Source organism: Mustela nivalis (assembly GCF_964662115.1).
Source record: "Mustela nivalis genome assembly, chromosome: 1".
Lineage (NCBI taxonomy): Eukaryota > Metazoa > Chordata > Mammalia > Carnivora > Mustelidae > Mustela > Mustela nivalis.
Window position 1 is genome coordinate 45662055 of NC_139020.1, and position 63036 is coordinate 45725090.

A 63036-nucleotide genomic window follows, 5' to 3' on the forward strand; every position below is an offset into this window, starting at 1 on the left:
CTGCCTATTTCCTGCTACATGTATATAAATAGTCAATGAAATGCTTGTCAGAAGTGGGAGATAGGATAGAGTTAATACACAATTGACTTACCTTAAAAGTTTGATTCAGAAAATGTGATCAGTTAACGTAATAGAGCTTTTAATCAGAATAAGCAGAAAAGATTACTTATGTAGAAATCATTATGGAATGATATTTAAATATAGTTTAAATTGTTGAACACTCTAGTTCATGAATACTTATAAAGTCCTTAGAGATATGTTAAGAAATAATAAAACATTGTTAAAGGGAGTAATTCAGTCTTACAGCTATTTTGCTTACTAGAGGAGAGTCATTAAGATTTAATATGTAAATTATTCAGTATTTATTTCCCATTACTTACCTGGCTTTTAGGCTCTTGTAAACCCAATGTAAAATTATTAAAATTCAAGAGTATGTCAAACTTATATATAAAGAATAATGAATTTTATAGTAATCATTTCTCTCTTATCCATATCTTATAAGAAACTGAGAAAATTCTTTTGAAGTGTTAGGTTTTCTAAAGTAGATAAGAAATGCAGTAGCACTGAAATGACCAAAACATGTGTATTAACTTCTTGAACACTGATTCACTTTGGAGGCTTCCTTTAACAAGCTCAGGAGAATGTTGTTTATATCAATTTGTTTCAAGCACAAGGGTCAACCAGTTTTACAACTCTGGGATTTTTGCCAGAATAGGAAGGAATGAAAAACTAAAATTCTCCCAATAGCACCAAAGGCTTCCCTTTAGGACAAAGCTAAATTGTTCTTCTGGACAATGTAAACTTCAACATGTGTGAAAAGTCCAGGTAGCTCATAGGGCATTATAGACTCTGAAACCATAAACATCAAATCATCATAGATATTATATTTTGTGCCCCTATTTTCCACTACTAATGATGCCTCTGAAATATTTATGCATATTTAAATGTAAAAATGTTGATGCTTTCAGTGCTTTGATTAGTATGATCACATCTGAGCCAGTCATACGTGATTTTAATGAAGCCAAAGTGCTGCATTCCCTTCAGGGGAACCTTAACTACAGGTGTCCTTTTCATACAAAGTGCAGCTCATGTTCCAGAACTACACTGAACTTTCACACTTTAATTTGTGACAGGTGAGAAATCTTACTTCACAAAGGTCAAGGGAAGGTGAAAGGGAAAACAAAACAAAGGACCATAGTGGGAGTTGGCATATATCCATGCTTCTCAAACATTAATGCCTGTGAATCTCCTAGTAATTTTCTGAAAATGCAGATTCTCTTTTGATAAGTCGGGCAGGATGTCCAAAGTCTTCATTGACAAGGTGATGACCTGGACATTTGTTACCCTTAGAGCCTTCCATCCTTGGAGGACCCAGATGATCTCAGAGCTAGAACATTAGAGAAGCACATAAAGAAGAGAGGTAAATGTAGCTGGCATCCAAAGAGAAGCAAGAGGAGCCAGATGGGATGAGAAAGACCAACATGGTTGGGCTCACATGGGATCTGAAGGGTAGGTCAGGCACTTTGATTTTTATCCCAATTTTAAGGACAGGTAGTGAGATATTTTGAACACAGTGGTAAGGTGTTCATACTTACCTTTCAACATTTAGAGAGAAGTGACATAATGTTCACTCAGAAAATAATAACATTATATGTGTCAAAAGAGTACAATGTACAAATTGTTTTGATTTAGCATCTAAAGAGGAGTAAAATTGCTTAACCGCCACATGGGACTTGATGGCAGCAAAAGGGAAAGCAAAGGGCCTATATTCTGATGTAGTCATTAATCAGTTATTCTGTGTTCTTAGACTTTGTGTGTGAAAGCCAAAGAAAGGGGGGAAATAAACTACATAGATAAAAGAGAAACCCTGTCATAACTTAGTAGAAGGGTGTGTAAGCAATATGTGCACTGGGAATTTCAACATAATCCAAACTTGAGTTAAATCAAATTCTTCTCATCAATTTTGTGTATTTATCTCTCACCTCATATTGTGGTCCATCTACAGTACAAAAGTCTGTATTGCTGCTTCAATATTAGTAGTCTTCTCAATTTTAGTTATTTTCTTAAAGATATCTATTTATTTATTTATTTATTTAGAGAGAGAGAGAGAGAGAGAGAGCACAGAGGAAGCATTAGAGGGAGAAGCAGACACCCCACTGAGCAAGAGCAGGATGCAGGACTCGATCCCAGGACCCTGACATCATGACCGGAGCAGAAGGCAGATGTTTAACCAACTGAGCCACACAGGTGCCCCTCAATTTTAGTTATTTTAAGTGGTGGGTCAATGTATCTCACTATGGTCATTTGATTTTCCCAATGATGAATTTTATTGAACATATTTTTGTGTCTCCATTTAATATCTGTGTATCTTGTTTACTGAAGTGTCTACATAAATATTTTCTCTTTTTTAAATTGAGTTATATATTTCTTATTTTTTAGCTTTGATATTCTTCTTCTATTCTGCTTATGAAGCTCTTATCAGATACATGATTTGCAAATATTTACTCAATGACCTTGATCTTCTTTCCCTTTCATAAGATATCACATTTATTCCTTATGGAGCAACTACTGTAGACCTATTGGTAGATATTTGTGTACCAGAAATTGAGAAATATAGTCAACAAAATTCAAGGTCCATTTATCTAGGTGAAATTTCTAACCATCCAGTGGTGGGTCATGGGGAGACATCTCTTCTAAGGTAAAGGATAAGTTGCTGCATCTGGCCCTCTTACAACCAAAAGAAACATATAACACCTATTGGGAGCCTGTGGATTTTGGAGCCAATGTCATCTTCATTTGGGTGTATTATTCCAACCCACTTACCAAGTGTCCAGGAAAGCTGTTCGTTTTAAGTGTGACTCTGAACAGAAGAAGGATTTACAAAGGTGTAAACAGCTGTACAAGATGCTCTACTCCTTGGGTCACATGATCCACCAAAACTAATGGTAATTGAAGGCATAGTGGGAGATAAGGACACTTTTTGGAGACTTGGGCAGGTCTCTCTGTAGGCAAATCACAGCACAGGCCCTTAGGTTTAGAGCTAAGCCATGCTATCACTGCAGACAATTACTCTTCATTTGAAAACCAGAAGGATGGACTAGAAAGAACTAGAACTAGAAGGATGGAATTGTCATTAATGGAAATGGGTAAGAGGGTGGTTTGGGGAGTAGGTTTGGCAAAGAAAATCAAAGTTCCTATTCATTTAGGTTTTTGTCTTCTCCACCTTCCTAGTCTTCTTGCACATCTATTCTCATTCATTTTACTGCTCAAACTGTTCCTTCCTTGTGCCCATGACTTAAGCCTACTGCTGAGAACTACTGGCATTCACTGAGCATCAGTGAATCCTGTGTGTCACTCAAGGCCAAATAAGTTGTTGTCCTCTGGGAACATCTTTCTATATCACTTTTTATTTCAGAGAATAATTACTAAAAGGGATTTTTTTAATGTTTATAATTAAAACAACAAGTAGTCATTGTTATTCATGTTGCAGAGTCACTTGATGTGGTCACAAAATGCATAAGTTTCACACTAAATGAGCAGTTCATGGAGAAATTTGTTGATCTTAGAAACCATAGTAGAGGGCTTGATCTGCTTCAGACCTATGAGTACATTGATCTCAGCAGTACAGTTGGGGGGAAAAAGAAATAAATTTGCCAGTTGTTGGTCTCTGCTATTGACCCAGATGAGTCAGTACATTGCATCAACTTGGAATAAGTGGTATCCCAGTAAACTCTATTCTGTTGATAATATACTCTAAAGTTACATACATACTTACCAAAAGCAGTGAACCCATTGGATGAATATAGACCTCCCCAAAAGATGTAATTACTGGGCCATTTTAAAGAGTAAAATTTATTTTTTTTCCTTTTTTTTTTAATTAATTTTTTATTTTTTATAAACATATATTTTTATCCCCAGGGGTACAGGTCTGTGAATCACCAGGTTTACACACGTCACAGCACTCACCAAAGCACATACCCTCCCCAATGTCCATAATCCCACCCCCTTCTCCCAAACCCCCTCCCCCCAGCAACCCTCAGTTTGTTTTGTGAGATTAAGAGTCACTTATGGTTTGTCTCCCTCCCAATCCCATTATTTTTAACGTACAAAGAAATTTTACTTTCTGGTCTTGATGACAAGTAAATGCATCATGAGCAGCAACCCTTGAATCTTCTCTTCATATTCTTTTTTTTCCCCTAATAGAACAGTGAACCTTGCAATAAGGTTTTTTCCTTCCTCCCATCCCCCAGTGGCATCCAGGAAAAATAGTCAATTAGTGTTTGTGCCCATGAATTACTAAGATCCTTCCAACTTCTCTGAGGCAAAGAGAATTATATGGTTTATATGATGAAATCAATAGCTTTTTTAAAAATTAGCATATACTGTATTATTTGCTTCAGGGATACAGTTCTGTGAATCATTAGTCTTATACAAATCACAGTCCTTACCATACCACATACCCTCTCCAATGTCCATAATCCAGCCACCCATCCCCACCACCACCACCAAACCCAGCCACCCTAAATTTGTTTCCTCAGATTAAGAGTCTGGGGATTTTTCTCCCTCCCCAGTCACATCTTGCTTCATTTTCCCCCTCTTCCCTCCTTGACCTCCCCACCTATCTCTCAAATTTCCCATATCAGAGAGATCATATGATAATTGTCTTTCTCTGATTGACTTATTTTGCTTAGCATAATACCCTCTCGTTCCATTCACATCAATACAAATGACAAGATGTTGTGGGGTTTTTGTTTTTTTTTTTTTTTGAGATTTTATTTATTTATTTGACAGACACATGTCCAAGAAGGCAGAGAAGCAGGCGGTGGGGGGGAGAAGCAGGCTCCCTGCTGAGAAGAAACCCCAATGTGGGGCTCAATCCCAGGACCCTGGGATCATGACCTGAACCTAAGGCAGGGGCTTGATGACTGCCTATTATTCCATTGTGTATATATACCACATCTTTATCCATTCATCTGTTGATCGACATCTAAGTTCTTTCCTTAGTTTGGCTATTGTGGACTTTACTGCTATAAACATTCGGGTGCACATGCCCATTCAAATCACTACAATTCTCTCTTTAGGGTAAATATCCAGTAGTGTGATTGCTGGGCCATGGCGTAGCTCTATTGCCAACTTCTTGAGGAACCCTCATACTGTTTTCCAAAGTGGCTGTGTCAGCTTGCTTTCCCACCAACAGTTTAAGAGGGTTCCCCTTTCTCTGCATCCTTGCCAACCTCTGTCATTTTCTGACTTGTTAATTTTAGCCATTCTGACTGGTGTGAGATGGTATCTTACTATGGTTTTGATTTGTATTTCCCTGATGCTGAGAGATGTTGAGCACCTTTTCATGTGTCTGTTGGCCATTTTGGATGTCTTCTTTGCAGAAATGTCTGCTCATGTTTTCTGCCCATTTCTTGATTGGATTATTTGTTCTTTGGGTGTTGAGTTTGATAAGTTCTTCATGGATTTTGGATACTAGTCCTTTATCTGATATGTCGTTTGCACATATCTTCTCCCATTCTGTCAGTTGTCTTTTGGTTTTGTTGACTGTTTCCTTTGCTCTACAAAAGCTTTTGATCTTGATGAAGTCCCAATAGTTCATTTTTTTTTTCCTTTCTTCACTTCCTTTGGTGATGTTTCTAGGAAGAATTTATTGCCGCTGAGGTCGAAGAGGTTGCTGCCAGTGTTCTCCTCAAGGATTTTGATGGATTCCTGTTTCACATTGAGTCATTCATCAATTTTTGAGTCTATTTTTGCGTGTGGTGTAAGGAAATGGCGCAGTTTCATTTTTCTGCATGTGGCTGTTCAATTTTCCCAACACCATTTGTTGAAGAAGCTGCATTTTTTTTCACTGGATATTCTTTCCTGCTTTGTCAAAGATTAGTTGACCATAGAGTTGAGGGTCCATTTTGGGGACATCTATTCTGTTCCATTGATCTATATGTCTGTTTTTGTGCCAGTATCATACTTCTTGTTTATTACAGCTTTTTAATAGAGCCTGAAGTCTGGAATTGTGATACCATCAACTTTGGTTTTCTTTTTCAATATTCCTCTAGCTATTTGGGGTCTTTTCTGGTTCCATACAAATTTCCTTGGAAAAAAAGTGGTATTTTGATACGCATTGCTTTATATGTGCAGATTGCCTTAGGTCTCATAGAACTTTTCACAATATTTGTTCTTCCAATCCATGAGCATGGAATATTTATCCATTTCTTTTGTCTCCCTCAATTTCTTTCATGAGTAATTTATAGAAATAAGGAAGGTATCAAGTATACAACCTAACCCTACACCAGAAAGAAAGCATAAATCCTGCAGGAGCTTGAGAAAGAACAGCAAAGAAAGCCTCAACCCAACAGCAAAGAAAGCCTCAACCTAAACCATAAATAATTAAGATCAGAGTAGAAATCAATGAAATAGAAACCAAAAAACAATAGAACAAATTAACAAAACTAGGAGCTGCTTCTTTGAAGGAATGAATAAGATTAATAAACCCCTGGCCAGACTTATCAAAAAGAAAAGAGAAAGGATCCAAATAAATAAAATCATGAATGAAAGAGGAGAGAGAACAAATGACACCAAGGAAATACAAACAAGTATAAGAACATATTGTGAGCAACTATACACCAGCAAATTTGACAATCTGGAGAAATGGATGCATTCCTAGAGACACATAAATTACCAAAACTGAACCAGAAAGAAATAGAAAACCTGAACAGACCCATAACCAGGAAGGAGATGTAAGTAGTCAACAAAAATCTCCCAACAAACAAGAGACCAAGGCCAGATGGCTTCCCAGGGGAATTCTACCAAATTTAAAGAATTAATGGTCATTATTCTGAATCTGTTCCAAACAATAGAAATGGAAGGAAAACTTCCAAACTCATCTTATGAGGCCAGCATTACCTTAATCCCAAAACCAGACAAAGATCCTGCCAAAAAGGAGAATTACAGACCAATATCCTTGAGGAACAGGGATACAAAAGTTCTCACCAATATATTAGCCAATAGGATCCAACAGCACATTAAAAGTATTATTCACAACAACCACGTTGGAATTTAATCCTGGACTGCAAGATTGGTTCAACATCTGCAAATCAGTGTGATACAATGTATTAATAAAAGAAAAAACAATAACCATGATACTATCAATAGATGCTGAAAAAGCATTTGACAAAGTATAGCATTCTTTCTTCATCAAAACTCTTTCACAGTGTAGGGTTAGAGGGTACATACCTCAATATCATAAATCGATCTATGAAAAGCCCACAGCTCATTCTTAATGGGGAAAAGGTTAGTTTTTCAGGAACACAGAACAGGGCTGGAACACAGAAGGGTCAGGAACACAGAAGGGCTGTCTACCATCACCCCACTATTCAGCATAGTACCAGCAGTCCTAGCCTCAGCAATCAGACAACAAAAAGAAATAAAAGGCATCCAAATTGGTGAAGAAGATGTCAAATTCTCACTCTTTGCAGATGATGTGATACTTCATGTGGAAAACCCAAAGGATTCCACTCCAAAATTGCTAGAACTCATACAGGAATTCAGTAAAAAGTGTCAAGATATAAAATCAATGCACAGAAATCAGTTGCCTTTCTATTACACCTACAGCAAGACAAAAGAAAGAGAAATTAAAGAGTCAATACCATTTACAATTGCACCCAAAACTATAGGATACCTAGGAATAAACCTAACCAAAGAGGCAAAGAATCTTTACTCAAATAGTAAATTTAGATAAATAACAAATTCCTATATTTGAGATAAACATTTCAGTTACCTGAGTTTAGATAGGGATATCTGAAAAAAGTTGATTAAAAGCTCTATATGAGTCAAAGTTCAGGGTTACGAGAAATGTTAATCCAGTCTTCTGCAGCAGTAACAAAAGTATAGATATCAAGAACAATGAATATATTTAAGAGGATTCTGTTCTTTGATGGTCAGCCTACCTAGGAAATACTGTCTTCATATTTAGACCTGATATTCAGGCTGTAGATACTTTCTGGCGCTTATGAGAGGAAGCATTGAATAAATATGGCAAGTAGACTTGACCCTTGAATAATGTAGGGGTTAGACTACTGACCCTTTCACACAATCAAAATTCCATGTATAGCTTTTTCACTCCCCCAAAACATAACTATTATTAGCCTACTTTTGATCAGAAAGCCTTACCAATAACATAAAACAGACAATTGAGACATATTTTGTATGTTATGTGTATTATATGCTGTATTCTTACATAATGTAAGTTAGAGAAAAGAGAATGTTACCAAGAAAATCATAAGGAAGAGAATATACATTTACAGTATTATGCTATTAAAAATCTGCATGTATGTCAGTCTGTGCAGTTAAATTGTGCTATTCAACGTATTCAATTTTGTATTGCAAATATGTAGGAAGAAGTTTATAATTGACAGACTGAAGGGAAAAATGGAAAAAAAAGATTTGTGTAGTTCCAAAAGTAAAACAAGCCCTAGAAAGTCGAATTTGGTTTAGAGTTGGTATTAAGACATTACTAATAATTAAAATAATGTATAAATGGGAGAGGATGGTTTGTAAAGTCATCAGCTATCTTCCTATGTTGTTGAGGAAATTTATGGTAATTAAAGGTGCCATTTGTTGAGTGCTGAGATCCTCTGCTTTATGCTTTATGTATATTCTTTCAATAGGTCTTTTGTAATCACCATTCACTTACTACTTATTCCTGCCTTGAGATCCTATAAGGATGTAGATTTATTTGTATGTAGACCCAGGAGGTTTTGCTTCTAATGCTGGCTCTACCAATTACTTGTTACCTTGTACAAGTTATTTGTACCTCTTGCCTCGGTGCCCTCATTTATAAAATTTATACATCCTTCATAGGGCTTTAGGGAGGATTAATACACAAAGCATGTGCAGAACAGTACCTGGCACAATGAGCCTCAGTAATTGTTAACTGTTAATGTTCTTTTACTTTAATCTGGTAGCATCTTTTTGAATAAAGTGCTTTAAAGAAAAATTCACAATATTAAAGTATTCCTTTCTCACTTTTAAAAAAAATATTTTAAAATTTATTTTAGAGTGAGAGAGGAGAGAGATAGCATAAGTATGGGGAGGGGCAGAGGGAGAAAGAGAGAATCTTAAGCAGACTCCCCGCTGAGCATGGAATCCAGCACAGGGCTCTTTTTCAGGACCCTGAGATCACCACCTGAGCAGAAACCAAGAGTGAGATGCTCAACCCACTGCACCATCCAAGGCCTCCTTTCTCACTTTTTGATAAAAGATCTAATTAGTCCATGAAACTGTCATTGTGGGAAAAAAACTGTCTGAAATCGTGATAACATATCCTTTTTTTCTCTTTTTTCAAAATCAGATCTTTGACGTTGCCAGTTCCTTTCCTCTTCTTTAATCTTGAATTGATGTGCTTTGGGGCTGTGATTGGACTTTGTGCTTGCATTTGCCGGAGTTTGTATCCCACCATTGCCACCGGCATTCTCCATCTCCTTGCAGGTGAGTCTTGTACCTTTTATCTTCTTCCTGTTTCCATAGAGACAGAGTCATAATTCTTAAACATTCACATATTGTTGCCCTGTCGTGTTGCCTAAAAAGCTCTTAGGATGCTCTTACTTAGTTATGTTTTGTTTTCCTCAAAGATTGTACGCTGGAATCAGTGAGTTGTTATGTTGCTGGAATTGAGCTACTCCACCAGAAGCTAGAGCTGCCTGAGAAGGTGTCTGGTGAATTTGGATGGTGGTTCTGCCTGGCTTGCATCTCAGCTCCCTGACAGTTCATGGCTTCTGCTCTCTTCATCTGGGCTGCTCATACCAACAGGAAAGAGTAACCTTAATTAAAGCATATTGTGTGGCATGGGTGGGAAGCTACCTGCTTTGCAATTGCCATTTTATTATTTCTCAATATTAATATTTCCCCCTTGTCCCCCCCCACTGTTTTTAATTTAATTTTTTTTTCTTTGTGGATATTTCCTAAAACTCCATTCTATCTATTTACAGACAATTGTTTCTTAATACCACTAAACCTTATATGGATAATTCTGAATGAGTCCATCTTTTAAACAAACTAATCTAGGTTTAGAGTCCAGACAGCAAGAAATGGGTAGACAGCTGCCACACATTTGTGAAAGAAAACTGATAGTGGGAAATTAATCCAAACACATCTACTGAAGTCTGTTAAAGTTTCCAGGTAAACCGATAGTAAATAACGATCTGTTGAACTAGAAACTCTATTTAGAGTCTCTGAGAAGCCTCTCATTGTTGTCAGAATCTGTGGTCACTTTGCCATTGTAGATAGCCTGTCAGCCAGAGCATTAATGCTCTTTTCAAAGACTTAAGTGATATAAAATAAGGAGATTATCTAAGAACCTTTTACCCAAATACAGCTTTATTCAAGGTGAAGTATGGCAGCTGTTTAACCAGACTGTGTCTGTCTATAAGAATGGAAGTGAAAAATACAGTGTTTACTTGAAATTTTAACTTTGTAAACTGTAAGAATTCCAATTCAGCTAGACAAGAGGATTAACCTAATTTTACTTCACTTTTTTTTTAAGCTTTCCTTAATGTCAGTAGGATTTTCAGTACAACCAAACTATTTTGGATATTTGCTCCTTGCCTCCTCACACATCAGGCTTATTAAAAGTGCTTTCTTTCTAACACGACCTTGGGGTCACAGAGTAAAATTTTCCAACTCCTATCTTATTTATTCCAGCTCAGTACCATGAAGAAGTTTCCTCCATAATGACCCTCCAGAGCTAGGAAAACTACCACAAGACCTATAGCTATGGGTGGTCATTAACTTACAACTAATATCTTTATTTCTTGTGGTGAAATAACGTGCTTTTCCTTGTCTAAATCCCTTCCCGGTGTGCATCAACATTATTTAACATGTTCTAATTCAGTCATTATTTTTATTAATATGTCTATAAACACTGAACATTAAAAAATCTTATTTATTCCATTACTGTAGACTTCATAGATTTTTAAAAGGTAACAGTAAAATCTTACAGTATCCTAAATCGGTCTTTTTAAAAAAATAATATTAAAAATGAGAAGAAACTCCATTGTGTATCATGTCTGAGTTGATTTAAATCTCACTATTTCAGGATAAAGAAGTACAGGATTCTGAACGAGTGTCTCTGTGGTTCTTCAGAAAATGCCTTGTATCTGGCGTCTCTGTTTTATCCTCCAAAAAATATGGGAAGTCCTTGCACCCATAAAGAGCCTCTTTATCCATTATTTTTGAGAGTTTTAAAAACATGTTTTCAGAGTAGTTTTGTGGCCCTGTGTGTCCTATTTAACATGGCTAGATTTTTAAAAAGTCATATAATGGCTGTGGGTATTTGTGTTCTATAGCATAGAAATAATCAAGTCTGCTTACAGACTTACAGTAGAGCCAGTACTACTCTGCAGCTGATAACCGCCTATGCAGTTGCTGCTTATTCGCTTTTCTACCTCTTCCTCACTCTTCAAGTATTGTACCTTTCAGCACCTTCCATGGAAGGCAGAAAACCTAAACAAAGATACAAAGCACTTGGGCATGGGGTTTTAAAATTATTGACTAACTTGGCATTTTTCTATTAGGAATTTATTTATTTAGGACAATATCCCTGCCTCTTGTCACCCCAAAGTTGTCTGTGAATGAGAGCCCAGCATCAGTCTTTTAATATGCACTGTGGAAAGTCAGGCACTATGGCACTATTGGACCTTGTGAGTTACAGCCTCACTGGTAGTATCCTGAAGCATGGGATGCGGGCACCATAAGCCCTGGTGTTGAATATATGTTGTGATTGGTATTTCAAGCATATTTCAAAATAGCTGAGGTCATCCTCTCTTGAGAAGACTTTGTTAGAACACATGGGGTGGGTTGTTTCATTTAATGCAAAAATTAGTTTTCCAGCTGTCTCCTGTTTCTAATTAGGTAGAATCAATTTCATATGATTTCATGTGATTTTAATAGCAAAGAAATAAGTTATTTTTATCATAGTGCTGAGGGCACCACCTTAATGAAGTAATCAGTGAACAGTTAACAAGACAAGCTGATGTGATAGACCTCATGATGGGAGAAGAAAACAGTACACCCATGATTGCTGAATTGTTTAATTTAATCTAATCATGAGCATACATGACAGAAATAGAGATGGTGGGATACTATAAATGATGTCTGACACAAATATTTAAAAATTTTAATATGTCATGAAAGAAAAGAGAAGCAAGAAGTTTATTCTATATTACAGGAGATCAAATAATGATAATAAAGCAAATAATGACCCTTAATTGAATTCTTGATGAAAAAATAAATTGCTAGAAAGGAGAATTTTGGGAAAATTTTAATATGAGCATCATATTAGGTGATATTAAATTTATTGGGGATAATAATTATATGATGGGGTGCCTGGATGGCTCAGTCAATTAGTGTCTGTCTTCAGCTCAGGTCATGATCCTGGAGTCCTGGGATCAAACCCAAACACCTGGAGCTCCTGCTTCTTCCCCTCCCACTTATTATCCCTCCCTCTTTCTCTCTCTCTCTCTCTCCCAAATAAATAAACAAAATCCTTAAAAATATGATATGACAGTGTAGGGAATCTCTTTGTTCTTTTGAGATATATGTTGAATTTATGGATAAACTGTCATAATCTTATATATATGTATAGACATAAATACATACATTAAATATGTATATATACACATTTGCAGATGTATTTTGGGGCAAAGGTGGTGCAAGGTTACAATCATCTTGATATAAAAAAATTCATGGACATTCTCTCAACTTTTCTGTAGGTTTGAAATTTTTCAAAATAATCTGGAGGAAAATGTCATTGATTCACATTTTTCTTGACCCACTGCCCTATTTCTCTATCCACTTAACAGCTAAGTTTCTTGTAAGTTTTCCTCTCCAACTACTTTTCACTTCTCTGTGTTGTCTATAATATGACTTAGTAGTTAAGAACATGGATTTTGGGTTTGATCTCTACATTTGATCCCTGAGCTCACCTTAATATTTCTGTGGACAAATTATGAAACCTATTTGTTCCCCATTTTTTCAGTGGGGTTGTAGGAAATTAAAATATAGAAATAAAAGAAAAAATGTAATAGATATGTTGAATAGTTAAATGGGTACTGATAAAAAGTTATTGGCAAGTTTAAAAGGTATCTGTGGATAAATTTAAAATAAAACAAAAATGACATGAGGCAAGAGATATGAATATATCTGTTAATATTTACTCAATTGTAATAAAAGCAAATTTTTCCAAACAAGTTTTTTTTTTTAAGATTTTATTTATTTATTTGACAGAGAGAGATCACAGCAGGCAGAGAGGCAGGCAGAGAGAGGGGAAGGGAAGGAAGCAGGCCCCTGCTGAGCAGAGAGCCCGATGCGGGACTCGATCCCAGGACCCTGAGATCATGACCTGAGCCGAAGGCAGCGGCTTAACCCACCCTGCTGAGCAGAGAGCCCGATGCGGGACTCGATCCCAGGACCCTGAGATCATGACCTGAGCCGAAGGCAGCGGCTTAACCCACTGAGCCACCCAGGCGCCCCAAACAAGTTTAATGGTAAGAAGATCTATTGGATTTTGAAATGAGAAGGGATGCTTAATTCTACAGATTCTGGATCTGCTCTGTGATTCCCTCAGTTAGCCCTCATTTGTGTGTTGACTTCATCTCCAGGCTGGTTTCTCTTTTGGTGGCAAAATGGTTCTGGACTGTGCCAAATTTCATATCTACACAGCATGACATTCAGAGGAAGAAAGAATACATTTTCCTGTGGATCTCTTTTAAAATAAAGGAAGCATATAACCCAGAAACTTTCACAAAATTACCTCTTGACTCACTGGACCTAAGTAAGCCATGGACACTTCCCTTAACAGACCTCTAGGCTTCAGTGTTGGTAAGAGTTAGAAGCAGTTGGCACAGAAATACATAAAGAGAATTTGTGGTACCCTTAAAAAGGAAAAGGGACCAATGAATGTGAATCTGATAACCAAAAGTATCTTCTAAAAACAGAGAGTGGATACAAAGGAACACATTCAATGAACTCAGGGTTCTGGATTACTTTACACTTTTAAAAAAATGTGTTTAAGACCCTGTAGAGCTTTGTGTTTGTGGGTAATAGCTAAAAGTATTTGCAATACTAGAAATTAAAACCAAGAAATTAAAAATATTCACTGACTTATTTAAAAATAAAAATAACAAACATGTCTTATATTAAATTAAATGATTATATTAAAATACATTTACAGAAAAGGCTAATGAATAACCAAATGTGTCAGGTAGCTTTTCAAAGATTAGTGATAGGAAATCAGTCACAACCAGGTTGGTACTCACAGGAAGAAGACAGGCCTTCATTTTATTATCAGGTAGTCACAGTTTGCTATTTTTTCTTTAAAATGTTGCTTATATCTGTGCCCTCCTCCCCTTTCATCCTCCAGTGTCAGCTCTCATCATCTAATATATGAATTCTGGCAGTTAGCCTCATTGTTTCTAGCCTCCTTCCCAATCAATTGCCAGATTAGTTTTCTGAAAAATAGAGTCATATTATCTGGTTCTAGGAAGAATTCAGGGTCTGATGCCTCTGAGATAAATTCAGATTCCTTAGTGTGGCATTTAAGATTCTCAGTAACCTGATTCCCTTCCACCCTTTTTCCCCATATTCCGCAACAGCTTTTATGGACAGTTTCATCAGCTTTCTGACTCTGTCCATGGTTCACCTCCTTCATCCCAGTTCCCACTCCCACTGTCACACTTATTTCCATAAACACTGTGGTCATACTCATTCCTTTTCTCTTCCAAACATCATTTTCTAAAAATCATTTTTAAGACACATCTTACTACTGATGCTGCATAAGGACTAAATATCCCATGTGACAAGGCTCTCCATTCCCTTAACTTCTAAGCAGCATTGATACAAATTTTAGGTCAATCTGAATCACCTGGTTGAACTTGAGCAAGCCACTCAGTGTTTCAAAGCATGAGGATTTTTACTGAGAAAATTCATTAGAAAGTATATCTAACCACTTGGTAGGTAATATCTATTAAGGTGTAGCTTTGTGCCTAGCAGATAACCTGTTTTCAATAAATCATTTTTTTCATTCATATTTGTATATGTAAGTGATCAATAAATATTTATGTTTAGATATTCAGAAATTTTACTATATTGTGCCTCAATTATGCTTATAGCATCTCCAACTTTTTTGTTAATGCTATTAATGTATCAGTAATTTACACTGGAATAAGTACAGGTGGGTGGAATTCCTAGTAACAAACATGATAACTAATGTCAAAGAGAATAACACCTTCATTATGTATTAATGTATTCAAAATTGTGCTTCATTTTTGATGGACACCTAATCAAACTATATAAAAATATCCAAATCTATATGGATTTATGTATGAATACCATCCATTTCATCTAGAGATAAATCACAAGTATACAGATACACCACTTCAGAAAACATGAGAGTAAAATTGACTGACACTAAAGATCAAAATAGTCTTTTTTTATTATAAATCTTTACTAGTGTTCTTTTCTTGTCTTTAATACTTTTAATTGTGGCAAATGATACATAACAAAATTTCCCCTTTTAAAGGCGAAAATATTCTTTTTTATTAAAAGATTTTATTTATTTATCTGACAGAGAGAGATCACAGGTAGGCAGAGCAGCAGGCAGAGAAAGAAGGGAATCAGGCCCCCTACTGAGCAGAGAACCTGATGCTGGGCTGGATCCCAGGACCCTGAGATTATGACCCAGGCTGAAGGCAGAGGTTTAACCCACTGAGCCACCCAGGCTCCACAAGAATGAAAATATTCTTCTTTTTGAGAATAGATATTCCGTATGAAGTAATATTCAAATATTGTCTCTTGAAAAACCTCAAAGAAAATTGGGAATCAAATATATACAGTGTATTTCTGACAGATGGTATAGGTTAAGAATGGATTAATTCTTGAGAACATGGAATGTGCCAGACTTTGTATGATTATGCTTTGGAATTCCAGAAACTTGTTGGCCATATTAAATGGAGGTGACCTTTACATATTACTGACTTATATTCCTAGTATTTGTTGTATTTCTTAAAAATTGTAACTCATTACTCTTTGAAACAATTAGTTAATAGTTTGGCTAATTTTTTTGTGGCAGTTTGTGACCTCAGGAAAAATTATTTAATTCATTCTTGAAGGAACCTAGTAACTAACATTTTGGAAAACATTGTAGCAGAATCTCTCCTTGCAGAACTTACTTATTTGATTCCCATACTAACATGTATTAGTAATTGAATATTTTATGGACAAAGTGGTCCTTTTCTACTTTCTCAATATTCCATGATTTTGAATTTTTTTTCAAATTTAAATTAGTTTTCACAGGGATGATATTTCTTCCAAGAATGTTATAAAATTTTCTTTATAACTTTTTTCATAGCATTTATTACCTCCTTATTTCTTAGACTATAAATAAAAGGGTTTAATAAAGGGATCACTAGAGTATAAAAAACAGCACCAGGTATATCTTCATCCTCTTCTTTAAGTGACTGTGGTCGAGTGTACACAAAGAGAAGAGAACCATAGAATATTGAGACAGAGAGAAAGTGAGATGAACAAGTAGATAAGGCTTTGCCTCTTCCCTCTTTGGATTTCATTTTGAAAATCATAAAAAGGATGCAGAGATAAGAAATTAGGACTACGATAACAGAGAAGACTAAAACTGAACCTGCAAAGATAAATATCATCAATTCATTGATGTAAGGGTCAACACAGGAAAGTCTGTATAATGGAAAAGCATCACAAAAAAAGTGATTAATTTGATTTGACCCACAGAAAGTTAACCTAAAGAGAAACCCTACATGAATCATGGGATGCAGGTTTCCAGCTATATAGGCCCCTATGGTCATCTGAACGCAGAGTTTCTTTGACATTATGGTGTGGTACTGCAGAGGGCTACATATGGCCACATAGCGATCATAGGCCATTGCTGCCAGGAGAAAACAGTCTGTAGTTTCAGCAAGGCAGAGAAAATAAAACTGTGCCATGCATTCATAAAGGGAAATTGTTTTGTCCTTTGAAAAGAAGTTCTCTAACATTTTGGGGGTAATAGCACAGGAACAACAGGAATCCATCAGAGCCAGGTTGCCCAGAAAGATGTACATTGGTGTGTGAAGACGACGCTCCATAAAAATCAATACCACCAGACCCAGATTCCCCACCATAGTGACCACGTAGATAGTGAGAAATACCACAAACAGGAGGCTCCTCAACTCTGGGTGATCTGTAAATCCTGTGAGGATAAATTCAGTGGTCAAGGAGTAGTTATCCTCAGTCATGTCCACCTTCTCTGTTGAGATAGGAATTCTGGAAATACAAGATTCTAATTTAGAGTGTGTATAACTTTCCTTCCAACTATATCTTTTTACAACAAAGAGAGGAGCTTCTTCAAACTTTCCTTAGTATCTCTGGATACAGACACACAAACCTCTCGGAGATAGTCATTCCCCTAATATGTCAGTTTTATAACCTCAATTTTGAAAATCAACATTCCCATGAATATTTTTGTAATTGCAAGAAGAACGCTTACAAAGGAAAAGGTTTGTCTTCATGAATTCATGTATGAATAGTGTACAAATCTTGCATACCCATATTTGGTTCATTGTTGACATAATTTCATTGTTGACATAATTTTAGTGTCAATTTTTGTATTAATGATCCTTAAAATAAATTTACCATCAATTTTCATATATACACATTTTTGTAACTGAGCAAAAATACTTCATATACTCTCCCAGTGGAGTGAATGCCTGAAAATAGCATTCAACAAATATTAAATTTATATCTTAGGAATTGTTGAAGATCACAAAGGTTTAGGAATAGGACTTTCATTTTTAAAGAAAATTACTTTGGCTATCCAAGGAAGTAATTATCTGTATATTTTCACCTCATTCATCACTTTCTCTGGGATTAGATCCATTTCCATTAAAACTGATTTTGTCCATCCCATCATTCCTGTTGAGTTTCCCAGATATCTAAATCCTCTTTTTCTTTATGTAAAGTTTACGTATAATGTTACTTAAGAAAGTTTTAACTAAATGCCCCAGACCACACTGATTTTTACTTCTTGCATTCTCAAGCATATCCTATATATGCAACACAATCTAGAATTTCTTGTGTATAATCTACATGGCTTTTTCCTTATATGCATGCACAGTTTCCTTATTAGAATTGTAGACATTTGAGTTTAGTTATGACTTATGAGTTGTTTATGCTATAGAAGAAAAAAGTATTGATTCCAGTCCTAGCTTCTCTCATACTACCACTGATCCCTAGTGATCTCTTCGGTTTCTGCAAATTGAGACTGCTAATTTTGAACAACAGCCTACAATGGAAATTCTTGGAAATCTTTCATTAAAAAAATTTTTGTATCATTTTCTTATCTGAATTGACCCATATAATATATTCCTGCTTCCTAAGAAACTTATATAAGATTTTCTGGTGTATAGCACTGTAGTTTGAAATCTAATAAAATAAGTTTGCCTGTATATTTTAGTTTTATACTACTTAGAGAAAGAGAAAAAAAATCTTAATAAGATTTTTGAGATGGGGCTCCTGGGTGGCTCAAATGGTTAAGTGTGCCCTTTGGATCAGGTCATGATCTCCAGGTCCTCCAATTGAGCCCCATATCTGGCTCCCTGATCAGTGGGGAGTCTGCTTCTTCCTCTCCTTCTGCTCTCTGCCAGCTTGAGCTCTCTCTGTCTACCTCTCTCTCTCAAATGAATAGATTTTAAAAATTTGTTTTAAATATGATTTTCAAAGACAAATTTTGCTTTGCCTCAAAGACTATATTCTATCATTACTTTGGGATCCATTGGGGTATTTTGACCAATATGTATAATTATGTAAATTTTCTGGTCAAAATGGGTTTATTTTTCCATAATGAAAACATCAAAATATAGGCACAGGTTGAACATTTTAATTTCTTGTTTTAAAGTACTAAATATAAGCCATTTATTTATTCAGCTGTGTTAGAAATGACTCTCAATGTACTTGTCTGAATTATTTAACAGAATTAAGCTGCATTCTTACCTGTATGTTTTGAACGTTTACCTTATAGTCAGAAAAGGTCAGCATGAACTGAGTTTAAATCTCATGCTAATTTGCCATAGCCCTCAGTTTTGAGAAGAGCTAGGAAGGTGAGAAGTTGAAATCTGCTAACTAATTCAGATAAATCAATACTTATGGATGCTAATAGCAAACGTAAAGATAAATTTGAATACTTCCTTTACCTGAATGCTCTGAGAAGAGTCTTACAACTTCAGATTTCTTTTTTTTTAATGGTGGTATGTCTTGTAGAATTTCAGAATATAAATTATGGTCTCAAAAACATTTTGGGATTGAAAGAATGAAAGTCTATTAGGCTACTAAGAGGTCAGTGTCAATAATTATGTTCCTTACAATGCAAAGGTAACTTTCCCATCAAATGCTTATGGGACTTCCCTATGATGACATCAATGTATTTCTATGGGGAGATTCAGCTCCCAAAACATATTAACTCTGTGACATGAATTAAAGATGACCTGTGAGACAATGAGGTTAAAGTAAATGACCTTTGCTAAAGACCCTAAGTCATTTGATGATCATCTTGCTGGTTCTTATGTAACTGACATCATTTCTAGAATTCTGTTCATTATCCTGTGCATAAAATGTAAAATGAGGCAAAGAGAGTCTTGGGTCAGCTTGGACAGTTACTGGAGAGATTAATACGGTTTATAAAAGATGATTAGCATTTAGAGAGGAGAACAAAAGGTGTGGGAGGATTAGCTAGGCTCATCAACTCCTTCACTCTGAGTTGAATTTGTTCCATGTATTGCAAAACCCTCATGGAAATGATAGTCTACTGCTCAGGAAATTGCCATGCTCTTTTTCTAATGTCTAACCAAATCCATTTTTCTTTTTTTTTTAAGGTGTTTTTTTGTTTTTGTTTGTTTTTGTTTTTGTTTCAGATTTTACTTATTTACTTGAGAGAGAGAGTGAGTGAATGAGAGAGAGGGAAGGAACAGAGGAAATAGAAAGAGAGAAGTTGACTCCCTGCTGAACAGAGAGCTGGACATGGGGCTCTGGGGTTTGGCCCCAGGACTCTAGGACCATAACCTGAGTTGAAGGCAGAAGCTTAGCTGACTGAGCCACCCAGACACCTCCAAATCCATTTTTCTTATTTTGGTATTCCAGATTTTCCAAAGTCAGCCTGTGTCTTACCTATCAGTTTCCTTTCTTCCTCTTACATCAAGGCACTTGGCCATGTACATCCCTTCACTGACCATCTGTGCTTCAGCTAATCATCCCTTCACTGATAATGTTTACATCATCTAAAACTCCTTCTCTCTTTCCTTCCATCTCAATACTACTCACCCTTGAGCTCAAATCAGATCTCCTCCATGAGAACTTTCCTAGGTCTTTTAAATAGATTTGATTTTTTTTCTTTTCCTGATTTACATGATACTTAACTGCTTTTATAATGCATTCACCAATGTATCAGGGGCAACTCATACATGTCCTGATTATAAAAGTCTTGACTAAATGTTAAGTCACCAGTCATGTCATGCATCTTTTGAGAAACGATCAACACACTGAGCTAGATCCTCAATACCTGCTGCACTAACTGCTAACATTTCCATTCTGCTCAACTTTTATCAAGTACTTTCAGTATGCAGGGTAATGGAAAAGACAAAGGGGACTGTGGAACTGGATGTGAAAATGGTGGAGGCAAGTTCTTAGTTTTTATATATGGCTCCTACTAGGGTAATGGAAAAGACAAAGGGGACTGTGGAACTGGATGTGAAAATGGTGGAGGCAAGTTCTTAGTTTTTATATATGGCTCCTACTAGAGCTCATCTTCTAGTGGGGAGAAATAAAGGTACTTACATTGGTAACTAGTGTGTAATTTATAAAATTTATTAAATTTTTTTATTAATTTTTAAAAATGTTTTTATTTTATATTTAATTTTAATTTTATTTAATTTTACTGTTTATTTTCTCTGCTCTGCAAGTTTACTAAAACCCTCTCCAAGGACACAACCAACTTTAAATGTCAACTCCAAAGAATATCTAATTGTTTTCCTAACCATGTGTAATTTTTGGTACTATTAAAGTCTTCTCTGGCTTCTTATGGTAACTCTCTCTGCTTCTGTCCTTGATTCCTGCCTTTCAGCGTTTTATACTAGGTTATGTTTCCCTCTTTGCTCTTCATGATGCTTCTTTCTGATTATATCCTTGACCTTCCTCTTCTTTCATTCTAGACTTTTCCCCATATTAGCTCATCTACTCTTGTGTTTCCAACTACCTTTCATCTTCTGATGGCTTTGGTAGAGGAGATATTTCAAACCATTTTGGTGTACATTCATACTAATAAGATCATTGGTAGTATGTCTTAAATATATATATTCTTACTTACAAATTAGATAGGTGTGCTACTATGCTAAAATATTATGCATTATAAAACATGAAAAGAGAAATTTAAAAGCAGTTAAACTAAAGAAATGGTATTAAAATTTTTAATTTTATATATCAATAATATTAAAACTTTGTTTACTCTCCACTAACACTATTATTAATTAAACATTCTGGTCAGAAAAATTGTGATATATGGCTTAGTATTTAAATTGTAGCTTAACACAATAATACAGCAATTAATTAATTAATTAATACAGCAATTCAAGCACTTGCTTGAATTTATTTCCAAACATCTCTTAAAATCCTACAAAGTTGAAAAGATACTATACACAGATAGACCTGCTCAAATGGGAGAAGAATACAAGTTTTGAGTGGGTCTCAGAACAAGAAAGCGCTCTTCACCAGGTCAATACTGACTCAGCATCCAATAGTATTAGAAATATCTGAGACACAGCAATAATATGGATGTCCTGGGGGGAAAGCATTTGCTGTGATCCACTCCTTCCTTTTCTAGGGCTTGGGGATATCCCTCAGGAGCAGATGATCTGGTCTAATCTTGTGATGTGGACTTCCAGACTATAGAATAGTTAAAGTGTTTGAATAGTTAAACATCTTTTAAACAGATCGATGTTTAAACTAAACTAATTGAATAGCTTCTTCCTGCTATTTTGTCATAGCCCAACCCAGAAGCCTATCCTAGCAAGAAAAACAAAAATAATTCACTTTAAGTGTATGATATAAGCAACTGTTATATATATTATATAAATATACTTTATTATATTTATTTTATTTATAAATATGTAATAAATATAAATAAATCTAGACAGACACATGAACACAAACATATACAAGTGCATATATGCAGATCTAGATATATACTGGATTTGCACATACTCTGGTAGCAATGACAATCCATTAAAAATTATGAAAAAAAGATATGATTTAATCAGAGTTGTTTCTGAAGAATAACAAGGTGGCTATGTTAAGGAAGAAATATTGATACTTCAAGATGTAAAAGATAAGTAACCAAAGTGTTGCAAAACACAGAAGCAGGGCGAAGCCTTCAGGAGAATCAGTAGTAAAGAGTGTGGAGTTTCAGTGTTGAGAAAGGCAGGACAGGAATGAACTTGAGGATGGGTCACTCATTATACTTAGAGTATGGGGTACAAGAAAGCTAACATTTAAGAATTCTTAGGACAGAGAATATCCAAAATCGTGCTCATTTTCATGTCTTTCCCAACCATCCACTAGGCACTCTGACATCACATTATCTTAACATTATTTGAATTTTGGAAACATACTTTTATTTTTTTAATTTTTTATTTTTTATAAACATATATTTTTATCCCCAGGGGTACAGGTCCGTGAATCGCCAGGTCCATACACCCCAGGGCACTCACCTAAACACCCCCCCCACAATGTCCATAACCGCACCCCCTTCTCCCAACCACCCTCCCCCAGAAACCTTCAGTTTGTTTTGTGAGATTAAGAGTCACTTATGGTTTGTCTCCCTCCCAATCTCATCTTGTTTCTTTTATTCTTCTTTACCCACTTAAGCCCCCATGTTGCATCACCACTTCCTCATATCAGGGAGATCATATGATAGTTGTCTTTCTCCACTTGACTTACTTCACTAAGCATGATACGCTCTAGTTCCATCCACATTGTTGCAAATGGCAAGATTTCATTTCTTTTGATGGCTGCATAGTATTCCACTGTGTATATTTACCACCTCTTTATCCATTCAACTGTTGATGGACATCTAGGTTCTTTCCATAGTTTGGCTATTGTGGACATTGCTGCTATAAACATTTGGGTGCACGTACCCCTTCAGATCACTACGTTTGTATCTTTAGGGTAAATACCGAGTAGTGCAATGCTGAGTCATAGGGCAGTGCTATTTTCAGCATTTTGAGGAACCTCCATGCTGTTTTCCAGAGTGGTTGCACCAGCTTGCATTCCACCAACAGTGTAGGAGGATACCCCTTTCTCCGCATCCTCGCCAGCATCTGTCATTTCCTGACTTGTTGATTTTAGCCATTCTGACTGGTGTGAGGTGATATCTCATTGTGGTTTTGATTTGTATTTCCCTGATGCCGAGTGATATGGAGCACTTTTTCATGTGTCTGTTGCCCATCTGGATGTCTTCTTTGCAGAAATGTCTGTTCATGTCCTCTGCCCATTTCTTGATTGGATTCTTTGTTCTTGGGGTGTTGAGTTTGCTAAGTTCTCTATAGATTTTGGACACTAGTCCTTTATCTGATATGTCGTTTGCAAATATCTTCTCCCATTCTGTCAGTTGTCTTTCGGTTTTGTTAACTGTTTCCTTTGCTGTGCAAAAGCTTTTGATCTTGATGAAATCCCAATAGTTCATTTTTGCCCTTGCTTCCCTTGCCTTTGACAATGTTCCTAGGAAGATGTTGCTGTGGCTGAGGTCAAAGAGGTTGCTGCCTGTGTTCTCCTCAAGGATTTTGATGGATTCTTTTCGCACATTGAGGTCCTTCATCCATTTTGAGTCTATTTTCATGTGTGGTATAAGGAAATGTCCAATTTCATTTTTCTGCATGTGGCTGTCCAATTTTCCCAGCACCATTTATTGAAGAGGCTGTCTTTTTTCCATTGGACATTCTTTCCTGCTTTGTCGAAGATTAGTTGACCATAGAGTTGAGGGTCTATTTCTGGGCTCTCTATTCTGTTCCATTGATCTATGTGTCTGTTTTTGTGCCAGTACCATGCTGTCTTGATGATGACAGCTTTGTAATAGAGCTTGAAGTCCGGAATTGTGATGCCACCAACGTTGGCTTTCTTTTTCAATATCCCTTTGGCTATTCGAGGTCTTTTCTGGTTCCATATAAATTTTAGCATTATTTGTTCCATTTCTTTGAAAAAGATGGATGGTACTTTGATAGGAATTGCATTAAATGTGTAGATTGCTTTCGGTAGCATAGACATTTTCACAATATTTATTCTTCCAATCCAGGGGCATGGAACATTTTTCCATTTCTTTGTGTCTTCCTCAATTTCTCTCATGAGTACTTTATAGTTTTCTGAGTATAGATTCTTAGACTCTTCAGTTAGGTTTATTCCTAGGTATCTTATGGTTTTGGGTGCAATTGTAAATGGGATTGACTCCTTAATTTCTCGTTCTTCTGTCTTGTTGGTATGGAGAAATGCAACTGATTTCTGTGCATTGATTTTATATCCTGACAGTTTACTGAATTCCTGTACAAGTTCCAGCAGTTTTGGAGTGGAGTCTTTTGGGTTTTCGACATATAGTATCATATCATCTGTGAAGAGTGATAGTTTGACTTCTTCTTTGCCGATTTGGATGCCTTTAATTTCCTTTTGTTGTCTGATTGCTGAGGCTAAGACTTCTAGTACTATGTTGAATAGCAGTGGTGATAATGGACATCCCGTCCGTGTTCCTGACATTAGCGGAAAAGCTTTCAGTTTTTCTCCATTGAGAATGATATTCGTGGTGGGTTTTTCATAGATGGCGTTGGGGATATTGAGGTATATGCCCTCTATCCCTACACTTTGAAGAGTTTTGATCAAGAAGGGTTGCTGTACTTTGTCAAATACTTTTTCAGCATCTATGGAGAGTATCATATGGTTCTTGTTCTTTCTTTTATTGGTGTGTTGTATCACATTGACTGATTTGCGAATGTTGAACCAACCTTGCAGCCCTGGAATAAATCCCACTTGGTCGTGGTGAATAATCCTTTTAATGTACTGTTGAATCCTATTGGCTAGTATTTTGGTGAGAATTTTCGCATCTGTGTTCATCAAGGATATTGGTCTATAGCTCTCTTTTTTGATGGGATCCTTGTCTGGTTTTGGGATCAAGGTGATGTCGGCCTCATAAAACGAGTTTGGAAATTTTCCTTCCATTTCTATTTTTTGGAACAGTTTCAGGAGTATAGGAATTAGTTCTTCTTTAAATGTTTGGAAGAATTCCTCCGGGAAGCCGTCTGGCCCTGGGCTTTTGTTTGTTTGGAGATTTTTAATGACTGTTTCAATCTCCTTACTGGTTATGGGTCTGTTCAGCTTTCTATTTCTTCCTGGTTCAGTTGTGGTAGTTTATATGTTTCTAGGAATGCATCCATTTCTCCCAGATTGTCAAATTTGTTGGCGTAGAGTTGCTCATAGTATGTTCTTATAATAGTTTGTATTTCTTTGGTGTTACTTGTGATCTCTCCTCTTTCATTCATGATTTTATTTATTTGGGTCCTTTCTCTTTCCTTTTTGATAAGTCTGGCCAGGGGGTTATCAATTTTATTAATTCTTTCAAAGAACCAGCTCCTAGTTTCATTGATTTGTTCTATTGTGGCTTTTTTGTTTGTTTGTTTCTATTTCATTGATTTCTGCTCTGATCTTTATGATTTCTCTTCTCCTGCTGGGCTTAGGGCTTCTTTCTTGTTCTTTCCCCAGCTCCTTTAGGTGTAGGGTTAGGTTGTGTACCTGAGACCTTTCTTGTTTCTTGAGAAAGGCTTGTACCGCTATATATTTTCCTCTCAGGACTGCCTTTGTTGTGTCCCACAGATTTTGAACCGTTGTATTTTCATTATCATTTGTTTCCATGATTTTTTTCAATTCTTCTTTAATTTCCCAGTTGACCCATTCGTTCTTTAGAAGGATGCTGTTTAGTCTCCATGTATTTGCGTTCTTTCCAAACTTCCTCTTGTGGTTGAGTTCTAGCTTCAGAGCATTGTGGTCTGAAAATATGCAGGGAATGATCCCAATCTTTTGATACTGGTTGAGTCCTGATTTAGGACCGAGGATGTGATCTATTCTGGAGAATGTTCCATGTGCACTAGAGAAGAATGTGTATTCTGTTGCTTTGGGAAGAAATTTTCTGAATAGATCTGTAATGCCCATCTGGTCCAGTGTGTCGTTTAAGGCCTTTATTTCCTTGTTGATCTTTTGCTTGGATGATCTGTCCATTTCTGTGAGGGGAGTGTTAAGTCCCCTACCATTATTGTATTATTGTTGATGTGTTTCTTTGATTTTGTTATTAATTGCTTATATAGTTGGCTGCTCCCACATTGGGGGCATAGATGTTTAAAACTGTTAGCTCTTCTTGTTGGACAGACCCTTTGAGTATGACATAGTGTCCTTACTAATCTCTTATTATAGTCTTTGGCTTAAAATCTAATTTATCTGATATAAGGATTGCCACTCCTGCTTTCTTCTGATGTCCATTAGCATGGTAAATTCTTTTCCACACCCTCACTTTAAATCTGGAGGTGTCTTTGGGCTTAAAATGAGCTTCTTGGAGGCAACATATAGATGGGTTTTGGTTTTTTATCCATTCTGATACCCTGTGTTTTTTGACAGGGGCATTTAGCCCATTATCATTCAGGGCAACTATTGAGAGTTATGAATTTAGTGCCATTGTATTGCCTGTAAGGTGACTGTTACTGTATATGGTCTCTGTTCCTTTCTGATCTACCACTTGTAGGCTCTCTCTTTGCTTAGAGGACCCCTTTCAATATTTCCTGTAGAGCTGGTTTGGTATTTGCAAATTCTTTCAGTTGTTGTTTGTCCTGGAAGCTTTTAATCTCTCCTTCTATTTTCAATGATAGCCTAGCTGGATATAGTATTCTTGGCTGCATGTTTTTCTCGTTTAGTGCTCTGAAAATATCATGCCAGCTCTTTCTGGCCTGCCAGGTCTCTGTGGATAAGTCAGCTGCCAATCTAATATTTTTACCATTGTATGTTACAGACTTCTTTTCCCGGGCTGCTTTCAGGATTTTCTCTTTGTCACTGAGACTTGTAAATTTTACTATTAGGTGACGGGGTGTGGGCCTATTCTTATTGATTTTGAGGGGCGTTCTCCGAACCTCCTGAATTTTGATGCTCGTTCCCTTTGCCATATTGGGGAAATTCTCCCCAATAATTCTCTCCAGTATACCTTCTGCTCCCTTCTTTCTTCTTTTGGAATCCCAATTATTCTAATGTTGTTTCATCTCATGGTGTCACTTATCTCTCGAATTCTCCCGTCGTGGTTCAGTAGCTGTTTGTCCCTCTTTTCCTCAGCTTCTTTATTCTCTGTCATTTGGTCTTCTATATCACTAATTCTTTCTTCTGCCTCATTTATCCTAGCAGTGAGAGCCTCCATTTTTTATTGCACCTCATTAGTAGCTTTTTTGATTTCAACTTGGTTAGATTTTAGTTCTTTTATTTCTCCAGAAAGGGCTTTTATATCTCCTGAGAGGGTTTCTCTAATATCTTCCATGCCTTTTTCGAGCCTGGCTAGAACCTTGAGAATTGTCATTCTGAACTCTAGATCTGACATATTACCAATGTCTGTATTGATTAGGTCCCTAGCCTTCAGTACTGCCTCTTGTTCTTTTTTTTGTGTTTGGTGAATTTTTCTGCCTTGTCATTTTGTCCAGATAAGAGTATATGAAGGAGCAAGTAAAATACTAAAAGGGTGGCAACAACCCTAGGAAAATATGCTTTAACCAAATCAGATGAGATCCCAAATCCTGAGGGGGGAGAAAGGGGATAAAAGAGAGGTTCAAAAAGAAAGAAAGGAAAAAGAAGAAAAGAATTAAAAAAAGAAAATGAATAAAGAAAAGTATAAAAAAGAAAAAATATATATATTAGATAAACTAGTTTAAAAAGTTAAAAAATAAAGGGCAAAAGTTAAAGAAAATTTTATCAAAAGAAGAGAAAAAAATGAAAAAGAAAAAAATTAAAGTAACTGCAAGACTAAAAAAAATCACAGGAAAAAAGCCATGAGTTCCGTGCTTTTCTTTCTCCTCCTCTGGAATTCTGCTGCTCTCCTTGGAACTGAAACTGCACTCCTTGGTACTGAAACTGCACTCCTTGGTAGGTGAACTTGGTCTTGGCTGGATTTCTTGTTGATCTTCTGGGGGTGGGGCCTGGTGTAGTGATTCTCAAGTGTCTTTGCCCCAGGCAGAATTGCACCGCCCTTACCAGGGGCCTGGCTGAGTAATCTGCTTGGGTTTGCTTTCAGGAGCTTTTGTTCCCTGAGTGCTTTCCGTAGAGTTCTGGAGGACAGGAATACAAATGGTGGCCTCCTGGTCTCCAGCCCAGAGGAGCCGTGAGCCCGGGGCCCCACTCCTCAGTGCACCCTCAAAGAACAGCGCCCAGTAACTCCCGTCTGCCTGACCTTTGGCCATGCTCCGAGCTCACCTAGCCTGCAACCGGTTCAAGGTAACCCCGAGCTGTGATCTTACTGTCAGCTCTGTCTCTGTAGCCGGCTTTCCCGTTCTAATTCCCACAAGCTCTGCAACACTCAGACACCCCAGATCCTTCTGTGACCCTGTGGGACCTGAGGCCATGCTGCCCCCGCGTGGGCTTTGCCCCGGTTTAGCCTCTGGAGCGATGTCCCTCAGTGGAACAGAATTTTAAAAGTCCTGATTTTGTGCTCCATTGCTCTGCCACTTGCCAGGTCCAGCCCCTCCCCCCAGGGTCTATCTTCCTGTTGCTTTGGATTCTCTTCTCCACCAGTCCTACCTTTCAGAAAGTGATCGTTTTTCTGTTTCTAGAATTGCTGTTCTTCTTCTCTTCCAACTGCCAATGGATTTGCAGGTGTTTGCAATCTTTAGATAAGCTATCTAGCTGATCTCCTGCTAGCTGAAGTAGTCTCAGCCTGTTACTTCTCCGCCATCTTGACTCCTCCCCTCGGAAATATACTTTTAAAGCCCTCATGTCATCAACACATTTTAAAAATCACATATTACTGTTGTATTTTACTAGCATCACTCTTTTTTTATTAAAGGAAGATTGACCATTTCCTTTCTATTCTGCTACTTCTCTTTTCTTCTCCAGACCATCCCACTTAAAATTCTGCAGTCTCCTCTCTTAGCTTTCTGAATTAGTGAAGTTTTACAGATTAACCTACAACATACAAACACAGCTAGAAGAGGCATATAGAAGGTGTTGTAGGCAATGAAAGGCAACTTTACCCTTCCCCCTGCCCTGGTCCCCTCATTTCTCATACACACACACTGGGCTAAGACCATCTCTTACAATTTGGCTCGATCCTCACTGTTTAAACTCCCTGCTTATATTGTCCTAATTGCTCCCCCATTTCTTTTTGTTTCCCTCAGTGCTACGAGAGTCATTGAATTCCCACATGAAGTGAAATTCACCATGCCACAAATAAAGTGGAAGGAGAGACCTTTCAATGGCTAGCAGAATTCTTGGGATTTGTTGCCATTTGTTCAAACATAAACCTTCCTTCACTGTGGAGTGAAATGTGTGTGGCCCTCGCTCCAGGCTATATGGCTATAAAATGATCAAAGACATCATAATCAATTCCTGTTCAGAAGAAGTACACTCTATAGTACTGAATGATTTTATAAAATTACAACGAAGAATATATAAGCATACAAAATGTTTTTATTTGTTTCATGCTTCAAATATTCTAGTATGATATGAACACATGTAATAAATCATTAAACCCTAGGGAAATCATAACTGGAAAATCTTTGCACACTTACCAACAGAACCACATATAATCTTCATAATTTGTGATGCTTTTAATAAAAAAGAGAACAGATAATAGTGTGAGATCTATATACTTCCCTTTAACATTTTTCTCAGTGACTCTATAATTTTTTTTTTAATTTCTCAGGCTATAGATCATTGGATAAAACAAAGGAATTATGACAGTGTAAAATAGAGTCCATCATATCTTGATCATCTGATTGTGCAGATCCAGGACACACATAGCTAAAGAGAAGGCCATACTATAAAGACACAGACAAAAGATGGGCTCCATAGGTGGAAAAGGCTTTTTTCATGCCCTGTAGAGACTTCTTTCTTCAAATTGTAAAGAGAGTAAGTGTATATGAGACCAGAACAATCAGATTGGTAAATACCTGTATTGACCCAAAGAACATAAAAACCATCAGAACATTAAGTGAAGGATCAGTACATGTAATCTTAAACAATGGCATGATGTCACAGTAAAAGTGATATATTATGTTAGAATTACAAAAAGTTAATCTGAATAAGAAACCTGTATGAATTAAAGAATGAACAAAGCCACCTACAAATGATGAGACTAATAGCCAGCTGCAAAGTCTATAGATCTTAATCATTGGATAAAGTAATGGTTTGCATATGGCTACGTAGCGATCACATGCCATTGTTGCCAAGAGTAAACATGCTGTGGTTCCCCCAATGCAAAGGAAAAAATCTGTATCATGCATTCAGAGAGAGAGATCATCTTACTCTTCACTAGGAAGTTGACCAGTATATCGATTTGGGCAGAAAGCTCATGATAATTGGCCAACATTGTGCAGTAATTCAGGCATTCTTGCCCTGTGTTCGGAGCACGTTCTGCGTAGGTGCTTGTTGAGACCCTCAGGAACAATGGGATGGGCCCACGTGGCTCCCCTGAGGGCCCCGCTGAGTCAAGCTCCCCGGGGACAGAGTTGATCAAGGGGATCAGACTGAGAAACAGGCTCCAGTTTTGTGGCCTTGTGGCAGCCTAAGGTGGGGGTGGCCCCAGGAGTATGCAGGTTTCTCCCACTCTGAAGGTTCTGCACAGCTCCAAAGGGCACGGATTCCTACTGGGTGGCAGGTGGAGTCCTGGGGTTGGCTCAGGGGTCCCTAATCTGGAGGGCTTGGAGGCCAGGACTCTGGGGACAGAAACCTGAAAACTCAACTTAGATTTCATGTTAGGGCCTAGGACATAGCAGGCCTGATCTGCCAGTGCTGAGGCAGATTCCCAAGGGGCTACGTGGAGGAAAGAGGCAGACAAGGCTTCAAGCTCTGGGTTTTTGCTTTGGGGGTAGTCTCCAGAAGCATTCTCTGACTCTGAGGGTTTTGCACTGCTACAAATGGCAGTTTCCTCCTGGGTAGCTGGCAGAATCCTAGAGTGTGGCTTAGGGGTCCCCAGTCTGGAGGGCTTTAGTGCCAGGCCACTGTGGACAGAAGCCTGAAACTCCAACCAAGGGTTAGGGTTAGGGCCTAGGTGCAGTCAGACCTGATCTCCCAGAGCTGAAATGGCCTCCCAAGGGGGCTGAGTAGAGGGAGGGGTTGGCCATCCTTGCACCTGGTGCCTAGTGTGCTTTCCTGCAGGGCTCTGGCCACAACCACTCAGGACCATGGATCAGGCCTAAGCGGTTCCCTGAAAGCCTGTGCCACATGAAGCGAGATCGCCCGGGTTTCCAGCCAATTCTCAGGAGCTTTCTGCCCAAGTCAATATTGATTTGGGCAGAATTAGCCGAGTGTTGAGAACTGACTCAGTGTTGTGCAGTGATTGATCTTCTTTCCTCCCATAAGATCAGTATCTTATTCTGATTTGACCTAATGAGCAAGAAGTAACAATTACTCTAGACTGTAGTATGTACCTAAGAAGAAGGAGTCCAGAAGGATTTCAGTAACTCATTTCAGCATAACACAGAATCCATTAGGAGTGTTTTAGGAGACTTCAGAGTCAAATCAAGGTTTTGGGGGGAGTGAATCTCCAGTAATGCAAGGGAGAACATGTGTATATGTGCACATGAATACATACATATTAAAGATATGCATAAAATAACTTTGGGACTAAAGTCATTAACACTAGGACAATTATAACTGCAAACATTATTTAAAATCAGTCAATACAGGGGTGCCAGTGTGACTCAGTCAGTTGGTTGTCTGACACTTGCTCCCTGCTGGGGTCTTGATCTCAGGGTCATTAGATCAGGCCCTGTGTTGGGCCCAGCACTAGGCATGGAGCCTACTTTAAGACAGCAACAACAACAGGAGAACTTTGGTGGCTCAGTTGGTTAAGCTCAGTTTGTTCTGCCATTGGCTTAGGTCATTATCCCAGGGTCCTGGGATGTAGCTCCACATCGGAATCCCTGCTGTTTGGGGAGTCTGCTTCTCCCTCTGCCCATCTTCTCTACACCTGTGTGCTCTCTTGCTCTCTCTTTTTCAAATAAATAAATAAAATCTTTAAAAATTATTTATAACAACAACAAACTAATCAAAACATAACAAATATATAATCTGTCAGGGATATATACAATCTATATAATATGTATAGAGATATCTACTTATATCATTCATTTTGTACATATTCCATATGAATAAATATATGGATATAAAGAGTACTAGATATATATACCATTTTTAATAATCTGGTCAGTATGAAAAGATGCTGAAGTGGGATATTATTTAGTCAATGTTTTGGAAGTAAGAGAATATTAACAGGATGTAGAAAAAGTAACAAGATTACAACAAATGACAGAAGTGAGGAGTCTTAGTTATAACAATAGAATGATGTAGGTAATCAGTGATGAGAGAGGAAGGGCAGAGGTGAACCTGAAATCTGGTCACTCATTATACTTTTCGGTACTTGGTCACTCAAATACAACCCTGACTCCAATGTGGAATGAATGTAATGTGAGTCTTTGGGGCACATAGCTGTATGGCGGTCCAATATACCATATTCAAAGTCTCTTTAGAGAAATTACCCTATTTCAATGCTTAATGCATTTATGAAGCCACATTGAAACATGCAAACATATAAAATATTTTATTTCCTTTTAAGTTATTTTTTCATGAACACTTGATTAAAATTCCCTTTGTTTTGACTACATATACATATATTTATTTTGTAATCTCACCTTAAGTCATTTAAACATTAGGACAATTATAACTGCAAAAACTGAACCCTAATCAACACAGAGAAAATATGTAATCTGTACAGTTTGTCATTCTAGTGAAAAGAGAACAGATAATAATGTGAATTCTCAGAATTTCTCTTCAATATTTTCCTCAACTAATCTAGGACTTTCTTATTTCTCAAACTGTAGATAATTGGATTTAACAAGGGAATTATGATAGTGTAAAAGAGAGAGTCCTTCACACCTTGGTCTTCTGATTGTGTAGATACGGGGCACACATACATGAAGATAAGAGCACCATAGTATAAGGAGACAGATAAGAGATGGGCTCCACCAGTAAGGAAGGCTTTCTTTTTTTTTTTTAAGATATTAATTATTTACTTGACAGACAGAGATCACAAATAGGCAGAGAGGCAGGCAGAGAGAGAGGGGGAAGCAGGCTCTCCACTGAGCAGAGCGCCCGATGCGGGGCTTGATCCCAGGACACGGGGATCATGACCTGAGCCAAGGCAGAGACTTTAACCCACTGAGCCACCCAGGTGCCCCAAGGAAAGCTTTCTTTATGCCTTGTAGAGACTTCTTTTTTAAGATTATAAAGAGAACTAGTGTGTAGGAGACAAGAGTCTCCATCAGAGTGGTGAATATTTGTATTGACCCAGCAAAAACAAATAATATCAGATAATTGATAGAAGGGTCAGTACAAGAAATCTTAAGCAATGGTATAATGTCATAGTAAAAGTGATGTACTATGGGAATTGCCTAAGATTAATCTGAATAAAAAAGAACTATGGGGGCGTCTGGGTGGCTCAGTGGGTTAAAGCCCCTGCCTTCGGCTCAGGTCATGATCCCAGGGTCCTGGGATTGAGCCCCACATCGGGCTCTCTGCTCAGCGGCAAGCCTGCTTCTCCCCTCTCACTCTGCCTGCCTCTCTGCCTACTTGTGATCTCTCTCTGTCAAATAAATAAATAAAATCTTTAAAAAAAAGAAAATGAACTATAAATTATGGCATGAAGAAGGCTACCTAAAAGTGACAACACTAACAAGTGGATGCACAGTGCATTGGACATAATCACTGGATAATGTAATGGTTTGCATATGGCCACAGAGAGATTATATGCCATTGTTGCCAACAGAAAGCACTCCACTTTTATACTTACTGCAAAGGAAAAAAATTGTATCATGCATTCTGAAAGAGATATCATTTTGGTCTTGGCAAAAAAGTTGACTAGCATCTTGGGGGGATACTATGGGTGATATCCAAGTATCCACAAGTGTCAAACTCCTGAGGAATAAGTATATGCAGATGTGAAGCTGAGGGTCATCCCATTTGAGAGCAATTAGAACAAGAATCCCCAAAATGGTGAGAAAATAGATAATCAAGAACACCAGGAACAGGGATATTTGCCACTGTGGTTCATATGTGAGTCCTGTGAAAATCAAATCGTTTAGCAATGTTGTATTTCAAAGTTCTTTTCAATGTTCCTTTTCCAAATCCTCACTGAGTGTTGCCTGAAATGAAATTTAGTAAATGGGAAAATGTCACTCAATTTATAACATGAAAATATGGATAGGGGATATGAAATAGATTATGCACATCAGAATCTCAATTTTGTGTATTGACTCTCTGTTGATTGGAATCTATTTTGAGGGCTTCAAAATAGTGCAATTATTTCCATTTTTAAAATGTGCAGCTATGAAAAGAATTAGAAAAATGAAAGATATTGTAGTAAATCCTAAATTTATGGGATAGGATGGGTGTGATTTGGAAATTGTATGTTTGGGACATGGATATAGGGCAAAGGGATAAAGGAGCTTAAAGGTTTTCAGTAACAAAATGAGCTAAATGGCATGTGAAGGATCATGAATATTATTCATCAGGAAATAAGCATGCACTGAAACTTAAGAGAAGGGAGTACTACTGGTAGATTCTTTTTTAAATGAATATACAGAAATGTAGAAAATAGGCCGTAGAGAGTTTGAAATTAAGGTCAGGAATACTAGTTAAAAAGTTACTACTACACCTCACACCAGTCAGAATGGCTAAAATCAACAAGTCAGGAAATGACAGATGCTGGCGAGGACGCGGAGAAAGGAGAACCCTCCTACACTGTTGGTGGGAATGCAAGCTGGTGCAACCTCTCTGGAAAACAGCATGGAGGTTCCTCAAAATGTTGAAAATAGAACTGCCCTATGACCCAGCAATTGCACTATTGGGTATTTACCCTAAAGATAAAAACGTAGTGATCCAAAGGGGCACGTATACTCGAATGTTTATAGCAGCAATGTCCACAATAGCCAAACTATGGAAAGAACCTAGATGTCCATCCACAGATGAATGGATCAAGAAGATGTGGTATATATACACAATGGAATACTATGCAGCCATCAAAAGAAATGAAATCTTGCCATTTGCGACAACATGGATGGAACTAGAGCGTATCATGCTTAGCGAAATAAGTCAAGCGGAGAAAGACAACTATCATATGATCTCCCTGATATGAGGAAGTGGTGATGCAACATGGGGGCTTAAGTGGGTACGAGAAGAATAAATGAAAGAATCTGGGATTGGGAGGGAGGCAAACCATAAGTGACTCTTAATCTCACAAAACAAACTGAGGGTTGCTGGGGGGAGGGGGTTTGGGAGAAGGGGGTGGGATTATGGACATTGGGGAGGGTATGTGTTTTGGTGAGTGCTGTGAAGTGTGTAAACCTGGTGATTCACAGACCTGTACCCCTGGGGATAAAAATATATGTTTATAAAAAATAAAAAATTATATTAAAAAAAAAAAAAAGTTACTACTATTCGGTGTTCTCAAACCAGAACCTATAGTAAAACTTCAAATCTACATTTTGCATAAAAGGTTCCCCAAAATGTGTAATACAGGGAACATTTTATACAAAATATGTATTTGAGGTTTTATGGTAGACAATGATTTAGTGAAGTAATTATTAAGGCTAATAATCTGTATTATACTTGAACTCTAAGTGACTCAAATATATGTGACATGGTTGATTCATGTTTGAAATGACATTGAGATTTATGGGAAGATGAAGGGACAGATGAAAGAGTTCAGAAGGTAGATGCACTGCCACTTCACTGAAAAAGGTACAGAAGTTAGTCCCTTCTACCCAGGTACCAGACAGGATCACAACCTCCTGAATGTCTGGTTACAAGACTGCCAGTCATGGTCCCCACTGCAGACCTAGAAACAGCTACATAACTGGCTACAAATCAGCACTACTGTAGTTATGTGGTAATCCTATTGACATGGGGAACCAGCAAGGAAAAGAAATTTTTACCTGTTAAAATAGTAAAGACCGGAAGAGGTGTTTGCTCCCTCAAATCAACAGACACCAATGCAAGGCTCTACAGGTCATAAAGAACCATACAAATAGAACACCACCAAGGAAACTAATTAAGCCAGTAATTGATCAAAGAAATAGAGATCTATAGTTTGTCTGACAAGGAATTCAAAATAATTATATAAAAGAAACTCAAAGAAATACAACAGAACAGGTAACTAAATGCAATGAGGAAACAATGCATACATAACATTAGAAGTTAAATAGAAAAATAGAAACCATAGGGGCACCTGGGTTACTCATTCAGTTGTGTCTGACTTTGCCTCAGGTAATGATCTCAGGGTCCTAGAATGAAGTCACACATCATGCTCCCCACTCAGCAGGGAATCTGCTTGTTCCACTCCCTCTGCTCCCTTCCACACTTGTGTTTTCTCTCTCTCTCTCTCTCTCTCTCTCTCTCAAAAGAATTAATAAAATATTTTTAAAAAATAGAAACCATAAAAAATAACCAAATAAATCCTGGTGCTGAAGAATACAATTAAGAAGTAAAAAATTCAATAGAGTTTTAACAAGAAATTTAATCATTCAGGAAAAATAATCAAAACAATCAAAGAGGGATTGTATGAAATAAGCCAGTTAAAGGAACAAAAATTAAAAAACGATTGAAAAAGAGTGAAAAAGTCTATGTTAATTATAGTATATCACAAATTAAATGAAAATTTATTTCAATGGAGTTCCAGAAGGTGAAGAGAAAGAAAGGGGCTGAAAGCTTACTTAAAGAAATAATAGCTGAAAACTTCCCAAATCTTGGGAGATATGCATACCCAGGCACAAGAAACTCAAAGGACCCTAAGCAAGATCTACCCAAAGAAGACTAGTCTTAAACACATTATAAACACAGTATCAAAGTAATAGACAATAAGAGAATTTTGAAAGTAGTAAGAGCAAAATGACTTGTGACCTACCAAGGAACCCCCAAAAGATTATAAGCAAATTTCTTTGCAGAAACCTTGTACAGCAGGAGGAGGTATAATGATATAGTCAAAATACTGAAAGGAAAACAAACAAACAACAACAAAAAAATAAACCCTCTACCAACTAAGAACACCATAACTGGTAAAATTACCCTTCAGAACTGAAGGAGAAATACATTCTCAAACAAACAAAATCTAAGGGATTTCATCACCACTCGACTTGCCTTACAAGAAATGTTAAAGGGAGTTGTTCAGGAGGAAATGAAAGGACACCAAGAAACAACATGAAAACATATAGAAGTATAAACTCATTCTTAAGGGAAATGTGTAGCCAAATTTTGAATACTTTAATGCTGTAATGATGATGCATAAATCATTTTTTATTTCAAGTATAAAAGTGTAAAATAATAATATTAAAAATATCTATAGTCACAATAATTTAATGGATACACTACAGAAAAAGATGCAAAGTGTTAACATTGCAACAGCATAAAAATGTGGGAACAAAAGAAACAAAAGTGCACTCTCATATGCATTTGAAGGTAAGTTTTATCATTTAAAATAGACTGTTAGATCTATAACATGTTTTACTTAATCCTCATGGTAACAACAACAACAAAAAAAAAACCTATAATAGATACTTAGAAGATAAAAAAGGATCAAAGCATACCCCTACAAAAAATAAATCACATAAGAAGACAACAAGAGAGGAAGAAAAGAATAAAGACACTAAAAAAAAAAAAATCAGAAAACAATTTACAAAATGGCAATAGTAAGCCCTTAGTTATCAATAATTACTTTAAATGTAAATGGACTAAATTCTATAATCTAAAGATAGAATGGCTGGTTGAATAAAAACAAAACAAAAAATAAGATCCAACAATTTGCTACCTGTAAGAAATTCACTTTAGCTTTTTTTTTTTAATTCACTTTAGCTTTAAAAACACACACAGAATCATGCAAACAATAACCAAAAGGGCTACTGTGATAACAGATAGGATAGAATTTCAGAATAAGATAGAATTTCACTTAAAATCAGTCATAGAAGGAGAGGGAGGGGGTGAGGGGATAGGTGAGCCTGGTTTGGGAATTAAAGAGGGCATGTATTGCATGGAGCACTGCGTGTGGTACATAAACAATGAATCTTGGAACACTGAAAAAAATAAAATTAAATTTAAAAATAAGAATAAAAATATAAAATCAGTCACAAGATAAAGTCACTATATAGTGATAATAGGTTCAATTCATCAGGAGGATACAATTGTAAATATATATGCACCTATCATTGGAGCACCTGAATATGTAAAACAAATATTAACAGAAATGAAGGGAGAAATAGCCCTTATGAAATAGAAGAGAAGAGAACTTCAATACCTCACATTGGATAGATCATCCAGACCAATAACCAATAAGTAAACAGCATACCTGAATAACACAACAGACAAAATGAGTGTAAGAGGATATTCCATTTAGTAGCACCAGAATATACCTGCTTCTCAAGTGCACATGGAACATTCTGCAGATCATAGGCTGGGCCACAAAGAATCCCTGGCAATTTTAAGGATATTGGAATCATTTAAAAAAAATATAGAATCATATATGTATCTTTTCCAACCACAACAGTAAGAAACAAGAATTAGTAATATTAATAAAACTAAAAAATTCAAAAATATGTGGAAACCAAAAACACACTATTGAACAATCAATGGGTCAAAAAAGAAATCAAAATAAAAAATCAAAAGCATCTTTAATCTTGATCCAAGCAGAGAAAGACAACTATCATATGATCTCCCTGATATGAGGAAGTGGTGATGCAACATGGGGGCTTAAGTGGGTAGGAGAAGAATAAATGAAACAAGATGGGATTGGGAGGGAGACAAACCATAAGTGACTCTTAATCTCACAAAACAAAGTGAGGGTTGCTGGGGGGAGGGGGTTTGGGAGAAGGGGGTAGGATTATGGACATTAGGGAGGGTATGTGCTTTGGTGAGTGCTGTGAAGTGTGTAAACCTGGTGATTCACAGACCTGTACCCCTGGGGATAAAAATATATGTTTATAAAAATAAAAATTTTTTTAAAAAAAGCATCTTTATAAGAACAAAACTACAACATGCCAAAAATAACAGGATAATGCAAAAATAATTATAAGAGGGAAGTTTACAGTAATAAAAGTATACATTAAAAAAGATCTACCCAACATTAAATTTCAAAGAATTAGAAAAAGAAAAAAAATTAGGAAAAGTTAGGAAAGGAAGGAAATAGTAAAGATTAGAGCAGAAATAAATAAAAGACACTAAATGGCAATAGAAAAGATCAATATGACTGAGTTTGTTTTCTGAAAGATGAACGAGATCAAAAAACCTTCAACTCTATTAAGAGAAAGAGAAAGGACTTAAAGTTCTAAATGAAAGAGGAGACATTATGGCTGACACTACAAATATACAAAGAATCATAAGCAGCTATGAGGAACAATTATAAGGAAGCAAACTGAATAACATAAACTGATGGATAAATTTCTAGAAACATACAATCTACCAAGCCTTAACCATTAAGAAACAGAAAATGTAGACAAACCAATAACAAGTAAGAAGATATAATCAGTAATCAAAAATCTCCCAATAAAGAAAAGCTCAAGAATGGGTGGTTTCACTGGGGAAGTCTACCAAACACTTAATGGATTAATGTCAGTTCTCAAATACTTCCAAAAAGGAAAAGAATATGTTCAAACTCATATTTTAAAGAATTACCTTGATATCAAAGTCAGATAATAATACTAGAAGAAAAGAAAACTATAAGATAATATCCCTAATGAATGTATATGTAAAAATATACAACAAAATTCCAGCAAACTTAACAGGATCCATTAAAAGGATCATATATCATGATCAAGTAGGATTTATCCTTTGTATACAAGGATGGTTCAACATACATAAATCAATAAATGTGATATACCACATTAAAAGAATGAAAAATAAAGATCATATGATTATTCAATAGATGCAGAAAAAGCATTTGACAAAATTCAACATCATTTCATAATAACAGCTCTCAACACATTAAATATAGAAGTAGCATATCTCAACATAATAAAAGCCATATACAACAATCTCACAGCTAACATTCCAAGCGACAGTGAAGAGCTGAAATTTACCTTCAAAAATCGGGAAAAACACAAAGTTGCCATTCCAACCATTTCTATTCAATATAGTACTAGAAATTAGAAATCCTTGCACAGCAATTAGATTAAAAGAAAAAAATGAATAAAGAGGAAAGGAGGAAGTAAAATTGTCCTTGTTTGCAGATAGCATAATCTTTTTTTTTAATTTATTTTTTATTTATTTTCAGCATAACAGTCTTATATGTAGAAAACTCTTAAGGACTCCACCAAAACAGTTAGAAGTCATCAACAAATTAAAGTTGCAGGATAACAAAAATCAACATACAAATATCAGTTGTGTTTCTATTCACCAACAACAAAATAGCTGATAGAGAAAGAAAATAATACTATTTACAATATTATTGAAAACTAATAAAATACTTGGGAATAAATTGAACCAAGAAGGTGAAAAATTTGTACACTGAAAACTGTAAGACATTGATGAGAGAAACTGGAAAATATGCAGGTAGATGGAATAATAGCTTGTGCTCATAGATTGGAAGAATTAATAATGTTAAAATGTCTATGCTACCAAGAGTCATCTAGAGATGCAATGCTTATAAAAATTCCACTGACATTTTTCATAAAAAGAAAAAGGAACCCTAAAATTTGTATGCAACCACAAAAGAATCCAAATGTTAAAGTAACCTTGTGAAAGAACAACAAAATTGGAAAGATCAGACTTTCTGATTTCAAACTAAAAATCTATAATAATCTAAACAGTATGGAACTGGCATAAAAATGGTTACATAAATCAATAAAACAGAATTGAAAGCCCAGATAAAAAATCACACATAAGCAGTCAATTAATATTTGGAAAAGGAGTCAAGATCTTTTCAGTAAACAATGCTAGGAAAATTGGATATTCCCATGCAAAAGAATAAAATTTAATCATTACCTTACACAACTCACAAAAACTGAGACCAAATGAATTAAAGATGTAAGACCCTAAACCATAAGTCTCCTAAAAAAAAAAAAAAAAAAGATTATTGATTGTGGTCTTGGCCAATGATATTTTGAACGTAATGTCAAAAAGCACAAGCAACAAAAGCAGAAATAAACATTACTTTCATCTAAACAGCTTCTGCATAGCAAAAGAAATGATCAGCAAAATGAAAAGGGAAACTATGGAAAAGAAGCTAGTAATAATAATCTGATTAAAAATGGACAGAGGTCCTGAATAGACTTTTTCCAAAGAAAATATACAGATAGCCAACAAGTCAATGAAAAAGATGCTCATGGTTGCCTGGGTAGCTCAGTGAGTTAAGCCTCTGCCTTCAGCTCAGGTCATGATCTTGGGGTCCTGGGATTGAGCCCTAACTGAGCTCTCTGCTCAGCAGGGAAACTGCTTTTCCCTCTCTCTGTGCCTGTCTCTCTGTCTACTTGTGATCTCTCTCTCTCTCCGTCAAATAGGTAAATAAAATCTTTTTTTAAAAAAAAAAAGAAAAAGAAAAAGATGCTCATCATAAGAAAAAAGCAAATCAAAACCACAATTAGATATCACCTCACAACTATCAGAATGATTATTTTCTGGGGACAAGAGATAAGTTTTGGTGAGGATATGGAGAAAAGGAAATTTGGTGCACTATTTGTAAGAATGTAAACTGGTACAGCCACTATGGAAAACAGTATAAAAGTTTCTCAAAAAATTAAAAGTAGAACTACCATCTGATCCAGCAGTCCCATATCTGGGTACATATCCAAAGAAAATGAACGGACTATCCTGAAAATATAACTTCACCCCCATGTTTATTGAAACATTACTCACAATAGTCAAGATATGCAAACAACCTAAGTGTTCATCAACAGATGAAGAAAATGTGGTATATGTGGGTATGTATATGTACACATACACCTGTATACATGTACAGACACATGCATACATACATATGATGGAATATTACTCCGCCATAAAAAAGAAGAGGGTCCTGCTATTTTTGACAACATAGATAGACCTTGAGGACATTATTCCAAGTGAAATAGGTCAGACAGAGAGAGACATTTAAAAAGTTGCTGATTTTAGGAGTCATATATTTTTCTGCTAATAAAAGACAAGTGTTCTAAATTTGCTGCTCCATTCTCTGATGATAAGACCCTATTCAACAAGTATTTTAGAAGTCATTAACATCTTTATTTTGTCCTTTGATATAAATGTGATGTTTAAGCAGAAAGCAATTGTTTTTCAAAAGGAAATCAAGCACTACTGAGAATTTTGAAGACATATTTGGGATGTGTCCACATATCTTGATATGATTTTGTAGGTAAAAATTATATGAGCAGCATGTTAATTTTTTTCATGTCTGCATATATTATTTTAAAATCTTGGAAATGGAATTTTATCACCTACATGAAAATATTCCAAAGAAGCTCAGTGAGGTTTGATTTATCTTAAACATAAAGAAAAATTGAACACATTCTCATTAGTTTGCAAGAGCAGATGATTACAAGGGAATATGGTAACTTACTAGGTAAATATTGGGAAAATCCTTTTAAAAATTAGCAGTTAGCTTTCAAAACAAAAACCCATCATTTTGTAAATGTATTCAAGGATGCACTCTTTACAACAAATGTATATTTGTGAGGAAATGAGGATCTAATACAAATCCAAAGACTCCTGGGGGGATGGGGGGACAGTAATGTAGAAATAGAAAATGTTATCACAGAAGCCTGATGAGAGAGTTTGAGTGTGGTCAAGAGTTCCATATAATATAGTTAGTTAATTAAGATAATAATAATTGACAAATGTGCTTTGGATTGGGTGACTAGGAAATGAGTTTGGTCTTGATGAGAGATCAGTGTCATCAAAATATAGGGGGAAGATGTAGAACCAGTTACCACCTGAACCTCCAATTCCTCTTCTTATCCTAGTATGCACCTAGACTCTGGTTACTTGCCCTGTCTCATTCTGCATTCCTTAAATATGCCTATACATTGAAACTCCCATGATTTTACCTTTAATTATGCTCTCCTTTCAGCCTATAAATCCTTACCACACATTTTCTGCTTATTGAAATCTAATATATCTCTCAAGAAACATCATTCTCAAGAAATGTCATTTCTTTGTAACGTTTTTCTCTTAGTCCTCTAAGTTACTTCCTCTTTTGTATTCCCATATATTGCTTATAGTTCTTTGGGGTTTTTTTAATATTAAAAAATATACATGCTCTATATACATTTTCTTTTTTTTAAAGATTTTATTTATTTGACAGTGAGAGCTCAGAAGTAGACAGAGAGGGAGGCAGAGAGAAAGGGGGAAAAGCAGGCTCCCCACTGAGCAGAGAGCCCAATGTGGGGCTCGATCCCAGGACCCTGGGATCATGACCTGAGCCAAAGGCAGAGGCTTAACCCACTGGGCCACCCAGGTGCCCCACTATATACATTTTTGTAAGTGATTTTACTCTCTGAATTAGCAGCTCCATGAGGGCAGGATTATTTCTTTCTTATCTATGATGTTTCTTTCCCAACCCTACTCCTATTGTGGGTTTCTCTCTAATCAATGCTGACTCAGTGACTTGTTCATTGTAATTATCACTTAATAAATGTTGAATTTCATTTAAATTTTGTAAACATTTTAATAAACATTCTTTGAAGGCCACTATTATCTGTTATATATACTAAGATATGCATAGTGTGAAAAGTCAGAAAGAAAATTAATCCACCTAAGAATAAACAAGATCTTCACATGAAGAAGAGCTGGCCAAACATACAAGGGAAGCACAGGTAAGAACTCTTTGTGTTACAAAGACAGTAAGCATTTTGCAGATCAGTCAGTTGAAGATGTCTTCATGGAGGGAATCAGACCTCCTATAAAGACAAAATAAGACTTGGGTAGAGGAATAAGTCAAAGAGGGCATTTTAGATAAGAAGTAGATTCTGAGTAAATATTCTAAGTTATGATGTAGCTCTAGTGCTTCAATGAATTGAGAAGTGATTGGTATGTTTCTGGAGATAGATTCTTAAAGGTGAATGGTAGAAAATTAAGTCATAGGTATTATAAACCTAGTGTATGAAGTCCTTGAAATACTGAGATAAGGGACAAAAATTTGGTTTGAGAGTAAAGAAGAGCTAAAAACATTTCCAGTCCATAAGAGCATGTGTACAATAGAAAAAGATATTTATAGAAAACCAATTAAAAAGTGCTCTTAATCTGTAAGAGGGAAATGAAACAGTACAATATCAGAGTTGCTTCAGAGGATGAATCTATAGGATTCGGTCAGATTAATCAAAGGGAATGAAGAAGACTGCAACTTTGGTATATATCACATTTTTGCCTCTTTTCTATAAATCCTAATCTCTCTCCTAATCTTGGTTTAACTCCCACTTCTTCCATAATTAATCAACATGAATTATTTTTCTCTTCACTATTGTTTTCAAATAAAGAACACTTGAGAGAGAGACAGGGGAAGAGACTGTGCAAAAAAATCCAAAATATACTTAGGCTAACTTTAGTAAAAGCCTTTTGATCTAACTTCAGAATTCCAAAGGATATCCATCTTTAATTGATGCCTTTTGGTTTACCTCTGTTTTGGGAACCATATCTCTCAGGCTAAGAGTCTTTACCGAAATACCCAGATGCTAGTGCCAAGGAATCCCTCTAGAATCAATGGAGAACTTTAACTTTACCCTAAGGCTAACATAATTATTGTCACTGACCTACTGGTAGAATGTGCTAGATCATAATTTATTCCCAAATGCTTTAAAGACCAAGATATTTATTCTTAATTTCTGTAATAACAAATATCACATGGCCAGTCAGCTACTATAAAATGTTTGTCAGTGAACTCAAAATATGAGAATTGATTTCTAACTTATTTAGAATATTAAAATGCAGAAATACACATTTCACTAAAATACATCAGCATTTTAATTGGTAATACATTTTATCTATTTAATAACTAAATTTTTGGTTTGTCTCTAAATTGAAGATACTATGTAAAGACATAATGAGACACAGTAAAGTGGATCATTCTGACCTATTCTGAGTTCAAAAGTACCATTGTGTTATCAATAAATATACAGGTAAGGGTATAAATGATTCTGTAATATAATCCTGAGAGATAGAATAAAATTGATTTTTATTTCAGCTGGATAATTTACATTTTAAATTAAGGGAGAGAAAATGAACTTTCATTCATTATTATTCTAATTCAGTATCTTCTATATAAAATAGTGATTATAGAAAACTAACCTAGATTCCACACATTTTTTCAGTTGATTCACCATTAGGTGTTACTAAAACAATGATAAAAAGCTGTCTTTGAATACTTTTACTGTTTTTCCAAAACATTATAATTCTGAAAGATTTTTTACAGTGTTATAGACCTAAAATATCAAAGGCAAACTTATTTTATTCATTTGATTACAATCCTCTAGTGATAAAACTCCAGAAAGCCTTACCATACTATGTGAGTAAATAGAAAAAATAGGATATTAAATTCAATGTAGAGAAGGATAAGAAATAGAAGACTAACCAAAATGTGGTTTTGGAACAATATACTAAGAAGTTACAGGCTCTTCTCCAAAATTGTCTAATTGAAAAATGGTGAGGCCATAGACTTATAGCAATTTTTGGAAGAAAAGTATTTTATCATTCTTTAAAACCAAAGTTTCTTTTTATATTGTGTTTGCTAACCTATACTAAATTTAGTGATCATTGAATTTTAATAAATCTGTAGTGGATAGGGAGTAAATAATGAGTTTATAAACACAAATAATCATATAACAAAGGTAGAATCTTCATGGGATTCACAAAAACAAGAACATTGGTTTCTACAGAAGTATAAAAGAATACAAGATAGGTATTTATCATGAGGAAGATAAACATTCTGAATGAAGACTTGGTAGTCAAATCTCGTTAGATATGCATGTAAGACACTTAAAACTAGAACGTATTTGGATAAATTAATAATTAAGAATAATAATTTATTGGTGGAGTGTATCATAACCTCTATAGGAATAGGATTTAGAATGTATTGAAATAAATACAAAAACAGTATCAAAATTAACTTACTAAGAAAATTTTAAATGTTCTATATTTTTACCCCATTTTAGAGACTGAATAGGTATTAAAATATCCTTTGGTAAGCTTCTCCATGAAGGAATACTAAGCTAGAGAAATCATTTTTTAAAACCCACTGTGATTCCATGAAATTTTAAAAATAATACACTTAGACATTTAAAAGGTCTAAAGTAACTTTTTTCCAAACATTACATCAACCCAATAGGATAGTAGTTAAAATGTGTCTATTATTTTATTTTCTTGGAGAAAATGACACCATAAGAAAATGTCTTCTAATTTTGGAAATGCTAAATTATATATACTGACCAGGAAATCATACATTAACATTGGATAATTTATGCAGAAAATACCTTTCTGCCGTGGATATTCACACAGTCATTTTTAGATGATCACTGTGTATATAATCTCTCATACTTTTCTTCTTGTATTCTTGACCTACAGTGCGTGTGCTAGTTTGTTAAAACAGCATGGATGATTTAAAAACAGCTTCTTTTGGTACATGCAAAAATGAGAGGGGAGAATAAACACAAATTTAGGATTTCATTTTTCTATTATTTCTATCTCAGCTGAGAAGCCAGGAATGTCTAAGGAGAATCAGTCCTTGACAACAGAGTTTATCCTCATAGGATTTACAGATCAGCCAGTAATGAAGATTCTTCTGTTTTTGGTGTTTGTTGCCATTTATTTGATCACTATGGTGGGGAATCTTGGCCTGGTGGTATTGATTTTTATGGAGCGTCGTCTTCACACACCAATGTATATCTTCCTGGGCAACCTGGCTCTGATGGATTCCTGTTGTTCCTGTGCTATTACCCCCAAAATGTTGGAGGACTTCTTTTCAAAGGACAGAATGATTTCCCTTTATGAATGCATGGCACAGTTTTATTTTCTCTGCTATGCTGAAACTTCAGATTGCTTTCTACTGGCAGCAATGGCCTATGATCGCTATGTGGCCATATGCAACCCACTGCAGTACCACACCATGATGTCAAAGAAACTCTGCATTCACATGGCTATAGGGATCTTCATAGCTAGTAATCTGCATTCCATGATCCATGTAGGGCTTTTATTAAGGTTAACTTTCTGCAGGTCTAATCAAATTGATCACTTTTTTTGTGATATTCTTCCACTCTATAGACTCTCCTGTACTGACCCTTATATCAATGAACTAATGATCTATATTTTTTCAATGCCAATTCAAATCATCACCATTGCCATTGTCTTTGTCTCTTATATCTGCATCATTTTCACCATTTTCAAAATGAAGTCCAAAGAAGGGAGAGGTAAAGCTTTTTCTACCTGCGCGTCCCACTTTCTATCTGTTTCAATATTTTACATTTGCCTTCTCATGTATATTCGACCTTTTGAAGAAGGGGACAAAGATATACCAGTGGCAGTTTTTTATACAATAGTAATTCCTTTATTAAACCCTTTTATTTATAGTCTAAGAAACAAGGAGGTTCTAAGTGCTCTTAAAAAACATATGAGGAATAATAATATTGTTAAAAAACTTCGTCTTCCATGGAAAATTGATTTTAATTTATAAAAATGTTTTATAAAGAAGGGACAAATAAAAAGAAAACTGTTTTTATATAAAATATTTATCTCTAAATCATTAGACTGTTTTGCTCAAAGATATATGGATATAATTTCAAAATTGTTTGGCAAATCTTACTGCAATTCCACAATTATCAGAGCAAATCAATGGTAACTTTCATTACCAACTCTTATTACCATCTCTGAATTGTGTCAGGCTGTTATTCCAAACCTTAATAAACCAACATAGCATCAAATTTAAATGTCTAAATGTGTAGAAAAGTCACCCTGATTTATCTTGTCTAATTAATGGAAGATATTATATCTGGTCCTATTATACTGTTTGAAACATTTAAAATTTCCTAGCAGGGAAATAAAATGATAATTTTCATTTCAAAAACTGACATGGGAGACATATGTCAGTTAGTCTGCAGGGGAGAGAGGTTAAAATAATAAAGTCTGATCTAGATAAGACTCCAAGAATGAGGAAAAATGGAATGATAAGGAACACTCACATAGTTACACACACATTTTATAGAATAATTAACAATGAATTATAACAAATTGGCTACAGTAGATTAAGATCTACTTTAACACATAGTATAACTAAGGTTTTTTTTTTTAAAGGGGTCAATCATATAATGTATTACAGAATATAGAAAAGCAACATAAATAGTAAATACTCAATAAGCATTTAAAAACATTTTAATGAAGGCACTGCTGCATTTTTTAATACTTTTGAGTAAGAGTAAAATGTATTACTACTTTATGTGTTTATTGGTCATTTTTACTTCTACAAATTATCTGATCATTTTTTCTTTAAGTCTCAATTTTCCTCATTTATTTGTACCACTCATTACAGAAAAAAGATATTAAAATGTAACTATTTGTGGCTAATACTATCTGTGTGTTAAGATTTTTTAATATATGTGTTATTTATAAATGATAAATATAATCTTATATACTCACATTTATTAATTTTTATCTTATGTAATCCCTTACATGCTTTGTTTAGAATTTTTCTTAATCTGACATCTACTATTAACCAATATTTTTTTCTTCTAGCTCCTACCCTTTTTCCTCTTCTTCCTCCTCATCGTTCATTTGTTTAATAGTTAAATTTTTTGCACTAAGCTCTTAATTCTTCCTGGAGTTTATTTAGTATATAGGATGAATTGAGGATATGAGTTTATTTGACTTCTTCTTTCAAAAATAATACACAGATTAAGTTACTCAAATAAATATCCAAGGAAGACTTCGTTAGAAACCTGGCAAAATAATTCTAAAATTTTTCTAGAAAACTAATAACCGACAAACAGACTTGATGTATCAGGTATTAAAATATATAATGAACTTCCAATAATTAAAACAACTTGGTTTTAAATCAGGAATCAGTGACTAGATCAATGGAAATTGATTATCCAAAAGTAAACTTTCATGTAAAATAAGAACATCATAAATAGATCAGCAAAGAAAAATTATTTAATGAATAGTCCTAGGTTAATTGATTAACCATTCATCTTTTCCACTGTGTTAACTGTATAAGTTCCATCTCATTCAGAGATATTATATAAACATAATTAATATTTTTTCTTTTTTCATACCTCAAATTTTTATACATAGAACTTTTACTCAACTGGGATTAACGTCATAATGTGAAGTGAGAATTAAAGTTTTATTTTTCATGGCTAATCAGTACTGCTAAAAGTATTTATTAACTAACTCTTCCTCAGTCACTGACTTTTTTTTATGCATCCTTTTTTGTTCCTACACTCACATGCACATATATAAACTAAGTCTATTTCTAGTCTACCTAGTTTGCACAACAAAAACAAGAGAGCTCTGGCCTCTATATTGACATTACAGAAGGGAAGACAGGCTTGCTTTTTTTTTTTTTTTTTTAACAGTAATTAAACTAAATTGCAATAAGTAGCAGGATTGGGACTCTTCTGCCTCTACCCATAGTTGAATGATAGGATTGAAAAAGACTCAGCTGTAAGATTCTTTATCCTAGTATTTCTATTATTTTTTAAATGATTTCATCTATTTTTATGGATTTTTAAAAAGATTTATGTATGCATGTATGTTATGTATGTTTGTATATATTTATTTATTTGACAGAGAGAGAGAGTGAGCACAGTGGTGGGGGCAGGCAGGACAGGGAGAGGGAAAATCAGCTCCCTGCTGAGCAGGGAGCCTGATGCAGGGCTCTATCCCAGAACCCAGAGATAGTGAGCCAAAGGCAGATGCTTAATCCACTGGCCCACCCAGGTACCTCTATTTTTATGGCTTTAATTTCATTAATATGAAGGTGACCCAAAATGCATATTCCCAGCCCGACATCTTCCCTAATCTCCAAATTTATTCAATTGCTAAGCAGGATTTGAAGTAATTTGAATATTTCAAAGACATCTCAAATTTAACATGTTCAAAAGGCCACTCTAATTTGCCTATAAACATGGATATCCCTGGTCTTCTCTATCTTGATGGAGCATCCTCCAACTAGTTGGGCAAAGAAGAAATCTTGCATCTCTCTCTGCTTTCACATGTAACATCTCACACAATCTATCAGTTCTATCTCAGAAATATACCCTGACATGTGTCCACATCCTTCCATTTATAGTAATTCTCACACACTATGCTTCTATCATCTCTCACTGAATAATATTAGTGGCTTCAGCTCTCACTGCTGTTAGTCTTTTTTTTTCATTTTAATTTTCATTCAGGAAACAATTAAAAAAATAGTATCACAAAATGCATTCCAAAGACTACAGTCTTCTGCCCACATGACATTGTGATTTTCTTTATTTTCTGTAGCAACTGGTTGTGATATTAAAAGAAAACAAAACCCAGACTCTCAGATGGAGTTGTGCATGTAGAAGTTTGTTGGAGAATGCTCTCAGGCTCCATAATTATTGATGGATTGAAGGAAGTAACATTGGACAGAAGGTTGAGTTGACTATAGTCACAACAAAGACCTTAGCCAATCTGGTGAAGAAGTAGGGATTTGGGTTCTCCCATCAAAGTTTCCACGCCTAAGGCAGGGACCTGGAATTTACACTTTCCATGGAACAGTCATTAACAGTATTTAGCAGCAATACATCTTGGCTTGCCCCAATATACCAAGCTAATTATCTATGAACCAACATGGCTGCTGACGTCGACAAGTGAGATGAGGACAAGAGATCAGTGCAATGGTGGAGGATGACACAGAGGTCTGGGTTACCTATTTGGGCAACCTATTGTATTCTCAGGCTCTGTTCATGCCAGATGCTTGCATGTGCCTTTCTCATCTTCTAGTGAATTACTCCTAGGCCTGCTCAATCTTATACTTACTTGTCTGACTTATACTTATCTGTCTGTCCAGCTCATGAAGGCAATTCTGGCCTCTTGGTCATGTGATGTCCCAAGGTTAGAATCTCTTCCTCTAGCAAGGTTCATAGCACAACAGGAAGTTATTTTTTGAATATTTTATAATTCTCTCCTAAAGAGAATAAAGTCTCGCTCTGAAACCAAAAGGGTGTATGTTAGGGTTCTCCTATCCCAGTTTTCCATAAACTCTAATATTGGATATTCTATATCCAGTTTATTTCCATAAACTCCAACTCAGGTATTTCTAATACTATTGGTCTGCTCAGTCAGTGTTAACCTGCTGAAGAAAGCTTTCTGGTTCTGAGACCCACTCAAAGCTTGCATTCTTTTCCCATTTGAGCAGATCTATCTGTGTATAGTAACTTATCAACTTTGTAAGACATTATGAGATGTTTGGAAATAAATTCAAGCAAGTGTTTGAATTGCTGTATCACAGTGCTAAGCTATAATTTAAATAATCCATAAGTCACATTTTTCTGAATAAGATTATTAATTAATAATAGTGTTAGTGGGGAGTAAACAATGTGTTAAATCTATGAATACATAAAACTAAACATTTTAATACCATTTATTTAGTCTAATTCTTTTTGAATTCCTCTTCTCATGTTTTATAGTACATAGTAATTTAGTATATGGGTACATCTATCTAATTTGTACGTAAGAATATATATATTTAGAACATACTACCAGTGATCTTATTAATATGAATGTACACCAAATGGTTTGAAATATTTTCTCTAGTGAAGACATCAGCAGATGAAAGATAGATGAAAACACAAGAAAAGATGAGATAATGTGGGGAAAACTTTAAAATGAAAGAAGAGGGAGGTCAAGGATACAATCGAAAAGAAGCATCATTCTTTCTGGGCAAAGAGGGAAACACGACTGAGTGTCAACACTTAGATGGAACAATCAAGAGGACAAAGGCAGAGAGGGTTACCAAAAGAAGACATAGAAGACTTCATAGTACCAAACACTATATTTGGTTAGGAATATAATTAAATATTCCTTAGAATGATGGCCAAATGTAATATATGCATTTAGTTAAATATTTCAATTAGATTTACACCCTATAAAGTAACTTCACATGTACTATTTCATTTGATCATTGTGACATTGTGAAGGATGTGCTAAAAATATCCCCATTCCACCAGTGAATAAATTCTGACTCTGAAAAAAAAAATAAATAAATAAAATAATTAAATATTCTTCAGGGCTGACATTTAAAGTTGGTTGTGACCTTAGAGAGAGAAGGTTGTAGTGAATTGGCAGGGCAGAGAAAATAAATGGGAAGGATTCAAAGAAGACAATTTCCAAATATTTTCCTATTCTTTTTATATTACCTATTGTGTCTCCTTGTTATCATGTACAAATAAACTTCAGCAACTCTAGTTTATTGTCCTTTTTTAAAAAAATTAGATCTGACTCCTCTTAAAGTTCAGGCTTCTATACATGGTTCCCTCAGTCTACTGCTTTTCCTCGTGTTCTTCTCCAATTCTTATCCTGCTTATCCTGTAAAGTTATCTGAAATTATACTTCCACTGGGAAGCCTTCCTTTCTTCTTCCGGGTCACCATTCATTTCCCTCACTATATTTTTACATAACATGTTAACATTTCTTTTATATTACAGCCTAAATTGCAAACTAGTTCACAATGTAAGTGCCTTTCTTACTGTCCACTAGATGATGACCTTCTTGTCAGGAGTCACATATAAAAATTAAGAACTTATCTCCACCATTTCCACATCCTGTGCACATACTTCTCATAGACTTTTCCAATACCCTTCATGTTGAAAGTACTTGATAAAAGTTACGCAGAACGGAAATGTTAGCAGTTAGTGCAGCAAGATCTAGCTCAGTTTGTTGTCAGTTTCTCAAAAAGATGCATGACATGATTGGTGACTTAATATGCAGTCAAGACTTTTACAGTCAAGACACATATGAGTCACACTTGATACAGTGGTGAATGCATTATAAAAGCAGTTAGGTATCATGTAAATCAAGAAAAGAAAATATCAATTCTGTTTAAGGACCTAGGAACGTTCTCATGAAGGATATCTGATTTGAGCTCAAGGACAAGTAGTTTTGAGATGGAAGGAAAGAGAGAAGGAGATTTAGATGAGGGAAATATAGTAAGTGAATTAGCTGAAGCACAGAAAAGCAATGAAGGGATGCACATGACCAAGTGCCCTGACCTAAGAGGAAGAAAGGAAGGGGATACATAAGATGGCTGACTGCGGAGTATCTGGAATACAAAAAAAAAAAAAAAAAAAAGAATTCGGTTTAAAAACTAATAAGAGACCATTGCAAATTCCTGGGCAGTAGAGTATCGTTTTTTTAATTCATTTAACAAATATGTGTTAAGCACTACAAAGTACCACTATTGAAGGCTTTAGAAATGAAGAAATGATAATTCTCTTTCTCTGACTTATCTCACTTAGCATAATACCCTCTAGCTCCATCCACGTCGTGGCAAATGGCAAGATTTCGGGGGTTTTATGGCTGCATAGTATTCCATATGATCTCTCTGATATGATGAATTGGAGAGAGAAATAGGGGGTTGTGGGGGGAGGGGAGGGGAGAAAATGAGACAAGATGGGACGGGAGATGGAGACTAACCTTAAGAGACTCTTAATCTCAGGAAACAAACTGAGGGTTGCTGGGGGGTGGGGGGTGATAGGGTGAATGGGTTATGACATTGGGGAGAATATGTGCTATGGTGAGTGCTGTGAATTGTGTAAAACTGGTGATTCACAGACCTGTGCCCCTGAAGCAAATAATACATTATATGATAATAAAATAAAAAAAGAAAAAGAAAAGAAAAAGAAATTAAGGAATGAATGTCACAGAGAAATCCCTTCCATGTTATGTCTATAGCAAATGGTGGCAGTGGAAACAAGTGACTGCTTATAGACCTGATCTACGTATGGTATTTTTATTAAATATACAGTATATCTATGTGATTAGTAGAGTGAAGGGGGAAAACAGGGTAAGAGAGATAAAGGAATTGGGGTGAACTGAAAAGAACAGAGGACAACTCAGTAAATCATATGTGGGGCTAAAGGGTAACAGCAACGTTTCCATGAGGGTTTTGCAATACATGGGAAAAAATTCAACTCAGAGTGAAGGTGTTGATGAGCCAGCTAACCCTACTACAACTTTTGGTCTCCTCTCTAAATGGTCATCATCTTTCATAAACCCTATTAATCTCCAGTAACTGTCCAAACTGACCTGAGACTCTCTTTTGCTCCTTTTATGTTTATATGCACAGGATAATGAACAGAATTCTAAAAATGATGTCAGTTACATAAGAATCAGCAAGATAATATCAAATGACTTGTGACTTTAACTAAGATCATTTATTTTAACCTCATTGTCTCACAGGTTATCTTTAATATGTCACAGAGTTAATATGTTTTGAGTACTGAATCTCCCCATAGAAATCCGCTGTCATTGTAGTGAAGTCCCATAAGCATTTGATGGAAAGTTTAATTTTGCATTGTAAGGAACATAATTATTGACACTGAACTATTAGTAGTCTTCCAGATTTACATTCTTTTAATCCTATGCAGCCATCAAAAGAAATGAAATCTTGCCATTTGCGACAACATGGATGGAACTAGAGCGAATCATGCTTAGCGAAATAAGTCAAGCAGAGAAAGACAACTATCATATGATCTCCCTGATATGAGGAAGTGGTGATGCAACATGGAGGCTTAAGTGGGTAATCCCAAATGTTTTTGAGACCAGAATTTATATCCTGAAATTTTACAAGACTTAACACCATTTAAAAAAAAAAAAAAGGCAATGTGATGTTATAAAACTCTTCAACATTCAGGTAAAGAAGTATTCAAATTTATCTTTACCTTTACTATTAGCACCCATAATATTTATTTATCTGAATTAGGTAGCATTTTTTCATTGTTCCCAGATTTCAACTTCTCGCCTTTCTAGGTTTCCCACAACTGAAATTTATAGTAAATTAGCATGAGATTTAAACTGAGTCCATGCTGATCTTTTCTGATTATAAGGTAAATTTTCAAAACATACAGGTAAGAATACAGCTTAATTCTGTTAAATAATCCAGAAAGTACATTGAAAGTTACTTCTAAGATAGCTAAATAATTAAATGGTTTATATTTAATATTTTAAGACAAGAAAATAAAACATTCAACCTGTGCCTTCATTTTGATGTTTCAGTTATGGAAAAATAAACACATTTTGACCATAGAATTCACATAATTAGATTGGTCAATATATCCTAATGGATCACTAAGTAATGATAAAAGATAGTCTTTGAAAGAAAACAAATTTTGTCCTCAAAAATCATATTTTTAACCTTTTTTTGTGTATATTCATTTGACAGAGAGAGAGACAGAGAGTGCAAGGAAGGGGAGAGGTAGTGGGAGAGGAAGAAGCAGACTCACCACTGAGCTGGGAGCCAGACATGGGACTCAATCCCAGGACCTGGATGTCATGACCTGACCCAAAGGCAGATGCTTAATCATCTGAGCCACCCAGGAGCCCCATCTCAAAAATCATATTAAGATTTAAGGTTTTCCCCCTTTGCTAAGTGTTACAAAACTAAAATATACAGGCAAGCAGGCAAGCTTATTTTTTTTAGCTTTTAAAGTACTGTGATATTCTTCAGAAAATCTTATATATAAGTTTCTTAGGAAATAGGAAAATAGTAGACGGGTTAATTTGGATTAGAGAATGATACATAATGTTTTTAATGATAAATTTTGAAGAATTTCCTTCTGTAGGCTATCCTTCAAGATAAGCAGTCTCAATTTTCAGAAACCAAAGCTGCCACTAGGAATCAGTGGTAGTATACTGACAAGTTCACCTATCTCAGGTGTTTGAAGCTAGGGCTGGAATCAATACTTTTTTCTCTATAGTATTAAATAACTCTTACTATAAGTATAGGTCATAGCTTAACGCAATTGTCTACAATAATAAAGAAACTGTATGTGCATATATGAGGGGGAAAAGCCACGTAGATTACACACAAGCAACTCTAGATTGTGTTGGGTATCTAGGATATGCTTGAGAATCCGGGAAGTAAAAATCAATGTGGTCTGGAGAATGTAGTTTAAACTTTCCTAAGTAGCATTATATGTATGCATAAACATTATATGTAATTATTATATGTATGGTTTACATAAAGAAAGAAGGGATTTAGAAATCTGGGCAAAGATCAACAGGAATGATGGCATGGACAGAGCTAACACCAGGGAAAGGGATGAAAAGAGGTGAAAATATATAGATATTTATTTCACTGGATATTCCAAGTAATTTTGTCTGAAGGTGAAGATCCCATTTTTAATCCTTTGTGATCTTCATACAATTCCTAAGATATAAATTTAATATCTGTTGAATGTTATTTTCAAGCATTCACTCCCCTGGGAGAGTATATGAAAGCTTTTTGCTCAGTTAAAAACTGTGTATATATGAAAATGGATTGTAAATTTAAGGATCTTTAATACAAAAACTGGCACTGAAATATTTTCCAACAATGAACCAAATATAGGAATGATCAATTTACACTAATCATGCATGAATTCATAAAGATAAACCTTATCCACTGTAAGCATTCTTCTTGAAATTACAAAAATATTCATGGCAATACTGATTTACAGAGCAGAGGCTATAAAGCTGGCATTTTAGGGGAATGTGTGTGCCTGTATCCAGAGATACTAAGGGAAGTTTAAAGAAGCTCCTCTCTTTGTTGTAAAAGAAAAATTTGGAAGGAAATTTATGCATACTTTAAATTAGAATCTTATACCTCCAGAATTCCTATCTCAACAGAGAAGGTGGACATGACTGAGGATAACTACTCCTTGACCACTGAATTTATCCTCATAGGATTTACAGATCACCCAGAGTTGAAGAGCCTCCTGTTTGTGGTGTTTCTCACTATCTATGTGATCACTATGGTGGGGAATCTGGGCCTGGTGGCATTGATTTTTATGGAGCGTCGTCTTCACACACCAATGTACATCTTCCTGGGCAACCTGGCTCTGATGGATTCCTGTTGTTCCTGTGCCATTACCCCCAAAATGTTAGAGAACTTCTTTTCAAAGGACAGAACGATTTCCCTTTATGAATGCATGGCACAGTTTTATTTTCTCTGCTATGCTGGAACTACAGAATGCTTTCTCCTGGCAGCAATGGCCTATGATCGCTATGTGGCCATATGCAACCCACTGCAGTACCACACCATGATGTCAAAGAAACTCTGCATTCACATGGCTATAGGGATCTTCATAGCTAGTAGTCAGCATTCCATGATCCATGTAGGGCTTTTATTAAGGTTAACTTTCTGCAGGTCTAATCAAATTGATCTCTTTTTTTGTGATATTCTTCCACTCTATAGACTCTCCTGTACTGACCCTTATATCAATGAACTAATGATCTATATTTTTGCAATGCCAATTCAAATCATCACCATTGCCATTGTCTTTGTCTCTTATATCTGCATCATCTCCACCATTTTCAAAATGAAGTCCAAAGAAGGGAGAGGTAAAGCTTTTTCTACCTGCGCATCCCACTTTCTATCTGTTTCAATATTTTACATTTGTCTTCTCATGTATATTCGACCTTTTGAAGAAGGGGATAAAGATCGACCAGTGGCAGTTTTTTATACAATAGTAATTCCTTTATTAAACCCTTTTATTTATAGTCTAAGAAACAAGGAGGTTCTAAGTGCTCTAAAAAAACATATGAAGAATAATATTCTTAAAAAACTTCGTCTTCCATGGAAAATTGATTTTGATTTATAAAAATGTTTTATAAAAAAGGGACAAATAAAAAGAAAACTGTTTTTATATAAAATATTTATCTCTAAATCATTAGACTGTTTTGCTCAAAGATATATGGATATAATTTCAAAATTGTTTGGCAAATCTTACTGCAAATTCCACAATTATCAGAGCAAATCAGGAGAACACTCAATGGTAACTTTCATTACCAACTCTTATTACCATCTCTGAATTGTGTCAGGCTGTTATTCCAAACCTTAATAAACCAACATAGCATCAAATTTAAATGTCTGAATGTGTAGAAAAGTCACCCTGATTTATCTTGTCTAATTAATGGAAGATATTATATCTGGTCCTATCATACTGTTTGAAACATTTAAAATTTCCTAGCAGGGAAATAAAATGATAATTTTCATTTCAAAAACTGACATGGGAGACATATGTCAGTAAGTCTGGGGGGAGAGAGGTTAAAATAATGAAGTCTGATCTAGATAAGAATCCAAGAATGAGCAAAAATGGAATGATAAGGAACACTCATAGTCAAACACACATTTTATAGAATAATTAACAATGAATTATAACAAATTGGCTACAGTAGATTAAGATCTACTTTAACACATAGTATGACTAAGGTTCTTTTTTTTTTAAAAGGGTCAATCATATAATGTATTACGAATATAGAACAGCAACATAAATAGTAAATATTCAATAAGCATTTAAAAATATTTTAATGAAGGTACTGCTGCATTTTTTAATATTTTGAGTAGGAGTAAAATGTATTACTACTTTATGTGTTTATTGGTCATTTTTACTTCTACAAATTATCTGATCATTTTTTCTTTAAGTCTCAATTTTCCTCATTTATTTGTACCACTCATTACAGACAAAGGATATTAAAATGTAACTATTTGTGGCTAATAATTTCTGTGTGTTAAGATTATTTTAATATATGTGTTATTTATAAATGATAAATATAATCTTATATACTCACATTTATTAATTTTTATCTTATGTAATCCCTTACATGCTTTGTTTAGAATTTTTCTTAATCTGACATATACTATTAACCAATATTTTTTTCTTCTAGCTCCTACCCTTTTTCCTCTTCTTCCTCCTCATCGTTCATTTGTTTAATAGTTAAATTTTTTGCACTAGGCTCTTAATTCTTCCTGGAGTTATTTAGTATATAGCATGAATTGAGGATATGACTTTATTTGACTTCTTCTTTCAAAAATAATACACAGATTAAGTTACTCAAATAAATATCCAAGGAAGACTTCTTTAGAAACCTGGCAAAATAATTCTAAAATTTTTCTAGAAAACTAATAACCAACAAACAGACTTGATGTATCATGTATTAAAATATATAATGAACTTCCAATAATTAAAACAATTTGGTTTTAAATCAAGAATCAGTGACTAGATCAATGGAAAATGATTATCCAAAAGTAAACTTTCATGTAAAATAAGAACATCATAAATAGATCAGTAAAGAAAAGTTATTTAATGAATAGTCCTAGGTTAATTGATTAACCATTCATCTTTTCCACTGTGTTAACTGTATAAGTTCCATCTCATTCAGAGATATTATATAAACATAATTAATATTTTATCTTTTTTCATACCTCAAATTCTTATACATAGAACTTTTACTCAACTGGGATTGATGTCATAATGTTGTAAAGTGAGAATTAAAGTTTTATTTTTTCATGGCTAATCAGTACTGCTAAAAGTATTTATTAACTAACTCTTCCTCACTCACTGATTTTTTTTTTTATGCCTCCTTTTTTGTTCCTACACTCACATGCACATATATAAACTAAGTTTATTTCTAGTCTACCTGCGCAAAAAAACAAGAGAGTTCTGGCCCCTATATTGACATTGCAGAAGGGAAGACAGGCTTTTTTTTTTTTTTTTTTTAAGAGTAATTAAACTAAATTGCAATAAGTAGCAGGATTGGGACTCTTCTGCCTCTACCCATAGTTGAAATGATAGGATTGAAAAAGACTCAGCTGTAAGATTCTTTATTCTAGTATTTCTATTATTTTTTAAATGATTTCATCTATTTTTATGGATTTTTAAAAAGATTTATATATGCATGTATGTTATGTATGTTTGTATATATTTATTTATTTGACAGAGAGAGAGAGTGAGCACAGTGGTGGGGGTGGGCAGGACAGGGAGAGGGAAAATCAGCTCCTTGCTGAGCAGGGAGCCTGATGCAGGGCTCTATCCCAGAACCCAGAGATAGTAAGCCAAAGGCAGATGCTTAATCCACTGGCCCACCCAGGTACCTCTATTTTTATGGCTTTAATTTCATTAATATGAAGGTGACCCAAAATGCATATTCCCAGCCCGACATCTTCCTTAATCTCCAAACTTATTCAATTGCTAAGCAGGATTTGAAGTAATTTGAATATTTCAAAGACATCTCAAATTTAACATGATCAAAAGGCCACTCTAATTTGCCTATAAACATGGATATCCCTGGTCTTCTCTATCTTGATGGAGCATCCTCCAACTAGTTGGGCAAAGAAGAAATCTTGCATCTCTCTCTGCTTTCACATGTAACATCTCACACAATCTATCAGTTCTATCTCAGAAATATACCCTGACATGTGTCCACATCCTTCCATTTATAGTAATTCTCACACACTATGCTTCTATCATCTCTCACTGAATAATATTAGTGGCTTCAGCTCTCACTGCTGTTAGTCTTTTTTTTCATTTTAATTTTCATTCAGGAAACAATTAAAAAAATAGTATCACAAAATGCATTCCAAAGACTACAGTCTTCTGCCCACATGACATTGTGATTTTCTTTATTTTCTGTAGCAACTGGTTGTGATATTAAAAGAAAACAAAACCCAGACTCTCAGATGGAGTTGTGCATGTAGAAGTTTGTTGGAGAATGCTCTCAGGCTCCATAATTATTGATGGATTGAAGGAAGTAACATTGGACAGAAGGTTGAGTTGACTATAGTCACAACAAAGACCTTAGCCAATCTGGTGAAGAAGTAGGGATTTGGGTTCTCCCATCAAAGTTTCCACGCCTAAGGCAGGGACCTGGAATTTACACTTTCCATGGAACAGTCATTAACAGTATTTAGCAGCAATACATCTTGGCTTGCCCCAATATACCAAGCTAATTATCTATGAACCAACATGGCTGCTGACGTCGACAAGTGAGATGAGGACAAGAGATCAGTGCAATGGTGGAGGATGACACAGAGGTCTGGGTTACCTATTTGGGCAACCTATTGTATTCTCAGGCTCTGTTCATGCCAGATGCTTGCATGTGCCTTTCTCATCTTCTAGTGAATTACTCCTAGGCCTGCTCAATCTTATACTTACTTGTCTGACTTATACTTATCTGTCTGTCCAGCTCATGAAGGCAATTCTGGCCTCTTGGTCATGTGATGTCCCAAGGTTAGAATCTCTTCCTCTAGCAAGGTTCATAGCACAACAGGAAGTTATTTTTTGAATATTTTATAATTCTCTCCTAAAGAGAATAAAGTCTCGCTCTGAAACCAAAAGGGTGTATGTTAGGGTTCTCCTATCCCAGTTTTCCATAAACTCTAATATTGGATATTCTATATCCAGTTTATTTCCATAAACTCCAACTCAGGTATTTCTAATACTATTGGTCTGCTCAGTCAGTGTTAACCTGCTGAAGAAAGCTTTCTGGTTCTGAGACCCACTCAAAGCTTGCATTCTTTTCCCATTTGAGCAGATCTATCTGTGTATAGTAACTTTTCAACTTTGTAAGACATTAAGAGATGTTTGGAAATAAATTCAAGCAAGTGTTTGAATTGCTGTATCACAGTGCTAAGCTATAATTTAAATAATCCATAAGTCACATTTTTCTGAATAAGATTATTAATTAATAATAGTGTTAGTGAGGAGTAAACAATGTGTTAAATCTATGAATACATAAAACTAAACATTTTAATACCATTTCTTTACTCTAATTCTTTTTGAATTCCTCTTCTCATGTTTTATAGTACATAGTAATTTAGTATATGGGTACATCTATCTAATTTGTACGTAAGAATATATATATTTAGAACATACTACCAGTGATCTTATTAATATGAATGTACACCAAATGGTTTGAAATATTTTCTCTAGTGAAGACATCAGCAAATGAAAGATAGGTGAAAACTCAAGAAAAGATGAGATAATGTGGGGAAAACTTTAAAATGAAAGAAAGAGGGAGGTCAAGGATACAATCGAAAAGAAGCATCATTCTTTCTGGGCAAAGAGGGAAACACAACTGAGTGTCAACACTTAGATGGAACAATCAAGAGGACAAAGGCAGAGAGGGTTACCAAAAGAAGACATAGAAGACTTCATAGTACAAAACACTATATTTGGTTAGGAATATAATTAAATATTCCTTAGAATGATGGCCAAATGTAATATATGTATTTAGTTAAATATTTCAATTAGATTTACACCGTATAAAGTAACTTCACATGTACTATTTCATTTGATCATTGTGACATTCTGTGAAATATGTGCTAAAACTATCCCCATTCCACCAGTGAATAAATTCTGACTCTGAAAAAAAAAAATAAAATAAAATAATTAAATATTCTTCTGGGCTGACATTTAAAGTTGGTTGTGACCTGAGAGAGAAGGTTGTAGTGAATTGGCAGGGCAGAGAAAATAAATGGGAAGGATTCAAATAAGACAATTTCCAATCTATTTTCCTATTCTTTTTATATTACCTATTGTGTCTCCTTGTTATCATGTACAAATAAACTTCAGCAACTCTAGTTTATTGTCCTTTTTTAAAAAAATTAGATCTGACTCCTCTTAAAGTCCAGGCTTCTATACATGGTTCCCTCAGTCTACTGCTTTTCCTCATGTTCTTCCCCAATTCTTATCC

General features: G+C 35.4%; 3 protein-coding genes and 2 pseudogenes across 5 annotated transcripts; 3 read left to right on the forward strand and 2 right to left on the reverse strand.

Annotated features, from left to right (window-relative positions):
• Positions 1 to 3543: 3543 nt before the first annotated feature.
• Positions 3544 to 9802, forward strand: LOC309846446 (claudin domain-containing protein 1-like; the record flags this gene model as incomplete). Its single annotated transcript, XM_082695357.1, has 3 exons — positions 3544 to 3605; positions 9350 to 9495; positions 9630 to 9802. 3 exons carry the CDS (start codon positions 3544 to 3546, stop codon positions 9758 to 9760), a joined length of 339 nt encoding a protein of 112 aa, XP_082551483.1. The 3' UTR covers positions 9761 to 9802.
• A 5669-nt stretch (positions 9803 to 15471) lies between these two features.
• On the reverse strand, positions 15472 to 19391 carry LOC309846363 (olfactory receptor 5K3-like). Its single transcript, XM_082695235.1, has 2 exons — positions 19254 to 19391; positions 15472 to 17328 (listed from the first exon to the last, which is right to left on the reverse strand). Exon 2 carries the CDS (start codon positions 17298 to 17300, stop codon positions 16371 to 16373), a length of 930 nt encoding a protein of 309 aa, XP_082551361.1. The 5' UTR covers positions 17301 to 17328; positions 19254 to 19391; the 3' UTR covers positions 15472 to 16370.
• A 10638-nt stretch (positions 19392 to 30029) lies between these two features.
• Positions 30030 to 36204, reverse strand: LOC309849269 (olfactory receptor 5H2-like; annotated as a pseudogene). The gene is made up of 3 exons: positions 36147 to 36204; positions 34039 to 34444; positions 30030 to 30445 (listed from the first exon to the last, which is right to left on the reverse strand). The product of its transcript is annotated as an olfactory receptor 5H2-like (transcript).
• A 10846-nt stretch (positions 36205 to 47050) lies between these two features.
• LOC309862523 (olfactory receptor 5K16-like) lies at positions 47051 to 48003 on the forward strand (the record flags this gene model as incomplete). The annotated part of the gene is given in 2 exon segments (XM_082726503.1): positions 47051 to 47975; positions 47978 to 48003. Coding segments are annotated over 2 exon segments (951 nt in total).
• Positions 48004 to 57200: 9197 nt separating this feature from the next.
• Positions 57201 to 58150, forward strand: LOC309840916 (olfactory receptor 5K4-like; annotated as a pseudogene). Its single transcript has one exon. The product of its transcript is annotated as an olfactory receptor 5K4-like (transcript).
• Positions 58151 to 63036: the final 4886 nt, after the last annotated feature.

What these genes read in the sequence shown, in the direction of transcription:
- LOC309846363 (XM_082695235.1), bottom strand. Translation starts at nt 17,300, where the DNA reads ATGACTGAGGATAACTACTCCTTGACCACTGAATTTATCCTCACAGGA.